The following is a 72,089-nucleotide window of genomic DNA, read 5'->3' as shown; positions in this document are numbered from 1 at the left end:
CTCTCTCTCCTTCCTACAACTGGAGGAGATACTGCTGGTGCAGCTGCCGCTGGTGCCATCGGTATGGTTGGGATCTGAAAAGACAGTTGTCACATATCAGTTGCAGCATATCTATCAGATGTAAGTATAATATGCAGAATGAGTATATGCAGAAGTCAGATACAATATGTGAGTGCAGTGTGTCAGATGCAGTGTATCAATGTAGTTTGGGAAGTTTTCAGTTGAAATGTCAGTGTTAGTGTGTCAATGGAAATTTGATGCTTGGAATGTAAAACTGAAGAAGTTACTTGAGTACCGTAAAGGCTGAGCAGTGCCTCTCATCTCAGTTCTATCCCTATCAGGGAGGCTATCAGCTCGAGAGCGCCTCTTGTACACTCGATGGATACCTGTAAATGTAGTTTGAATGATCAGTATCTGCAAATGAACATGTCTGAAATGAAATGTGGTGATGCAAGTGCTAAAGTGTGGTTCATACCGGAGTCGGGCCTCGAACCTCGACAAGCTCATGACCGGCCGTTGCAGGCTTAATCGGGACCTGGTAAACCTCCTCGGTATGCCACCAGCAAGTCAGTACAGTCGGAAGCTCTGGCCAATCAATCATCTGCCTCTCTCTAGAAGCCCTTCTGCCATGGGCCCTACTCGCCCGGGTCATTCTAGGTCTCTCTCTCGCAGCAGGAGCTCTCGTCTCCTCATCTCCACAAGCACCGGACAGAGGTGGCATCAGATATGTTTGAATGAAGGTTGCATAATCTCTCTCTGCTCAGAAGTAGTCGGCATCCAAGCCTACCATAAACTGGATGACCTCATCAAAAGATAGGTCATCTACAGATCGCATGGACTCTATTGCAGCCATCCGGATGATCGGGTCAGGAAGGCCCATAATCTGTCGCATGAAGCGCTCGCCCAAGAACCATGCCTGTCAGACTGGGCCCGCGAGTAAAATATGGTAACGGGAGGTGGCCCAAGCCCTGGCATATTGGTCTCGGACCCCCACTGGCATTATGGCCCAGGGCTACTACATAATCTGCAAATGGAGGTTATACAGATGATTAGTTGCTGTCAATTGCTAAATGTGAATCAAATTTGAATCAAAATAGTGATAAAGCAAAAATGACTGTGTTTCGGGTTACCTCATGAGCAGCTACAGTGTCGAAGTAGTGGCGACAGAATGTGAAGGGCTTACAGGTCCTGCACTGGAGCCGGCCATCATACCTCCGTGAGTAAGGAACTATCAGGGGAAACTCCTCTATAGGCTCTGGGGCGAGAGTCGGAAAGTATGTATAGACCCATAGCTGTAGAGAAAATGCAGTGGTATGTGATCAATACAGTGTGAGCAAATACAAAAAATGCAAAGTAGAAAGCATATAATGTGAACAGATACAGAAGATGCAAAACAAAAAGCACAGTGTGTGAATAGTGTTGAGCAGATACAGAAAATGCAAATCAGAAATAGCGTGTGTTGAAACAGATATAAAGCAGAGACTATAAAGAAACTATAAAGTGCTAAGAGGGAATTGAGATGTGTACCTCTCAGGCTCGCTAGTAGCCTCTAATCAAGTCTCCCCGCAGATGAGAGGTGGAGCTCATGTATCTGTAAAAAGTGGCGAGGCCGGCTCCGCCCTAATCGTAAAAACGAACCTAAGGGAGGGTCACCAGGGCACTCAGCAAATGTAGGCCTACGATGTTCCACCTGTTCGAAAAAAGGTAGTACCGTAGACGAACATCAGGAAGGCCCTGACGTACTGCTCGATCTCCTCTATCGTCTCAGGCTTGCTCCCTCTGAATCGCTCGGTGAACCAGGTGTATCTGGCCATGCCCATCTGATATATAGGTCGATGTGTCCCTAGCAGCTTGAACCAGGCCACCTCCCACTCTCCTATGTCTGTATCAAGAGGGATCGGATCACCCCCTACCTCTAAGCCTGTGATCATGGCAAAGTCCTAGGGAGTCATCGTCATCTCCCCTATGGTGGAAAAACAGAAGGAGTTGGTGGTGTCCTACCACCTTTCCACGAGTGCTCCCAAGAGAGAATGGCTCGTGCGCGTCAGGCCGGAGCAGAATAAGCTAAATCTGTCCTCCTCTATGATGTCATGAACTCCAGCGGGGAGCTCTTCAAACTAATCTCGGGCAGTCGTAGCATCGTACCCTCGAAAGGCACGACCCTCGCCCTGTGATAGAAAACAGATGCAAAAGGTAAAATGCAGTCAGATAAAGGTAGTGCATGAAATGCAATCAGATAAAGGCAATGTATGAAATGCAGTCAGATAAAGGTAGTGCATGAAATATAGTCAGATAAAAGGCAGTGTAGGAAATGCAAGTAAAAAGAGGCAAAAATGCATGAAAACAGTGCTCGTACCTCAACGACAATCGCTGACAAGTGAGAAGCCGGCTCCTTCAGCAGAAGGTCCTCTGGCACGCCCCGAGCAAACTCAGTAAAACGTCTGATGCCTCCGGAGGTGGCCAATATGTGTGTCTGAGGATGATATCTCTCCGGATCAAAAGGCCGTAACTTCAGCGGTAACGGCTCTGGCTCGGCCTCGGGCTCGAACCCTGCCTCTAGGTCGGCCTCAAGGTCAGCTACCGGTTCCTCTACCTCGGGAACAAGTGGAGCTACTGGGGGAATCTCGGGAAGAGCTTCGTCGTGAGGAATCTCATCCACCATCTGGAAAATAGGTGCGAAGTCGGTGAAAAGTGAAGAAAAATGCCAAAAAGATGATAAACTTGGAAAAAGTCAACCCTAGGAGAGAGAGAAAAAGGAAGAAAAAGTCAAAGCCAAGAAAAGTGCACAGAACTCGAGAGAAACTCGAGGGGAACAAGCCTAGAATGGTGGAAATGAGGAAAGAAGCACCGAAATCAAATTTCAATCGGTTCAAAGTGAAGGAAATAAAGAGGGTTTAGCGAATCAACTTCGTGTGTGGTGTTGGAAAACGCGTAGAATGGCCGAATTTAGAGAGAAGGAGTGTCTAGAGAGAGAGGGAGAGGATTTTCAGATATGAGGGTGTGAAGAAATGAGCCCTAGTGGCTCATATTTAGATACTCGAGCCGAAAATCTCATTTGCCCCCGCATTACCATCGATGGCCAGCAGGTGGCCAACAAGGCTCACCAGTGGCCGACACCTGGCCGGTAGCCTCCCCTTGTGGCCTATAGGTGGCCGGTAGCTTCCTTTGGGTTCTTGATGATGTTTTGTGTCCTTGGTTTCCAAGAAGTGTAGGTGTGGTTCACTGTTGAGTTCAGAATGTCTCTACGGAAGCTCAAAACTGTGTTTTCGGTGCACGATGTTCGTCACTTGTCAACATGAATGAGGTGTATCCTTTAAACAAATTGTAACTCTTCCAAGAGGTAAGTTGGAAGTTGTTTATCAAATCGTGCTTTTGTACATACATGTCACCTCGTTGCATTGTACATGCAGTTCACATTGTTGCATTGTACATGCATTTCATGTTGTTGCATAGAATATGCTCTCGCTTATGTTTCGTGCATAGAATATGCTCTCGTTGTCGTTTCATGCATAGAATATGCTTCCGCTAATATGCACTCCATTTTTGTTTCTCGCATAGAACATGCCATTGTATCTCAGTTGGTTGTTTTGTATAGAACTTGCATTCTTGCTGTGTTACACTTGTTAAGTTTCTTGTTTATTCATGCACGATATTGTATGCACGGTTCACTCATGCACGATATTGTATGTACGGTTCATTCAGAGGAGTACCAATTAATATCATTTGTGCCACATTTGGATCGCTCAGACCCCATCCTTTTTTCACTCGGTTAAGAACATTCGGGTGTGCCCAATGTTCACACCACCCTTCCTCTTCTCATGTGAGACACGTTAGGATTACTTCGGTTAAAAACATTTGGATGCACCCGGTGTTCACATCACCCCTCTTCCTCTCGCATGAGACGCGTTAGGATTGCTTCCGTTAAAAACATTCGGGTGCTCCTAGTGTTTACACCACCCCTCATTCTCTCGCGTTAGACGCGTTAGGATTGTTTCGGTTAAAAACATTCGGGTGCTCCTGGTGTTCACACCACCTCTTCTCTCGTGTGAGATGCGTTAGGATTGCTTCGGTTAAAAACATTCGGGTACTCCCAGTGTTCACACCACTTCTCCTCCTTTCGCATGAGACACGTTAGGATTGCTTCGGTTAAAAACATTTGGGTGCTCCCGGTGTTCACACCACCACTCATCCTCTCGCACGAGACGCATTAGGATTGCTTCAGTTAAAAATATTCGGGTGCGCCTGCGTGAGACGCGTTAGGATCGCAACTCGGTTAAAATTATTTGGGTGCGCCCGGTGTTCACACCACTCTTCCTCCTCTCGCGTGAGACGCGTTAGGATCACAAATGGGTTAAAAACATTCGAGTGCGCCTGGTGTTTACACCACTTTTCCTCCTCTTGCCTGAGATGCATTAGGATTGTTTGTATCGGTTAAAAACATTTGGGTGCGCCTGGTGTTCATACCATATTTTTTCTCCTTCCGCGTGCAACGCATTAGGATCTCGGTTGAGACCTCGGGTGTGCCCGACGGTTATGTCACCCTTCGCTTTCTTGTGTGTCACATAGTTAAGCTTTAATTTTCTTACATCCTTTCTGCATGAAATGTGGTTTGGCTCGTGTTTCTCACGCGTGGCGTGTTTATTTACTTACTTCTTTTCATGATTGGAATTGCTATGCCTTGTTTCAATTTATTTAACTGTGGTAGTTCTTTGCATTGCATTTGCATTCAAATGTTTCATTGCACAGCCTCATTGCATGATCATAGGTTATGTTCTTGCATTTTGTGCATTTCATTTGCATTTTGCTCCAGAACTACGCTGGTTTGATTCCTTGCGAAGGGATACGTAGGTAGCCTGCGGCCACAACCATTTGTTTTCTGTCTTGATTATTTGTCCAAGTCTTGCGGCCTTGTCAAAATGGGTTGTCTCTGGGCTTTGACACTCACTCACGTCATTTCATGACTCCGAGTTATGTCAAAGAGGAACAACTGTAGACACCCCATTTTTGACGGCCCTTATGACTTGGACGTCTTCGCAGCTACACCCGATGATGAGTCTGTTTGCTCGTCGAACGGTCGAAGTCCTCAGTGGAACGCCACAACTTTGAGCCTTTCAAACCCTACATCCATTTTGTCTCATTTTTGGACCAAGCCTTGTTCCAGCCTGAAATCTCTGGTGGCCTGCTGGCCATCCTTGGAGGCTGTCGGCCATCGTTTTTCGTCTACCCATCATTGATGTGCCTTTCCAGCCACCAATGATGCCTTGCCGGCCATCAACCAGTGTTTTCTGCAGATATTTTATGTTAGTTGTACTAGCTGTTTGCACAGATGCATGCATCTGTCCACACGTGGAGGGCTAGATCTCCTTGTATAGATTTTATGTTTTCTATACATAGGGACCCCCTATCTCATGTTTTGAGGTTAGAAAATTTTAGACTCAAAAATTTTCCTTTTTCTCTCTCTCTTTCTCTTTCTACAAATTCTTTACACTTTTGCCTACTTACACTACACTCTTGCCTACACTTCTTTAACTAAGCTTGATCACTTTTGAGCTGAGGTTTCTTGAGACCTTCTTGGAGCTCTAGAAGTTAGTTTTGGCTTGAATTGTTGTTTAGAATTACTCTTCTCTTTAAGAGGTATAATATTTGCTTTGTTAGCTTACTTTGCATACTTGTTTTTCTATCTTTTTCCCACTGTTTTTGAGTTGTTTTTGGGCAATAAAAACTCTATCAAAGTGGGCTGAAATTTGTGGTTTGAAGCGATTTTAAGGTAGGGGGTGGTTCACCCTTCTTTGTACCTTGTCTATAAGGCTTTTCCACTTGTGTTTCCCACTTTCAAACTATCTTTTTCCAAGCTTCTAAACACTAAATTTTAGAGCTTTTTCAGTGGTGAAAATCGTGTTTTGAAGTCCAAATTTGGAGCGGTTAGCCTTCCCTCCTTATGTCTTGTTTGCTAGCCTAGTTGGTGCCATGTGTTTGCTTATTTTTCTAGTTTGTTGTGGCTTAATTCCAGCATGTTTTAGCCTTTGATTTAGGCTGTTTTAACTCTATTTTGGGTTGTTTAAGTCATTTAAATCTTGTTTTGCATGCTTGTAGCGTAATAGTCCTCACAAGCTTGGTGTTTTAGGCCATTAGACACCACTTGTTTGAGTTGATAGTACCTATTTTGGGCTTTTTATACTTAATTTCAGCAAGTATAATCTCTGCAACCTCCCTGCTTTCTTGGCTTTTAATTTTTCTTTGAAAATGGTTTCAAGTCATTAGTTTGCCTAAGTGTGAAATTGAGGGTTCATACTTTATGGTTTAATCCCTTAGGGGGTTCTTTACCAACGGTATGATGCTTCTTTTATACCTAAAGCAACTTGTGTCTTGAGTTTTTCTTTCCATTAGAGGACTGTAATTCACCTTTTGGACTTAATTGGATTAAGGAATGGTTGGTAAAGTAAAATGAGTAACTAAAACTTGGGACTAAAAGTGAGCAAGATTATAACTTGTTGTGTTCAATCGAACGTTAATTGAACACAGGGAAAATTGGGACACTTCATACTTAAAGTGATGAAATGTGTCAACTTTCCTCGGTCTCCATTGCCCTTGATCATGCATGATAGGGTGATGGCTTTTGTATATCTTGTTTTGCATTTATTGAACTTGCACATCTTGAATCACAAGCCATCATGCAATGAAATTGCTTGAATTGGTGGTTTGTGGCCTAAGTTCATCACTCATTAGATTTGTTCATGAAAAGGAGGAATGAGTTGTGCAAACAATCTGTGAGAATGCTTTCCTTTTGCTCTATTTGTCCTCTGTTGCAGCAAGATGGACTAGTGCATTAGTGGCCGGTAGGCCACTATCCATGGCCGGCAGGTGTGACAATCTCTACCAGTGGCCGGCTGGCCACTGATGCAAACTTCAACAGAATATTGGTAAGGTGGAGCAAAATGGTTCTGAAAATGTTCAACTCTGCAAACAGAGGCTTTCGGGAGCAAAACAGAGATATTTTCTGGTGATATTCGAGCATGCGCATGCACGTCTTCCATTTCTCAAGGCAGAGTAATGGCAAAGTAGTTAAATACTTTAATTACTTGCCTTTTTGCATTTGCGTTGTTGTAATTATTTAATTAGTTAGCTTACTAGCTAGTTAGTTAAATTCAAAGTGTTGTAATAATTAGTTAATTAGTTTAGCTGTTTATTTTATTCGGTTTGTAATAGTTTGCTTAATTAGTTTAGCTTTATTCATTCAACTCTCCTTTATGAGAGCGTAACGTAATAATGTGTATGTTTTCCAACCCCACGTCTTTCTCCCTTTTACTTAACCATTTTTGATGGTTAGATTAGGGATATGTTTCAATTAGCATATCTTATGCTTGCATCCATTCATCTTGTATTGCATGCATCGAGGCTTAGCGCATCATTCAAACTGCATTGTCATTTCAATACTTTCTTGGAATACGTGTTTAAGCGCATGTTATCAAATTACCTCATAAGCCATACTAGTAGCCAAGCCTATTAATTGCATATCGTGTGTGTTGCATTAGTCATTTTGTATAGTTAGGAAGTATGTATTTTTTTTTTCTAACTCTTTTGTTTTATCTTAGCTTGGAGTACTAGGTGAGTTTTTAGTACTTTAGCATACTTGCATGAGTGTGAGTGATTGCCAGGACTAGCATGCTTGCCATGTGGCTAAATGCTTACATGTTAAACTGCCTGAATGCCTGCGGATGAAAGCTTGTTGCTTGAATTGGAATAATTCAACAAATTCACAGTTTTAAGCCCACTTTGTTGAGTGGAAAATTCACAAAATTTAAGCCCACTTGAGGTGGCAAAATCAAACCCTTTGATTAGTAGAGGCCGATCTTTGATCGGGCGAGCGGGGGTGCTCAATTCATGACTTTCCCCTTTCGTACCTAAGTTCTCGAGCCGAGACAACTTTGGTGATGACGGACACGTGGCCTTTGGCACGAGTCATGGGTTTCCTAAATTTATCAATTTCACATTGCACTTGTGAGATTAGATTTAGAACCGCGGGAGTCCAAACTATAGGGCTTCTTTCAAGCTTCGGAAAGGAGGAGCGAAAAAATCGAGCTACAGCTAAACTGCGGAGTTCTATTGGGGATTTCACCACCTAGGAAAAGGCCTTGATGCTACATAAGGGTCCAGGTTTTTACTTTTATAGCCCAGGAACTCCTTCCTCCATTCCCGATGTGGGACACCGGGACCTTACAATCCACCTCTCTTAAGGCTGCACGTCCCCGTGCAGTATCCTGCCAGCTCAGAAGCCTGTCCACATGCATTGAGAGACACTAGGACACTAGGGGCCCACACTTGGTACTCCGGAGAGTCGGCTTTGATACCACATCAGGAATGGAGGAGGGAGTTCCTGGGCTACAAAAGTAAAAACCTGGACCCTTATATAGCATCGAGGCCTTTTCCTAGGTGGTAAAATCCCTAACAGAACTCTATAGTTAAGTGTTCTTAGGTTGGAGAAGTTCTGAGATGGGTGACCCACTAGGAAGAACAAATCCATGCGGGCGTGGCCAAAAGTGGACAATATCGATGACATGTAAAGGGTTGGGCGTTACAAATAGTATCAGAGTCGACCCATGCACACAACCATGTGGGCCATTTATTCTGGGCTGGCCACGAGCTTGTCGCGGTAGTCTGATTTATTATAGACCTTCGCGAGGACACGAGGATGTATAAGTGGGGGAGTTTATAACACTCTGTCCTACATCAGAAGTTTGCACGAGTGATCTTGGGCATATAAAGCACCACTACCTTGTTATTAAATAACTTGGACTTAAGTTTTTTGGTATTGTTGGTCGACCCACAAGTTACTTAGGCCAGCAAGTAGTGGGGCGTTACACCTTTCAGGTGAAGAAACTTAAAGAAGAATAGTTTTACCCCACTAATCACGACCCAGATTTGAGATAAACACCGTGTTTTTTTTTTTATTTTTTATGTTTACTTGTAATTATTATCTTACTTATGTTATATAAATAATAATTCTCTTGTGCGCTTTAGACATTTATCTATATCTTTTATTTTAATCCGTTGCATTATTTAATTTAATTACATAAAAATTAATTTTGAAAATTTTAGAAATTAACTAGTTGTGAATCCAACCCTAGGCACCGGGTTGGGTTGTGATAGTTCAAATGGACTTCCAAGAGAGAACTTGTGTGTGAGATATAGAAAAAGGGTAATTTGGTCATTTTAGTGTTTGAAATTGTTTATTTTAGTAATTTTTCAAAGCATGGCCAAAATTCCTTTTTTGGCATAATTTTCCAAAAACCTTTTCAAGTAATTTCAAACACTCTATTTTTAAATCTAAAAATAAAAAAAGTCTCTAAAATAACAAAAGTGGGGTGATTTGAACTAATGCAAGAATTCTAACCAATCAAACTAGCACTGTTAATTTTAAACACAGTCTCTGTATAATATTAAAATAAAATAAAAAAGACAAGAAAGAAAAAGGGTCATGTGGTATTTTTTAAATATGATAGATCTTACAAAGACGCATGTCTTTTATCCCATTATAAAAAAAGATAATAAAAAATCTAAATAACCCCTAAGATATTGATTTGTAATTATGTTTCAATTTAGTGTAGTAAATAACAATCTTAATCAAACAATCAAGACAAATCAGCACAATGATTTAACGTGAAAAAAGTTCACAATTGCAGCGCTTTCAATTGTGATAAAAAATCATGGGCCAAAATTACCTAGCGAATACATGTATATCCTCAATTACCTAGCGAATTCATGCCCGAATTAAACCAACCCCAATGTGTCTCTTCCACCGTTTTCACCTCAAAATTGTCTTACCCAATGTTGAATCCACAATGTAGATATCGAATTCACTACGATGAGCCACTCCGAAATCTACCAAAGCTTTAGGCCCAAGTTTCCCAAAATCCATTGAAGAACACCTCTCTCTTTTGTGAATAAAAGAATAAAGACAAACCCATTGATGATACCAATATGAAACTTGTAGATCCACCGATCATTATCAAATCATCAAGGAAACACTTATAAGACATCCTCCAATATACCACAACTTGGTTTTTCTTTCTCTCTAAAAGTATTTCTCTCTAAAAATCTGGATGAGTGAAATCGTAAAAACAGCAAACGACGTACTTAATAGTAAACAGGATTGTGAAGACCGCTTGAGTGCACACTTCACCGCTAGAGCAGTGTGAGTAAAAGTGGTGAAAATCATATAGGTCGACTGCTTAAGTGGACATTTCACCGCTTGAGTGATGAAACATATTTCCCAAAAGTTTAGCTTGCAGGTAGTGATACTAGACGATTAACTTCATCGCTCAAGAGCAAAAATGACCACTCAAGCGATCAAACAACTTTGGCTTTGGGGGTGCTGCCCCTCGACCCTGCATGGGCACTATCCCGGACCCACCATGGGTCGTTGCCTCCTGGACCATCACGACATAGTCAACAAAGTGGCAAACAGAGAATACTTAAGATACTGAATGTCAGCACAAATTCCACTACTCAGGCACTACTCTGGTTGGATTTGTTTCTAAACACTCATAATCTCACTAAAATAAAAGAATGAATAAAAATTATAATTAAAAGCAGTTTAGTTAGACGGGATTGCTAATTATAAAACCTAATACATAAGAACTCAAAAATTTTACAGTAAAATTAAATTAGAAACGAAGTATGTAATAGTGTAGATTCAAACTTAATGTATTGTGAGTCACATATATAATATAACGATTCTGGTAATTTTTTGCAAAATCTCTTTAGGTTTTATAAAAAAAATGTTATTTAATGACTGTAGTTATCTCTCTAGGAGTCTGGATTCTTTGCAGGGCTTTCTTGCAGTGGTTCTTGTAATGCCCGAAAATGACATTGTTTTGGGGCAAAATTCTCAAAAAACAAAAACAAAAAACAAAAAACAAAACAAAACAAAACAAAAAAACAGAAAAAGGCAATCTATTCTTCAAGTCCCTCAATTGCTGGCCATCTCTCTAACATCTCCAGCAAGGCCCCAACCCCTCCCTCCTCTCCAATAACCCTTCCCCTACGGCGACCCTCCATCAGCCGCACTACCCCCTCACTCCTTCGTCTTCCTCTTCTTTCTTTCTTTCATTCTTCTTCTTTTAGATCTAGAAGAAAGTACACCCAGTTTTGCTATTAGGGAAAAAGCTTTCAAATTAACCATCTCGAATCCATACAAGCAATACTGCTTTTCAATTCTAGCCACAACTAGCAAACTCCAATAGAATATTTCATTTTCTCTCTCTAACTTCTCTCTCAATTAAACCCACTTCTCTGCATATTTAACTTTCATTATTCAAACATATTTGTCGAAAGTAAATATCGCTTATGGGATTGAACAAAACAAACATCATTTATGCTATAAAATGTACGGAACAAATTAATTTATTGTATATCATTTGAGTATCACAACAACATCAACAAAGATCAATATTTGGGAAACTATTTCCTCACCTAAACTTGGAAAAACCAAGTAAGGAAAACCTATATTATTTTGTGCTATGTTTCATGCTTAGGAATTAAAGCATAATGGTTCCGCAAAAATTAAACCATGATTTCATGTTTTGTTTCATAGCCTGCAAAGTAATTGCTTAATTGTGTATTTGTTTGTTTTGATTTATATATATATATATAGAGAGAGAGAGAGAGAGATGGAGTGAAATCAAAGAGGCATGATGTATTCGTTGCGGCTGCAAATCTTTGCAAATCTACCCCATTCACAGTGTGGGTGTTGATTTCTTACCACACAACCAAACGGGAAACTCAGCTGTAGAGCACTGACAGAATAAATTAAGCCTAACAACCTGTAACAAGAAGATGAGAATTCTGTAGTGGTTCGTCTACCTAGGGGCACTTCGATGATCAAGTCAGCAAATAATATCTCTCATAGATAGCAAATAGTGCTTAGACTCACAAGAAAGAACTTACCTTTGACCCACGAGGGTGCCTCGTTGTTGATACCCCATTTTTGACAGCCCTTACGACTTGGACGTCATCGCTTGCACACCCAATGATGAGTCTATATGCTCGTTAAGTGCTCGATGTCCTCAGCGGAATGCCACAGCTTTGAGCCTTTCAAACCTTGTACACCTGTTGCCTTATTTTTTGATCAAAACTCTAGCTTTTCAAGCCTGCAACCTCTGGTCTATTTGGACTGTCGGCCATCATTCTTGGTTGTTGGCCACTAGTGATGGCCGGCTGGCCACCAATGTCTTTTGTAGATATTTTGTGACAACTGTGCCAGCTGTTTACACAGATACTTGCATCTACTCCCACGTGTATGGTTGGATGTTCTTAAGGTAAATTCATATTTTCTATATATAGAGGGCCTCCCTCTCATGTTTTAAGGTTAGAAAAATTTTAGAGCAAATTTTTTCCTCTCTTTCTACAATTCTCTCTCTCTCTCTTGCAAATTTCTTAGCATTTGCCTATATACTCTTTACCTTTGCCTATACACTTTAAACCAAACCTCTCCATATTTGATCTGAGGTATCTTTGAGCGTTGTTTGAGCTCTTGAGGGTGTGTTTGCTTGGTTTTATTGCTTGGAATTAATTTCCTCTTCAAGAGGTATAAGGCTTTGCCTCTTTACTTGCTGTAACTACTCTTTTTCTTCCTATTTTCCAACTATTTTTGGGATGTAGAACTCTGTACTTTTGGGCTGAAACTGGGGTTTTAAGGCCATTAAAGGTTGAGGGGTGGTTCACCATTCTTTGCACCTTGTTTTGAAGGCCTTTTTCCTTGTGTTTCCCATTATTTTACTATCTTTTTTTGAGCTTTTAAAACACTGGTTTTTAGAGTTATTTTAGTGGCTAAAATCATATTTTGAAGTCCAAAATTGGAGGGGTTAGCCTCTCCTCCTTGTATCTTGCTTACTAGCCTAGCTTGTGCTATGTTTTAGCTTATTAATCCAGCTATTTTTGTCTTAATTCCAGCATGTTTTAGGACTGTTTTTAGACTGTTTTAACACTATTTTTAAGTGTTTGTTGCTTTTGAGTTTTGTTTTGCATGCTTGTAGTGTAATTGTCCTCATTAGTTTGGTGTTTTAGGCCTTAGACATCATGTTATTTGAGTTGATTGCATTTATTTATGGCTTTCCATACTTGTGATCACTCTTAATCATCTCTGCAACCTGCCTCATTTCTTGGCTTTTGTTTTGCTTTGAAGGTGGTTCAAACTACTTGTTGGTTCAAGCATGAGATTGAGATGTTATGCTTAATGGTTTAATCCATTAGGGGGTTCATTACCAACGGTATGATGTCTCTTTCATGCCCAAAGAAACTCTTCGTTTGAGCCCCTTTTTCCATTAGAGAACTTAAACTCACCATTAGACTCAATGAATTAGAGGATGGTTGGTAATTAAAAATGAAGTAATTAAAATGGGAATAAAATGGTGCAAGATAAGAATTTGGTTTTGTGTTCAATTGGACGTTATTGAACACATGGAAGCTTGAAGTATTTCATACTCATTAGTGATGAAATGGTTCAAGTTTCCAAGATCACCACTTCCTTTGATCAAGTCATGTAAGGGAGGAGGTTTGTGACTTGTTTTGTTGCATTTATTGAAATTGCACACTTTGGTTCATAAGCCATCATGCAATGAAATTGCTTGAATTGGTGGTTTATGGACCAAGTTTTGTCTCTACTTTGATCTGTTCATGATAAAGAGGGGTGAATTGTGCAAACAAACCCTTGAGAATACCCTATGCATGCTCTATTTGTTCTCTGTTGCAGCAAGATGAACAGTGTAGTAGTGGTTGGCAGGCCATCACTAGTGGCTGCCAGGCCATCATTAGTGGCCAGCCGGCCACCAATGCAAAATCTAACAGTGTGTTTTTGGGGCAAAACAGAGACATTCTGGAAGTGGGCAAAGATGTAAGTGTTCTACTGTGCAACAAAGGCTTTCTGAAAGCAAATCAATGGCCTTTTCAGGTGAAAATCGAGTATGTGCATGGGCATTCCTTGCGTACCAAGCATGTTTAGGTTTAAATATTTAGCTTAGTTATTTGTTATAATTAATTAGTTAGTTAACTAGTTGTTTGATCTCGTCTTGTAATTATTTTAGTTAACTAGAATAGTTAATTACTTCAGTTTGTAATAATTAGTTAAGTAGTTTAGCTATTTATTCATTTCGTTTTGTAATAGTTAATTAATTAGCTTAGCTTAGCTAGTTAGCTAGTTAGTTTATTCGGACTCTCCTTTGTGAGAGCGTAATGTTGTAATAATGTATATGTCTTCCAACTCCACGTATTTCTCCCTTTTATTTACTAGCTTATGATGGTTAGTTTAGGGACATCATGTTTTTTTAGCATTCTTCATGTTTGCATCAGCTTGTATTGCATGCACCGAGGCTCGGTTCATCATTCTAACTTGTATTGTTAGTTTAATACTTCTTTGAATACGTGCTTAGACTACATGCTATTTAATTGATTCATATGCCATATTAGTAGCCAAGCCTATTAGTTGCATATTGTATGTGTTGCATTAGTCATATTGCATAGTTAGAATCATGCATTTTTCTAACTTATTTCTCTTTTGGCTTGGAGTACTATGTGAGCCTTTACTCGCTTTAGCATATTGCATGTGTGTGATTGTTGCCATGTTCAGCATGCTTACCCTGAGGCTAATTGCTTAAATGATAAATTGCCTGAATGCTTGTGGGTGAAGGCTTATTGCTTGAATTGGAATAATTTGAGTAATGTTCATACACGATCACTTTTTTCAGTGGTACATATTTCGAAACAAATTTCAAAACAAACATGAATCAAATGTTTCTTGCAAATTTAATCTATACTTGTGTGTGCGCGCATCACATAGTAAATGCTAGCCTAATAAAATGGAACAAGAGCATATAATGTACATAAGATTCATATTATGATTAGTAGAGGCCGATCTTTGATCGAGAGAGCGAGGGTGCTCAATTCATGACCTTTCCCTCTTGTACCTAAGTTCCCGAGCCGAGATAATCTTGGTGATGACGGACACGTGGCCTTTGGCACGAGTCATAGGTTTCCTAAATTTTCCAAAAACATTTAGGTGGCGACTCTGTATCTAGCAAAGCAGTCCATTTTTGGCAATTTGATTCAAAATTAATTTTTCAAAAGATTTGCCGAATTGGGACTCTTTGGTGATTATCTATTTCACATTGCACTTGTGGAATCAGATTCAGAACCGCGAGAGTCCGATACTGTAAGGGTTATTCATCTTCCGAAAGTGGGCGCGAAAAAGTTGAGCTATACTCGCCTTTATAATCAATAGTGACCTAATCCCTTTAGAAGCCTCATTTCAATGGACTCAGGCTCAATGCTCATCTTGGACACTCATGTAGATAAACATGAACTCTCCTTGAGCCTTATCTTTATCCAAACTGAGATCCTCTCCTACTCTAGGACTCTGGTGCCTCACTCACTTATCTCGGATTCTGGTATCTCCATAGATAGATAACCTCAGCCTAGTCGAGATCATCTCGGCAACGTGACCTGGCCACGTGGCATTATGACTGACACTTCGGCGTCACCTTAGCCACGTGCAGTCATTCATAAAATACTTCTCCACAATTGCCCCCTAGGTTTTATTACCTCGACAATTGAAGCTGATGGAACTTACATCGTTTGTCTACACTACATATCGATTAAAAATTCATTCTTCTCTTCGACCAAGATCATGACAAGTCGGCTTTAAATAACCTGGACTCAGTTGTCCGCTTTATTAAGGATTAAGGATCACGAACCAAGTTTTCTAAGTATTTTCTCCAAGGTTGCACCTCTAGCCGAGGTTATTGCCCTATTATTTCAGGAATTTCAAGAGTTCTAACTGCGTATGAGCTGTCACATACAGTCTTTTCAACCGCTTCCTCCACTTGTCACCCTATCACCGGTCTGTACCTGGCACGTGCCATTAAGTCGCATCGATTTTGCTCACGCTGCCTGACAAGCACATCATCCGAGGTCCTTTCATTACATTTTACCGCTTGTTCAGTTTTAACAAAACACTCTCCCTCTTTTTTCGTCTTCTACTTTTGCAAATTCAATTTCTCTCTTATCCTAGATTTTCTCTCTCTAAAAACTCCCAAACCTCCATTGCTGTGTTTTCGAGCTCTCTACAACTGTTTCATTTGTCTCCTCTGGCAAGCTCTTTGTTGTTTTTAGTTATCACCGTCATCTCACTCCAGCGAGCATTGTTCTGGCGTCGTTTCCTCGGCCTTACTCGGTAAGCTCTCTAATTTCTTCTTTCTTTTTTCAGTTCTTTACTATTCTTGAATATGTCATTACTGTGAACTATTTGCGCACTCCTATTGCTCCCTATATCAAATTCCATACCCATGCCTTAATTTGCTTGTCATTTTTCATGTTCTTGTTAGATATTGTGAATTAGTTCCTGTTCTTGAATTTGTTTATTTGTACTTCTTGTGATCCTTGCACATTTGTCTTGCACACACTCATTTGGTGTTTATCGATTTGTAATTTTCCATATTCTTGGATCGTCGTTTTTCATCACTGTGCTCGTTACACTGTTGTTCTTCTCTATTGCTTTCTTGATTCTGAATCATGTTCCCTTTATGTTTTTCTTGCTTGTTTTCAAATCTTTGCATTTGATTACATAGATTTAGGTTTGGGATTTTGATTTAGAACTCTGCTCTTTAGGAAAACTAAAACAAAAAGCCCTTCCTAGGCCACCTGAAGCCCTTCCCAGTGTTTAGTCCAGGTTCTTAAACCCCTACCTAGCTACCTTTCTTTGAAATCCAGCACTAAACACTTTATGCCAATATCATGGGGATGTTCAGGTGGAGGGTAGATATCCTGACCAAATTAGAGTACTTTTGCTAGGAGTTCTTCATCCCAACCGACGTTCAACTCAGGCTGGCTGGAAATGAGGACTCCATTATGCCTGGTCAGGACTACATGCCATTCCGAGTAGTTTCTATCATTGATGGTGGAGTCAGGTTCCCCCTTGACATCCTCTTTAGAGAGGTCCTCCATTTCGATAAGCTTAATCCCATGCAACTGGCCATAAACACCTTTAGGGCCATCAATGGCATTACCGAGTTGGCACGTCAGCAAAATGCCAGAATAACCTTGTCTGATATCCAGTATTGCTACACCATGTGTGGCCTCAAGACAAAGAATGGTTATACATACTACCTCAAGCTGAGATCTACAAAGACAAGTTAATAGTCGACATTCCAGACTCCAATAAGGGCGCTGGAGATGACTACCTGATTGTCTAAGCAATTGGGAGTTCGCACTAGATGATGAGCTCCAACTCTTCCTTTTACACCGATGAGTCTTTAGGGATGATATAGGTAAGACCATAGTTACGTTGAAGTCCTCTACTTTCCAACACTTAAGAAAATTTTGTTGTTCTTGATTATAATGTCTTTATTCCCATCTTTGCAGTTCTGCCTCAACCACCAAAGAACTTTCGTCAGACTTACATTCCCAGTGCAGATCTCATCTAACTTCTCGGTCTTCCTATAAATGACCGTAAGGCCCCACCCTTTCTCAATCACATACCAATTTATCACTCCTGTTTTCCTAAAGTTCCCAGGAGAAGTCAAACGCCGCCTTCTGCCACAACTCCACCGGTCACGTCATCACAAAGACTAGACCAAGCCTCTACTTCAGATCTAACAGATTATCCATCCATTTCCACTCCTCGACTAATCCCTCCATCCCGGCGTCAACGCCGACGCCGAGCCCCTCCCAATGCTCTTGCAGGCAGAACTCGTAGCCGAAAGCGCCGAGGGTCCGACGTCTTGGTGACTGACCCATTAAACCTTCCTATTGCCCTTTTAGCAATTCATTTCATCCCCAGAGTCACCGTTGCCACTACTGTTGACGAAATAGGTCGTAGCAAAATTGTTCTAGAGGACTTTCTCGCCGATATCCCTAGCGGGGTGTCGGTCCATTCCTCGTCCCCTTCTCAATCCCAAACCAAGCCCAAAGTCAAAAGGGTGAAAAGGGCTAAGGCAAAAGCCACTGCCACCCAAGTTGATTCAGAGGACACTGTGCCGATCTCCAAGTTGGTTGAGATAGAGAAGTGTTCATTTGCCACTGAGAAGAGGCCAGTCGAGGCTGAGTCATCCGACACGCCTTCCTCAAAAAAGCAAAGATCAGGGGGCACAACTACACCTGATTTTTTGCACCGACGAGCCCTGGGCCCCTACAGTCATGGCCAGGGACCGACCTTTGGTGGACAGTGCGCTTGACAGTGTTGAGGTCAGCGCTACTCTCTTTATTGACGTTCTCTTGCCAACCGATATCAATCGAATGGCCAAGCTTACTAAGTACGAGAACTATGTGTTGATGATGCAGCACTGTGTTTTGGTAAGTCTTTACACTTGTATCTTTTCGTTCAATTTCCATTCTCATTTTTGTACTAACATTACTTTTCTGATTTTCTCATTTTCTTGTATGCCATTCAGCAGGGTGACTTCTTTGTAGTCAAAGCCGAGGAGGTGAAGAAGGAGCTGGCGAAGAAGACTAGAGAAGCAGCCAACCTCCTATCTTCTTTAAATTAGGCTAAGGCTTACATTCGTGGCCTGTTGGATAAGAACAAGGCTGCCCAAGTTGCCCAAAATAAAGCTGAGGCCCTGGCCAAAGCAGCCAAAAATGTTGTTGAGGTTGCTAAAGCTGAAGCATAGAAGACTGAGGAGAAGGCAGCCAAAGCCTAGGCCGCACTGCAAACAGTGCTCACCACGAAAGAGGCTGAAATCAAAACGGCCGATGAGAAGGCCTATGCTGAAGGTGCGGCCGATGTTCGTGATGCTTATAAGAAGTAGGAGAATCTAGCATGCAACAAAGGGTACACCCTTGACTGGATGGCTGTTCTGAAGGAGTTGTCCATTCCTGACAACTAGCCCCTTCACGACGTCAGCCAACTTGCTATGCCATTCCCTCCTACTCCAAGCCAATCTGAGGACGAGGCTGAGGGGGAAAAAGATGCCGAAGCCGACAAGACTGAGGATGCAGTTGCCGAGGTCAATGTCGAAGAAGTTGAAGCTGCTGGGGCTAAGTCCCCAACTCTGAATGATGAAGTCTTAGACTTGACTCAGAATGAGGAAGAAGATGAGGCCCCCAAAGATATCTCTACCTAGAAGGCTCCCCAAGAGGTGGAGATTCAGTTCGCTGAGAAGAGTCTTAACCAGACCCTACTTGAGATCGACGCCGAGATTGAGGTTGAAAAATTTGCCCAACTGATTGCCGAGGCTGAAACAACGCCAATTGCCGAGGCAGGGCAGCTTGAGGAAAACATTTAGAGACCCATGTACTTAGGGTTGTTTATTTACTTTTGTACTTAGCTTTGAACTAGTTTGCTTTAGTAATTGCAATCTTTTTGCTTTTGTTGGGCCGAAGTGCCATCTTTGTAATTGGACAAGATATTTTCTATGTTAAGCCGATGTGCCTTTTCCTGTGACTTGAACAACTTCTTCTATGAATACAAATTCCCTTTATTCTTCTAAGTGTTACATGTTTGTCTCTTTGTGCTTGATCTACCTTTATTGTCTTGTATGTTCCTATACTTAGAATTTTTCTGATTGTTCCAAGTTTGGCAACTTGGCTCCTTATCTCAGGTCCCCAGACCTTGGATAAATTCACATCTCGGAGTTGAACATACTAATCACCTCGGATAACAACTATTACAAGTTATCTCGGCCAAACAACACTTAAAAATATGTCATCAAATTTTACAAGTGTTGTTTCTTCACTTGTACTCGCTATCTTCTGGTAAGACTTCACCCTTCCAATTCTAGTACATTGGCTGAGTAACTCATCTCAGATTAAATCATCTCGGATAATTCCAATGGTCTCGGATAACTTCAACTTGCAAAATTTTTCCAAAATTTTCATAAGCGCTATGTTCATTCCTGCTACCGGCCCCCTAATCTGAAGCTAAGTACTCCTTATGTTTACTTTAGTTACCATCGCCTAACTTAGGTAATTCTGGCCGAGGTATTCCACCCTAATGTCCTTTTGCAATCTGACTATATCAAACTTAGTTCAATTCTGCCATCATGGAAAGTCTAAGTTATTCGGAAACATCGCCAACTTAGTTCAACTCTACCATATGACAAGTTTTAATTCAATTCTACCATATGGCAAGTCTAAGCAATTCGTCATATTTCATACCGAAACATCGCAAACTTAGTTCAACTCTACTATATGGAAAGTCTTAATTCAACTGCACCATATGGAAAGTCTAAGTTATTCGTCATGTTCACCATGGGAACATCGCCATAAGACTGTTCAGTCCTATTGTACAAACAATAATTCATAAAAACAAAATTGAGCTAGCATTTTATTAAAATTTTGGCTAATTAAATCATTACATGAATCTTAAAAACATAAATTAATGATAAAAAAAATTTCAAATTGCTTGTGTTCCAGGGTCTTGGCAACTCCTTGCCATCACAGTCTTCCAGTCGATTTGGGCCATTGCTGGCGACCTAGATGATCCGATATAGTCCTTCCCAGTTTGGGCCAATCTTGCCCTCTCTGGGATCTTTCTTGTTGCTGACAACCTTTCTAAGGATGAGGTCCCCAATCTAAAACTCTCTGGGATTGACCTTTTTGTTGTAGGCCCTAGCAAGTTGTTGTTGGTATGCCCCCAACAGAATTGTTGCTCTCTCCTTTCTTTCTTCTAGCAGATCCAGATCTCCGACAAGGAATGCCTTATTGGTTTCATTCTCCATTCCTTGGGTTCTGATTCCAGGGATGCTGATCTCTAAGTGGATGATTGCTTCAGTGCCATAAGCCATGGCAAAAAGGAGATTCTCCAGTAGATCTCCTCGGTGTAGTCTGATATGCCCACAGCCCATTGGACAATTTTTCTACCCACTTTCCCCGGGCTACTTCCAGCCTCTTCTTGATCCCATCTAAGATGGTCTTGTTGGATGCCGCTGCCTGACCATTGCCCTGGGGGAAGCTAGGAGTGGAATAATAATTTTTGATTTTATATTTTGCGCAGAAGCTTTTGATCAGCTTACTATCAAAGTGGGTGCCATTGTCTACCACAATGGCTTTTAGAATCCCAAACCTGGTGATTATGTTATTCCAGATGAAGTTCTTTACATCCACATCTCGGATTTTTGGCCAAGGGTTCAACCTCAATCCACTATGTGAAGTAGTTAGTTGCTACCAGCAGGAACTTCCTTTGTCCAGTTGTCTGAGGCAATTACCCAACAAGATCTATACCCCATTGGGCAAATGGCTAGGGACTGGATACTAGATTTAGGTAGCTGGCTGGTGTATCAAAGGTGTAAGCCTTTGACACTTATCGCATTTCCTCATGTAGGCTTCAGCATCCTTTTACACGTAAGGCCACCAATATCCTTGAGATATGGCCCTGTGAGCAAGTGATCTGCCTCAGCATGGCTTCCACATACACCTTCATGGATCTCGTATAGAAAATCCTCAACCTGGGATGGATGCACACATCTCAAAAAGGGCCCAGTGAAGGACCTCTTGTAAAGGTGACCTTCTGTTGACAGACAGAACCTGATTGACTTCAATATAATTTTATGTGCTTTCTTTTTGTCTACTGGCAGCCTGCCATCTCTAAGAAACACAACTATGGCGTCCATCCAGTTTGGACCCATCTTTACACACATTGCTTCATATTTTGTGATAAGAGGTTCTATACTTAGACCTGACAGATAATCCACCATTATTGTCCTGGCCTTACTTGATTTCATCACGTTAGCTAGGTTAGCCAAGGCGTTGGCATGGCTATTATCATCTCAACTAAGCTGTTGTAGCCAGCAATTCTCAAACAATGTTAGCAGCCTGACAACCTTCTTGACATAGGCTATCATCCTTTCATCTCGGGTTGCATACTCGCCCATTGCTTGATTCACAATAAGCTGGGAGTCATAGAAGACTACCACCTCGTTGACCTCCTTGGCTGCTGCTAGTTTCAGCTCCACAATCAACGCCTCATACTCTGCTTCGTTATTTGAGGCCTTGAACCCCAAATGAATAGAATGTTCTATCATTCGCCCATCTGGAGATACCAACATTACTTCTGCCCTCTCTCCTTACCTATTGGACCTGCTGTCGACGAAGAGCTGGAAGGAGTCTCCGATGTAGATATCGTAGGGTTTTGGCTTTGTTTCCTCCTTCTGCGCTGCTGGTGTGGGGTTTTTTGGCTCCAATTCGGTTTTTTCTTGCTCTCCTGGACATCCTAAGCCATGGCTCACTAGAGCCCGCCATGGGATTGCTCTTGAAGCAAACTCTACCACGAAGTCAACTAGGACCTGGCCTTTGATTGCTGTTCTAGGCCTGAACTCCAGGTTATACTGTTCCAGTACTACTGCCCATCTGTTTATCCTACCTGTAAAGTCTCCGTGCTGCAGCAGGGATTTTAGGGGATACTCAGTCAGTACCATAATCTTGTGGGCTTGGAAGTAGTGATTCAACTTTTTGGAAGCCATCACTAAAGCTAGTGTCAACTTCTCCAGGGGTAGGTACCTTATTTGTACGCTTGACAGGGTCTTGCTTACATAGTATACTGCTTTCTGTTCCCCCTCTTGTTTGCGAATTACCACCGCGTTGACAGCGTGGTCTAATACCACCAAGCACATGAATAGTTTTTCTCCAGGTATTGGATTTGACAATACTGGCGGGGTTTTCAAATACCACTTCAAGTCGGCCAAGGTGACATTGCATTCTTCCGTCCACAAGAAATCTGTGGCCTTCTTTAGTAGCTAGAAGAAGGGTTTACATTTATCTGAGCTCCGACTTATGAACCTGTTTAAGGTTGTGGCCTTGCCGATCAGGATCTGGACCTGCTTTGCTATCGTTGGGCTCTTCAAATCAAGGATTGCCTTGATTTGATTCAGGCTCGCTTCTATTCCTCTCATAGTCACCAGGTAGCCTAGGAACTTGCCAGATCCAACTCCAAATGCACACTTCGATGCATTGAGTCGAAGCCGTTAAGCCTTCAATATATCAAAGACCTCCTGTAAGTCTGTCAAATGATTCCCTGGTTACTTGGTCTTTATGACCATGTTGTTGATGTAGACCTCTACTGTCCTCCCAATCAGATGCTTGAACATCTTGGTCACCAATCTCTGGTAGGTCACCCCTGCATTCTTCAACCCAAAAGGCATTACCCGGTAGCAGTACAGCCCTTTTGGGGTGATGAATGTCGTCTTCTCTTCGTTCGAGGGATATATCGCTATCTGGTGGTACCCCTTGTAGGCATCCAGAAAGCTCATCTTCACATGCCCTAATATGGCATCCACTAGCTTATCGATCTTCCGCAGATGGAAGCTGTCCTCGGGGCAAATCTTATTCAGGCTGGTGAAGTCCACGCTAGCCCTCCACTTGCCGTTCTTTCTTTTAACTACTACTATGTTGGACAACCAGGAAGGGTATTTCACTTCTCGGATAGCCTAGGCTTTTAGCAGCTTGTCCACTTCCTTATCGATTGCCTCTACATGTATCAATGTTAGTTTTCTTGCTCGCTGGATGACATGCTTAGCCGACCTGTCCACATTGAACCTATGACAAGTGACCTTGGGATCAATGCTAGGCATCTCATATGGCGTCTAGGCAAACACTTTTATGTTGCTCGCAGGAAATTCTCTAATTCATTTTCCTTCTCCTCGGCGAGAAGGAAGAAGCGCTCTTTATCACCTTCATGGACCAGAATCTTCTTCAAAGCTTCCTCACTCTTGTCAGTTGGTTCTTTGCCGACATTATCTAGGACTTCCATGTCCTCGTCTTCAATTTCCACTGTCTCTGCTTCCTATACGTTGCAGGTCGACTTCATTTCTTTCATGGAGCAATTTTTTGCCTGTACCTGATCTCCTCTGACCTTCTGAATCCCCTATTCGGTTGGGAATCGCAACAGCTGGTGCAGCGTTGAGGGAACAACTCTCATTGTGTGCAACCACAGTCTTTCCAAAATAACATTGTAAGGGGAAGAGGTGTCAATTACTGTAAACTCTGTGTTTACCTTCTTGGTGCTTGTCTATACCTCCAAATTCATGGCTCCAAGAGGCCATGTTGGCGTCTCGTTAAATCTAACCATCGGGCTGTCAAATTGTTCTAGATCATCTGGGTGAAGGCCAAGCTCCTTGTAAGATCTAACATACACAATGTCACAAGAGCTACCTTGGTCAATTAGTATGCGCCTTACCTGACATTCTTTAATCTTCTGGGTTATCACCAGGGCATTGTTGTGTGGATGCTGCACCATATCCAGGTCTGCCTCAGTAAAAGAAACTATTGGTCTCTGGTACTCATTGTCCTAGGCTTCTTTTGTTGGTCCTGATACACATGTTGTAGGTGCCTTACCCTCTGGGTCTCCTTTCGTACATCATTCTCATTGACCTTTGAATGAATCACATTGATCACCTGAGGTTATCTGCTTGTTGTGGCTGTGGTAGTGAAGGTGCTGGTGCTGGTGCTGGTGCTTGGGGTAGGCTTGCGTGCTCTTCCCTCGTCCTAGCCTTATCTACTAGATCCCTCGGGTGACCCTGTCGAACCAGGTCTTCCAAGTGCAACTTCAAAGCCTTGCACCCCCGAGTCAGGTGTCCATTTTTATTATGGTAAGTACAATGCTTCCCAATAATCCTTTCCATAAATTCGCCAGGGATATTCTCCCGCACTTTGAAATATAGCTGGTTCCTGATCCTTTCCAGAACTTTGTAGATCGGGATCTTGAATGTTGTGGTGACTGCTTGTGCAACCCTTACCCCAATTTTTTGCCTGTCATCTCCTGTATTACCTCGGCCTCGCTTTGGCGAGCCGTGCCTTCTTTCTTGCTTTGATGTCCCTGCTCCTGGTGTGTCTTTTTTCGTTCTAGCATACTTCTCAATTCGTGCCACGAGCTCTTCCATACTCTTCGGTAAAGTCTTTGCAAGTCTTCTAGGCCATTCTTGAAAAACACGACCGCCAACTCTTGGTTACAGCCCGAAATCTTGTTGTACACCTCGTAATATCTCTTGGCGTAAGTCTTGAGGCCTTTACAATCATTGATCTTCAAAGCCAATAGGGAATCCACCCTTAGTGGCTACGATTTGTTCGTAACAAACCTAGCCACAAACATCTCAGCCAAGCCTTTCTAACTCTTCATAGTTCTTTTTGGCAACTTATGGAACCAATCAGATGATATCTCCTCAAAGGATAAAGGGAATACCTTATACAACAGTTGCTCATTCTCGCTCCACAAAGCCATCGAATTTAAATACAAGCCAATATGAAGTTTGGATCAAACTTACCATTATAAATCTGGAACCTCGGTATGTTGAATCTTTTGGGGGCTTCAAATGTGTCTAACTCCACCGAGAATGACGTCCTCGGCTTGATAGTGGACGTGATCTCAGCATTCAGTCGCTTTTTTTATAGGTAGTCCTTCAGATCCTCCTTCGTTCTACCGAGAGCTCGGCTATCAATAGACTTCAATCTCTTCGATATGTTGCTTTCAGTGAAGTTATGTGTCTTCTTGGACTTCTCCTCATCTGCTGCGTCAAAACAAATGTCGTTTCCCTGGATATGCTGAGACTCTTTGACATAGGTTTCCTTGGTTCGTGGTGTCTTCTGCGATTCACCTCGTACTGACTCAATTCGCTTGGCTTCTCGTGACCGCCGATGTGAGTGCTCCAGTCCCTTGCTATCTTGTGGGACTATTGGGATTGTTTTCTGCCCCCCTTTTTGGGCATTAGTTTTGGCCACTGGTATCGACGTGCCCTGCAACGGGAATGATGGTTGCATCACGTTGTTTTGCATTATGAAGTTCATAACCGATTGTAGGTCTGCCAACTTGTTCGTTATTCCTTTCATCTCACCGTCCCTCCTCAGGCATCTATCCTTCCACACCTGGAGGTCGCTTTTGTTGTAATACTCATCTCAGCCACATTTTTTCGGGATGTTACGCTTCTTGCTGGCGTCCTTGTCTCTGGGGGTTCGGCTCTTGTACTTTTTCGTTACGATTTTCTTCCCTGACATTAGGATCCACATGCTCACCACTCTCACTGTGGATGTCGTTCCCAATCTTTTCTTCCTATCCGTTGTTGGCCATCTATTCTCCTTAAGTTCCCACAGACAGTGCCAAATTGTGAGTGTTGATTTCCGACCACACAGCCAAACGGGGAACTCAGCTGGAGAGCACAGTAAAATAGATTAAGCCTAACAACATATAACAAGAAAGTGAGAATTCTGTCGTGGTTCGTCCATCTGGGGGCACTCCGACGATCAAGTCAGTAAACAATATCTTTTACAGATAGTAAATAGTACTTAAACTCACAAGAAAGAACTTACCTTTGACCCACGAGGGTGCCTCGTTTTTATAATCAGCAGTGGCTTGATCCCTTTAAAAGCATCACTTCAATGGACTCAGGCTCAATACTCATCTTGGACACTTAGCTAGATAGAGATGAACTCTCCTTGAGCCTTATCTTTATCCAGACTGAGATCCTCTCCTGCTCTAAGACTCAGGTCCCTTATCTACTTATCTCGGATTCCAGTATCTTCGCAGATAACCTCAGCCTAGTCGAGATCATCTCAGCAGCGTGATCTGGCCATGTGGCACCTCAGCTGACACTTCGGCGTCACCTTAGCCACATGCCGTTATTCATAAAATAGTTCCCCACACAAAGCCACCACAAATCGTTGCTGAAAACGGACAAGTGCAGATCTTCTCTCTCTGTTTTTTCTAGATCTAAAAGAAGAAAGAAAGGAGCAAGAGGAAAAGGAAGGAATAAGGGGATGATGCGGCTAGAAGAGGACTGCCGGAGGAGGTTGCTAGAGGAGGAGAAGGGTTGAGGGGGTCACCGAAGCTGTTGGAGAAGATGGCCGACACTAGAGAGGCGTGAAGTGTGAACAACAATTTTTTTTTTTCTTTTTTTTTTTTAATTTTTTTTTTCTTTGGAACATTACAAAAATCACTACTGGAAAACCCCGCAGTGAATTCAAACTCATCTCTCTAGTGTAGGCATTAATAGAATGGGGTTAATTCCCAATATAAAAGATACAAGGATCCCAAAAGAAGGATCCCAATAGTCAAATAATTAAACAAATAGATAAATAATATTGTTTTATGTTTTATGTTTGATATTTAGCCTAGGGCTTTGAAAACCCTAATACAGTGGGAGGTGAGGAGTGGACTCAATCAACGTAAGTGTTGGATGGACGGTTCTGTGGAGGAAGACATAGTAAAACCCAGTGATGCAAAGACAAAGTCGTTGAAAGATTGGAAGGGGAATATTTGGGAGAATGAAAGGGAATTTAGAAGATAATATGGAATTATTTTATGTGAAAACATATGCAAGCAAACAAACACCCCTTTGTGGGTCTCTCTATCACTCAGGTAAATGGGTCTCTCTATCTTTACTTTGTATTGTACATGAAAATTATAACTCAAAATCTCATTGTAACTTGATTTTCATTTTAAATATATATTAAAAAAATTTGGACAAGTTAAATTTTACCCTTTATCCCTCAACTAAAAATAATTTATTATTACTATTTAATCAAAAATGACTGAGACCCCCAGCTGGGGGTGCTGGGGGTCAGCTCCCATTGGACAAAAAAAACTGTTTTTTTTTTTTTTTTTTTTTTTTTTTTCGGCCAACCCCAGTGCGACACGTCACTGGGGGTCGTCAGTGGGGGTCACCCCACTGGGGGTCTGTAGCATGCCCCTATTTAATTTTAATATTTCATTTCCTATTAACATAGTGACACGAGAGTGTAGATGCCAATTTTATAATCAAAACAACAATGATTCATCCCACTAAAAACATCACCACTAATAGCACTAATGCATTAAAAAAATAAAAAAAAATAAAAAAAAACACAACTCCAAGACCAAAACATCACATCATTAATGGCGGGACCCACTGCCACCTAATTAGTGGGAGCACTAATTAGTGCTCCCAAGCATTTTTCTAATCAAAATGCTCTTTTAAAAGTTGATTTATGTACAAACATGTGCAGCCGTGCTGGGACCCCAGTGGGGGACCCTAACATCACGTGGAAGCTGCACAAGACTTCAAAAAAAAAAAAAAAAAAAATTTTTTTTTTTAACCAATCAGATCCCACGGGGGCCTTGGGGTCACCCCCAGTGGTTTGATGCATTTTTCCAAACATGTGATATATATATTTCTCTGCGGTCATAAAAGTGATATGTACGTTTGTCTTTTCTTTTTTGGATAAATTACAAACACCTCTCGAGATTTAGTAAAAATATAATTTTTTTTTTGAAGTTTGAGAAATTACATCCTGCTTCCTACGATTTATATTTTCATAACAAATTGTCCCATGAGGTTTTTATTTTCATACAAATTCTCCCTTAATTTTTCCTAATTTGTTATAAAAATTTAACATTCAGGAGGTAATTTGTAATTTCTCAAACCTCAGGAGAGAATCTATATTTTTACCAAATCTTGAGGAGGTGTTTGTAATTTGCCATTTCTTTTTTCTTTTTTTCCCACTTAATTTTCATAGGATATGAGAATATATATATATATATATATTAGCTTTTAAATGAACATTTTAGTCAAAACATTGAAATGTAAAACTCACATACAAATCTCCTGTCTTCTTTTCATAATAAAAAGTAAACATGAAGTTAATAAATTAAAAGTACGGGATAAAATGTGATAATTTTGAGTTGGGAACAAATCATCTCCATAGTGGACTGAACCATGCTGTCCAGGTTTATGAGATTCATTACGGATCCTATTTTGATAATGTAAAATATTTAATATGTAAAGTTTGTTGAGTATTTCATTTCTGTAAAAATTAAGTTGATTGGATATCGATAACTATTTGATTTTATCAAATTTCTGTCAACAATTTATTTTGAAAATCATATTTACTGTTGACAAAAATATATTTTAATCAAGTGGCTATCGATATCTGATAATGTGATTTTTTTGCAGGGATGGAGTATTCAGCGAGTTTTACATATTGAATGGTTCGAATTATCAAAATAAGACAAGTGGTCGGCCTCTACGAGTCTAACAATACGCTTTAGTTTGATCTCAAACTAGAAAGAAGCCTGACCCTTTTGAATAAAGGAGATACAATGATAATGTGTTTAGTTGGGTGATTTGAGGAGAACTTTCAAAATAAAAAATAAAAATGTGTGAAATTAAGTGAAATATAGATATATTCTATTTACATTTCACCTACATTTTTTTCTTTCTTTTTCCAAATCATTTCACAAATTCTTTAACCAAACATAGCCTTAAAATAGAAATGGAATTATCTTAATTTATTAGCTATGGTAGGTAGGGGTGATCATTGATCTGTCCTACCCGCCTAACCCAACTGAACCTGATTGATTTTGGGTTAATGATTGTTTTTCAGCCAACGGATACAGATGAAATATTTTGAAATCTACGAATACTGTTCGGATGACAGATCAACCATCTCGCACCTGCATGAACCTGATTAGTCTGTAAATGAAGTTAAAAAAAAAAAATGCTAATAAGTAACAACATAGAATATAAATAATAAAATATATAGTTTTGTGAAAATAGAAAACAATACCTTAAAAATATACATATGTGATGCCACGGCCTATTATAGAAAAAGAATACATATACATATATATATATTCAGATTATTAGTTATTGGAGATTGTAAAAGTAATGGATTATAATTCAAAACAAGTCCAAAATTTGTAAAGCCCAAACGCTAAATTGATCATATCCATCAGTCAATCCGGTACACAGAAGCAAATTAATTTTTTTTAATCCATTTAATTTTAAACGGATAACAGATAGGATACCATTCGATCAAACCCGATCCACGATCACTCCGAATGCTAGGTTCTCATAATTTGGTACTAGGAAGTTGATTAAAAAAAAAAAAAAATTAGTATGTTGCTTGGATTCTTTTTATAGGTAGACGCTATCAACGAAAGTTGAATTAAAGGTAATTTATATTTATATAAATGAGATTTGGATTTAATACATATCACTCTTTGACGTTTATAAAATTATACTAACTTTCATGCCATTGTAATTATTTAAACGGAATGAAAACATTGAACTCATGTGCTCTCTCTTTTTTTACTTTGCTTTACTACTTTTTTTTTTTTTTTTTTTTCGCTTTTCTTTGCTTTACTATTTTTTTTTTTTCAATATAATTTCTTATATTTTTCTAATGAGAGTTGTTGTCTTTCATATAAGGAGTATTCGTGAAATGAGACTATTAACTATCATAGAGGTGAAAATGTAATTTTCAAAATATTAAGAAATGTGATGTAATTAGACTAAATCTCAGAGGTGTTAGTATGATTTTTTATTTTTTATTTTTTATCAGAAGGGATGTAATTATGAATAATATTAGGAATCATAAAAAAAAAATATTATGAAATGTTTCAGGAAGAGTTTTTATCCTTTCATTAGTTTATGGTGTTTTTTTTATGTATAATCTAACAGTAGAGAATCTTTCATGAACATTTTCATGATATGTTTCATGATACTTAGCATTACTCATAATTTATCTTTAAATTAAAGTTTTCTGTTATTTCTAGAAAGAATAAAACAAAAAGTGTCATATATGTGAGAGAGAGAGAGAGAGAGAGAGAGAGAGAGGAGAGTGGGTAAGGGATCTCTCTCTTAATAATTTGTATCCCGTCGTCTGCGGGGAAGGAAATCCAAAGGGACCAAATCTACTCTACTCTTTTTCTTTTCATTTGTATTTTTGTTTTTGCTTTTTTTTTTTTTTATTATGTTTTTGTTTTTGTTTTGTGATTTGCGTGTTTGGACTGGAATGGGAAAAGACCTTGCTCCTAGTGTATGTCATTTTCCGTGATATACTCTCCCTCCAGGGTGTAACATAAACCAATCCCAAATCCTTCAACCTTTCTGGAATTCCTCTTTTCTTTCTTGAATTTTTGCCCATTCCATCTCTCTCTCTCTCCCTCTCTATAGCATGTGTCTTTGAAGAAGATATAGGGGAGTCTTCTTTCTCTATCTTCATCCTTCTTTAAGTTTTCTTTCCGCTTTAGTCTTTAAAGCATTGCATACCAACCAAGCTGTTTCTTTCGTAACTTTCTATACTTGAGAAGCCATGTTTTCTGTCTCACAAATCTCCAAAGAAATCGAAAAGCTCAAGAACCACTTACAAACATAGTTGTTGTAGTCTTTTCTTTTTTTTCTTTTTCTTTCTTTTACCTTCTTTTTAAAATTATTTATTTTTATTTTATATGTTGGAGTCAATTAAGATCAGAGAAAAGCCACACCATTTGTTAACAGAATCCAATAAAAATGCCCTTGGAAGGGATTTTTATTGAACCCTCTTCAAACCCACATCAAGTTCCTGATCTCTCTCTCCACCTTAGTCCCCCCAACAGCACTACATCAATTTGCAGTATTGAAGAATTAGACACAACAAAGTTCAACCTCTCGATCCGCCACGAAACCCTCAAGTCCAACACCGCCAGCTCTTTCAGAACCGACACCTACCAAGCTTGCACGGAGCTCTCTCTAGCCCACCCGGCAAATACCCTCAAAGACGGTGGTCCATGCCCTAGAAATTTCACTGGTGGAGCCCAAGTACAACCACAAACCCCTTATCATCATCATCATCAAAGCCACTATATCCACCAATACCCTAGTAGTGCTAGTGCTGGTACTAGTACCCAGTTAAATCACATAAACCATGGTGTTTCTTTGCTCAATGTATCATCGGATGGCTTGGAGCCGATCAAGGGTATTCCTGTGTATCACAACCGTAAATTCCCCTTCTTGCCATCGGACAATGCTAGAGATCCCAAAATGTCCTTGTATCCAATGTCTTCACCTTACTTGGTCAATAGTTTGGATCCCACCATGTCCATCTTGAACTCGAGGCCTAACACGTCTTTGTCGCCTCACCGGATAACCGGTGCCATGAGGATTAATGGGTTGTCGTCGTCGTACCCACTGCAGCATCATCGACACCATAATCAGTGTGGAAATGGATGCGGAGTTGGGGCTTCTGCTCATGAGATGATGAGATCGACAAGGTTCATTCCCAAGCTCCCAACCAAGAGGAGCATGAGGGCGCCGAGGATGCGTTGGACGAGCACTCTTCATGCCCGATTTGTACATGCGGTGGAGCTTCTTGGCGGCCATGAAAGTATACAGATTCGTTCCTCTTTCCCTAATTTATCCTTTTCTTCTTTCTTTCTTTCCAAATTTCACCCTTTTTGTTTTCTAATGTTTGGTGCAAGTGTTTGTGCTTTGGGTATTTTTAGGGGGTAAGTTTAGATCTTACTTTTGGATGGTTTTCAAATTAGGGGCTACTCCAAAGTCAGTTCTTGAGCTCATGGATGTCAAAGATCTCACACTAGCTCATGTCAAGAGCCATTTACAGGTACAACAAAAAGGAAACAAAAACTCAATCACTTTCACATCTCTCTCTCTCTCTCCCCTCTGTTTGCTGTCTTGCGGCACAGTAGTCGATGAGTGCAGTGAATGAATGAGTTAAAGAAGAAGAAGACTGATCTTCTGTGAGAGAGAGAGAGAGAGAGAAAAGTAGAATGATATCAGACAAAAGTAAGTCATCATTTTCCAATAATAATACAGATCATTACTACCTTATCAAACAACAACCTCGTGATTAATGAAGAAACCGAGGCAAGACTCAGAAGCCCACAGAACGAGAGAGAGAGAGAGAGAGAGAGAGAGATCTGAGATGGGTTGTAATTAACAATAATATTTCCTTTTTCTTTTATCATTATTATTTTATAATTCTCATTCCATTCAAATTTATTTTGAAACGCTTCGTGATGACTTCGCAGATGTATCGAACTATTAAAACCACTACTACTGACAAGCCTGCAGCTTCCTCAGGTAATTCGCTCGTTTGCTTAGCTTTCAGATTTTTATTTATTTATCTTTTTTTCTCAATTCAATTGCGCGCGCACACACATATATATAAAATACCCACTTGGAAAAGCCCTCTCTTCCCAGTTGTGCAGTTCGTACTCCATTTTATTGAATACACTGTGTATAAGTATAACAGAGACACAGTGTCCTTGGATAGATGCAGAAATGCATGCATGATTAATTATAGTATGTATACACATGACATGACATGATACATATATATCTATTTGTTGTCCGGGTCCAATGGGGGGTTTGGAGGCGTCTTAATCCTAAGGGAAAGGGGTTCAGTTTCTATGCTCATAATCAATGATGGGGTGTTTCTTGTAATCCTTTTTTGATTATAGTAAAAACTGCAATAATCGTAAATTTAGTCTTGTTCTGGAGTGAATCACACAAATTAGGGAGAGTGTATTTTTTAACATTATTTACATATGCACTGCATTGCTAAATGTCAAGCCATGTGTTGGACAATTTAGTGATTATTTTTGAAGGGATGTGATTTGCAAAACATAATTTTTGTAAAAAAGAATTCCATAAGTATGATGTGTTGATGATATTTTTAAAATAATAAGTAATTTTTATAAATTTTTTAATTTGAAATGAATGAATATTAATTTAATACATCATTATATTTAAATTTTATGCACAATTTTTTTATTTTATTTTATTTGTTTATCATTACTTTTTCTTGAAGGGCAATCGGATGGGTCTGGTGAAGAAGAAATGTCTACAATGGGCAATGCAAGTGACCGAAGTCAGTTCATTGACCAAAGAAGCGGTCTTTCTGACGGCTCTTTCCCACAAGAAACAGACTTTCCTTCTACTCTCCGGACTAGTTCTTCAAGGTACACCACTCCACTCATCTCTCTCCCTCTCTCTTTTGCTATCTAAAAAAATGAGAATTTTAATTTGTAATTTTTTTAGTTGGTTTTTTAGTTTTTTTTTTTTTTGAATTTTTTAACCTGAGACTTTTTTGGTTGTTTGGTATTTTTGTTTGACTTTTTTGACTTTTTGACTTTTTTGACTTTTTAGCTTTGAAATGGATTTTTTTTTTTTTAATCTTTTTGTGATTTTTTAATCCAACTTAAAAACCAAACTAACCTTTTTAACAAAATTTGTACCTTTCTTTTTTTCTTTTTTTGAAAAATAATAGAACATTAGCAGGATAATAAGATGACTTATCACGCCAATCAAATATAGACTTCATGAGTTACACTCAAATATAGACTTCAAATGATGAATTTTTAGTCATGACTATAAGGCCTCGTTTCTGAACAGATTAATTTAGTAATTTTTTATCTATTTAACTAAAATATGAGCTAAAAAAAACTAGTATGTTTGGGATGACTTTTTGACTTTTTACGAAAAGATGTGCAAAAAATAGAGAGAAAAGAGAATTTTTGACTTTTTGGTATGAGTTGTTGGCTTTTTGACTTTTTTAATAATTTTTTGACTTTTTAACTAAATGGGTTGGTTCCCAAACGAGGCGTAAATAACAGATATGGTTAATGTAAAATATTTAATAATATTAACTGTTATAGTAGTAAATAATGATATTGATCATTTAAAAACCTAATACGTAATAATAAATAACAGTGGAAATTTATAAGCCAAATTTTGACAAAATGAACTAGTCGAGTTGAATCTGTGAGTCATGTGTTGCAACAGAGTGAAATGCCAACGTAATCATTAATGATAATACAATGGTTTCCTTTTCCTTTTGCATGGTTTGGTGCCCAAATGCAAACTCACGTCCACCATTTTTTAGGAATAAAAGGGTTCTTGTGGCAGCTTTTGCTTTTGTTCTGTTCTGTTTGTTTCTTCTTCCTTTTATTTTTTCAAATATTTTTTTTGCTTTTGGAAGATTTTCTGATGAGCTTCTTAGATATGTTGCTTTGCTTTAACGGGAATGGGATTTTAAATACATATATATATATATACAAACACCAATCAATTAGGATATCATATGGGAAAGCAACACCTGCTACACTTTTTGCTTTATCTTTAGAGATTATATCTAATTGCTATTTTTAATTACTAAAGGTTGGCTCTTATTCTCATCACGAGGAGACTGCGTGTGTGACCAAAAGAGGACTGCCTAGTCTTAAGTGCTCTCTCTTTTTCCTATCTTTAACTTTTTAGATGTCTTGTATGATTTTCGGCTTTTACATGCTTGGTTTTAAATTTAAATTTTATATTTTGTATCAATTTAGTTTAATTAATATTATTATTTATAATTTTTGATAAAAAAATTATTATTAAATTAGTTGAGATTAACTTATTAAATTGTGCAAACTTATTAAAAAAAAAAATTTCTCTAAAAGCATGAAATATGCTTTCTACATGCATATTTTCCATTAAAAATGCTAGTAGGAGTAGTCAATTGAAACAAATATAAAATTATAAATTTAGGATTAACATCAAACCAATTAAAATTATATGAAATAAAATGACCAAAATATAAAACCACTGATGTAATTTGTCTTAGCTTTTTATCCCTATTTATCTAAAGAAAATAATTATAAACAAAATTTGTATGTAAATTTTATATATATATATATATATAAAATGATGTGATCATTTCATCGTTGATCATATTATTAATGTGTACTAATTAGGTGTTATTTTTTATATAAAAAATGATAAGATATTGACATCTAAAAAATCATATTCAGCAGTATTGGTTTTGATTTGAAATAAAAATATCATAAAAATTAACATCATAATGTATAAATAATTAAAAATTGTAACGTCCTGAAATAAATACAACAAACCATCTATAACGATAATTAAATGACAATATAAATCAGAATAAAATATCCTTTCATTACATAAGACACAGTTGTACAAGAAAGGTGACACATGCGAATATAATTCATGAGTTCTAACCCTGAATTTCTAGCATGTGTCAACAACAAAATATGAAATAAAAGTTAAACAGATAATGGAAATGCCCTGAAGGCTAAAATTTTCCAAGACAATGCTTGGATACATCAAAAGTAAGTCTTAAGCTCAATATAAATAAGACCTTAGACTTGTAAAAAAATTAAATACAAAATAATAAAACTGAGTCTTCAGCTCTACAGTCCTCCCAACCTAATTCATTGGTGGAGGCATATCACCAACACCTGAAAATAGTTTTCCCATATAAGGTGAGTCAACGCCGAGTAGAAATAATCGAACACAATATACGAAATTTAACAAAGAAAGATATAAGGGTGAAATACATATGCAATACTCAAATCATGTTCTTTACAGTAGAAAACAAGGGGGAATTTTCAAATTGGTACAACATTTCATAGATATTTCATCCACGGAAAACCGTCAAACAGCAACCATGTAAACGTAGTCTATACAAGCTCTACTATTATCATTTTACGAATATTTCGTCTGCGGGAATCGACACCCATGTATACGCGCATTTTTCAGGATTTTCACATTGGACACACAGACCAACTTAATTTGGTGATACACATCCCTTTTCAACATTCACTTATTTTTCTCAAATTCATATACATATGCAATGTATTAAATAAGTAACAATGTTCAATGCATATGGATGAGAAATTAGTTTTAATTCCCCTAATCTGTATATAATTTCTATAACAATCATACTTATTTTCCACTGATAGCTCAAAATAAATATTTCTAATCAGATATACAATCTCCAATACAGATAAACTTTTCAAATTTTAAGGTGAGTGATAATACATATCCAACCCCACCATCCATCTTAACATCCATCCAATTTCACATTTTCAACATTAATTCCATTTATTTATGCTAAATAAATATTTGAAACATTTAGAGCAAAACTCATTTTTCTTTCAAAATTCAATCCAAGTATCAAAATCAATAATTTTATCACCACTCAACCTCATTTCCCCTCCCACAACCATTTTCCATACATCTATTTGAAAACTCCTCTTTTGATTTTAAACCAAAACTCTAGATTTTTTCGAAATCCTCCAAAACCACAAGATTGTTTATGAAAAGCAAATAGCTACGTTAAAAATCATGAAGGAGTAAAAAATCCCTACTTCAAAGGTAGAAGACCAAGGAGAGAGTGATGACACTTTCACAACGCCGAAACCAACTTTATTCGGATGACAACAAAGTTCTAGGTGAGCTATACCTTTTTAACAAAGGGAACATGGTGAAGAAATTGATAGATCTTGGTGTATTTGTAGAGAGAGAGAGCGAGAGAGAGTAAGTTCTATAGAGAAGAACTCCAGATTTAGGGTTTTCAAATGTTTAGAGAGAGAAATATATGAAAAAGTGATATAAAAAGTGACTTTTACGAACTGATATACGCACAGTCCGCTTAAGCGCAAGAAGTGACAATCGAGCGTCCAGACATAATAAGTTGCACCGCTCGAGCTCAAGAAGTGAAGCTCGAGCGTAGAATATACACTCTTAGTAGTTTTACAGATAGAAGACCATCGCTCGAGCGAAAGAATGGCCGCTCGAGCGTACAACCACTCGAGCATAAGAAACACCGTTCCAGCGTAAAATACACTCTTCCAGTAGTTTTACAGGCCTGTAAAAGTACTGAGAGTTCACAAAGACTGCTCAAGCGTGAGAGTTTTGCAGGCCTGTTCCAAATACGACCAACACATCCCGATAGGCAAACTCAAGTAGGGAAAAGAGGAATAAGACAAGAACAACAGTACAAAACCAAGAAATTCGAATTCAAAATATCAAATGGGTCGAGTCTTAAACCAGAATCGCAATATTAATGATATATGTCTATATATATAGGGTATGGCTTCTGTCCAGCTCGGAATTGGACTGGACCGTGCTGTTGGGCCCGTGGGGGCCTACCACGGGTCCCGTTTTGATAATCTGAACCGTCAATATGTAGAAATCATCGAGTACTATATTCCCGTAAAAAATTACGTTGATCGGATATCGATAGCTATGTGATCAAAACAGTTTTTTGTCAACCGTTAATTTGTTCACCGTCCAATTTTTTTAATACGAAACTGATTTGATCATATAGCTATCGATATCCGATCAACGTGATTTTTTACAAATATATAGTACTCGACGAGTTGTACATATTGAACGGTTCAGATTATCAAAACTGGACCCGTGGTGAGCCCCCACGAACCTAACAACACGATCCAGTCTGATCCCGGACTAGACGGAAGCCATACCCAATATATATATATATATGTACACTAGAGGTGTAATCTGACATTATAGACCTGCCAATGACATTATTCAAGTTTGAAACAATTAATAACTAAGACATTATTCACCTTGTTTAGTTATTCCTGTTTTTTCTGAAAATTAAGTTTTTTATTTTTATTTTATTTTGTATATAATTTTTTTTAATATTTTATGCAAATTCTTGCTTTTTTAGATACACCTAATATCCTAGATAGACCTATTAAGTATATTATTTGTAAAATAAAATATTTAAAAGATTCACCAAATACAAAAAATAATGAATTTTTAAAAAACTTTTGTACAAATTTATACTTTTTGGTGGCGTTTGTTTTGAGGGATTGAGGGGTGGGATTGAACTATTAGTCTATCCGAACTAATAATTCGTTGTTTAGTTCAAATTTTTTTACACTGGACTATTAGTCCCAAATCCATTAGACTATTGTGTCCCATGGGAAGACACAAATGGAGGGATAAGGGGGGATATGGGGATGAGGTGGTGAAATGACCATTTTGACCTCTTGTATTTAATTATGTATTATATTTAGTAAAATTCAATAAAATTTAAATGTCTCAATTTAAAAATAAAATAATTTTATTTAATTTTTATTGATTTTTTATTTATTTAATTTTTTTAAATAATTTTTCATAGATATTTTATTTTAATTTTTTTATATTTTATTTAATTTCATTATTTAAGTTTTAATAGATGTTTTATTTAATTTCATTATTTAATTATTATTATTTTTTAAAATAAATTTATTTAAAATTTTAATTAATAAATAACATATATTTTTATTGATATTTAATTAATTTAATTGTGTAAAAAATAAAATAAATTGAAATTTTATTTAATCTAGTTAAAAATAATTAAAAAGGATACAATATTCATTTGAACATTTATTCTTCTTCATAATATCCCAAACAAACATAAAATTCATATCTTATCCAACCAAATAATCATTTCCTGACATCTAATCTCATGACTAAACAAATATGGAATACAAATCTAATTCAACCAAATAGTCCACAGACAGTGTATCCCAAAACTAACAATCTGGTGGATTCTAATCCCCCTTATCCAGTCTGTCCAAACAAACACATCCTTTAAGTATATCAAGATTAAATGGATCTAAAAACTAATAAAAATTGATTAAAATATTTTAAAAAAATACTAAAATATAAAAATATGAATTGAAAATTCAAAAAATTATTTTTAAAAACTCCAAATCAAACATAATGTTAATACTTCTATTTTTTTTTTTCTCTCACCATCCCACATAGAATAGTTTATAATAGAGAATCTCTTTGATTCAAGAAACAATACTTCAAAATCTCTTCATGATCATATTGCTGCGAGGAAAAGTCTAGAAACTTACCCTTATCCACTCAGAAAATTCTGAGAGGGTGATTGTGTGAAGTTTAATTTGTGTAATGTGGGGTCTATATGTGGTGTAGTGAAGATTAATTTATTAGTAATTTCTAGGTTGATAAGAGTGGATTTATAGTATTACTCATTGCTATAATCTCTATTTCTTCCTCTCTTGATGCTACTCTTGTTGAACCTCAATTTTTTCATGAGGCTGCCAAAATACCTGCTTGGTTTGCTTCCATGATAAAAGAATATCAAGCCGTACAAAAATAGGGTACTTGGACTCTTGTTCTATTCCCCTCCACCTTGCGAGCTATTGGTTGGAAATGTATTTTTTTTTCCTATAAAAAAACTCTAATGGCTCTATTGCTACTCACAAAACTTGTCTTGTTGCCAAATTATCTCCAAGAGGAGGTATTGACTATCATGAAACTTTCAGTCCTCTAGCCCACTATTCAAGTGCTCTTAAGTGTTGCTCTTCATTGCAACTGGCCTATTAAACAATTAGATATACCTTCCTTTATTGGGTCATTGAAGAACATATTTACATGGTCCAGACAGAAGGATTTGTTGGCTCATTCTTCTCATGTTTGTAAATTGCATAAGGCCCTTTATGGTCTCAAACAAGCACCTTGGGCATGGTACTTCATTTTTTTTCATCTTTTCTTTTCTCATCTAGTTTGAAGAATAGTCACTATGATTCTTCATTGTTTGTTCATCATACTTTTTCCTCTATGACTCTTTTGTTTGTCCATATATGTTAATGACATTTTGATTACTAGAAATGATTCTACCCAAATTTATTCTCTTATGCACAATATGCATTTTGTATTCGATATGAAAGAGCTAGGGGTTATATCTTATTTCCTTGGTACATCAATCTATAAAATTGCTACTTGTTTGTTTTTGTCTCAGCATAAATATGCTTATAAGATTCTTGCTAAGACTGCAATGACTAATTGCAGCTCTTATTCTTCACCCATGACCAATAAGTATTTTCTGATTAATTATCAAGAATAGAGAAATATCTTCACTGATACTGAGAACAATACATCAGGTGTATATATATACATTAGTGAATAAGCCTTAACTATCTAATTGTATATGTAACACTCTAACTGCATATATCTAACTCTATAACAATATCTAGTTACAAGCTAAGGGGTGAGGTATTAACTATTAGCTTGTGTGTGAGATACGAAAATAGGGCAGGAGAAAGGGACTTAGTGAAAATATCTACCAATTAGTTAGAAGTGGGAACAAATTTGAGCACAAGTTTATTAGCAGCAACCTTCTCTCGTACAAAATGACAGTCCACTTCGATATGTTTTGAGTAGCTATGGAAGACTAGATTGGCAGCCAAGGATAAAGAGAAGAGATTATCGCACCACAACACAGGTAGGGAAGGCTGAGCAATATGAAACTCTTGGAGAAGCATTTACAACCAAGTCAATTCAACCGCAGTATGTGCCAATGAGCGATACTCAGCTTCTGTAGAGGAGCGAGAAACTGTGGTTTGTTTCTTAGAAGACCATGAAATCAGATTGTGGCCCAGGTAAACACAATATCCTGAAGTAGACTGTTTATCTGTGACATTGCCTGCCCAATTGGATCATTATAAGCCAATAACTAAAAATGGCTAGGATGAAACTAAAGACCATGGGAAAGAGTGCCTTTCACATAGTGGAGGATTCACTTTAAGGCTGAAAAATATCCCACAGTTGGAGAGTGCATATGTTGACAAGCTTGATTAATAGCATAAGAAAGCTCAGACCAAGTAATAATGAGATATTTAAGAGCTCCAACTAGACTTATGTAAAGAAAATGATTAGAACAAGGAAGAGTATCTGCAACGGTGATATGAATTTTGGAAGAAACAGGCGTAGGATAGCTTTTACACTGAACCATGCCATCTTTCACAAGAATGTCAATGGCCTCTCTGTGTTGAGAAAGAAAATACCCATTAGCATGAGATTGAACTGAGATACCCAAGAAATAAGCAATGTCTCCAAGTTCTTTCATAGCAAACACTTGATGCATATGAGTTAAGAGAGACTGAATATAAGAAACATTTGTCCCAGTGAGGAGGATGTCATCAACATAAATAAAAAGGTAAGTAAGGGAAGTAGGTGTTTGATGAACAAAAAGAGAGGAGTCACACTTGCTTTGTATAAATCCTTGTTGGAGAAGATAGGTAGAAAAAGTGGAAAACCAAGCCTCAGGGGCTTATTTGAGACCATAGAGACCCTTCTGAAGTTTACAAACTAAAATAGAATTGGAGGGATCAAAAAAACTTGAGGGTCGGTCCATATACACCCCTTCTTTGAGTTGACCATGGAGAAAGGCATTACTATTAGCCAACTGCTTAAGTGGCCAATGATGATGAAGAGCCAAGCATAATAAAATTTGAATTATGGGTTGCTTAGCCATAGGGCTAAAAGTATCATGACAATCAACGTCATGTTGTTGGAGAAATCCCTTAGCCACAAGCCTAGTTTTATGTCTAGCAATAGAGCCATCAGAGTTTCTTTTGAGTTTAAAAACCCATTTGCAATTAATGGATTGCTTAAAATGAGGGAGCAGAAACAAGGGCCAAGTGCCATGTTGTTGAAGAGTAGAGTACTCATCCATCATTGCTTGAAACCAAACAGGAGAAATAAGAGCTTGTTTGTAAGAAAGTGGTTCAGTAGAATCATCAATACTAGTTGTAGCAGTAAGACAAGAAGCATAAGTTTTAGACCTGGTTTACATTGGATGAATATTAGTATAAGGAAATGATGGTGGATGAGAATGTGGAATAAGAAGAACTACTGAGATGGAATTAATGGGAATGGGTGAGGGATGCTGAAGAGAAGAGATGGATTGGTGTGATGGAGCATGTATAGATGGAGAATAAGAAGCTGATGTGGATGTATATGCAGCAGACCTGCAGACAAGAGCAGGAGAAGAGGAGTTGGGTGCAGTAATGGGGACTGATGGAGAGGACCAAAAGAAAGATTGTAAGTGTTGTAAAGAGGGAGACAGAGTAGAGGAAATTTGTGAAAAATGAAAGGAATCCTCATGAAGTCTGACATGCCTTGAAAGATGAACCTTGCTTGTGGAAGGAGTAAGGCATTTATAACCCTTTACAGAGGGATGCTAATCGAGAAAGACACATGGGGCAAATTTGGGGGCTAATTTGTGAGAAGAGTATGTCTTTAACCAGGTGAAACATAAACACCCAAAAACTTTGAGAAGTGTGTAATCAGATTTAGTGTGAAAGAGGACTTCAAAAGGAGAAGAGTTGGAAAGAGAGGCACTAGGAAGTCTATTGATGAGATAGGTGATTATAGCCACAATATCAAACCAGTAGGTAATGGGCAAAGAAGAGTGAAGTAAGAGAGAAATGGTAGTCTCTGTGATATTCAAGTGTTTTCTCTTAGCAACCCCATTCTAGGATAGGGTATGGGGGTAAGAAAATTGATGATGTATCCCATTATTTTGAAAATATACTTGCATTGGATGATTAACAAATTCACCACCACCACTAGTCCTGAGGACATGAAAAGGAAAACCAAATTGTTTTTCAACAAAAATTTTGAACACCAAAAATTTGGAATAAACCTCACTTTTATAATTAAGTGGGTAAAGCCATGCACATCTATTGAAATCATCAACAAAAAAAACATAATATTTGTATCCAGTAGGGGAAGAGGTAAATGGACCCCAAACATCACTATGTATAAGAGCTAAACGATTATTAACAGTAGAGTTAGAGAGTTTAAAAGGAAGTCTATGACATTTGGCAAGAGAACAATCAACACAAGACCAAACATCTTTATTACAAGCTACATCTTAATGACAATTGGTTTTTAAGAAGTTAAAATTTTGAAAAAGATGGATGACCTAATATTCTGTGCTATAGAACAGTAGATGATGATGATGATAGAGATGAAGATGTAGCAAATGATGTAGTATTGTGCAAAGCATAAGAAAAAGTTGTGGATGAAGCCTCATTAAAGTAGTAGAGTCCATTGTGATAAAATCCTTTATGAAGAATGGCTTTAGAGTGTTTGTCCTGAATGGAAAATGAATTGTGATCAAAACTTATAATACAATTGTTATCTTTGGCTAATTGTTGCACAGAGAGCAGATTAGATGATATTGAAGGAACATGAAGAACTTTATCTAAACGAAAAGAATGATGTGGAGTTGGTAATATCCATTTGCTAATATGATGAATAGGAAGAGAAGTGATATTACCAATTGTGACATGATCAGAGCCAGAATAGGGCTGATAGGAGTTCAGTTGATGAAGATCATGAGTAACATGATCAATGGCTGTAGAGTCCAAAAACTAAGGAGTAAATGATGAAGATGCAGTGTCATCCATCATGGAAGCAACAAAAGCTTTATATTGATGAGGCACATCGGTAGAATGTGATGAAGTTGGAGAAGAATGTTGTTGTGGCTGATATTGAGGATCGAGACGATACCAACAATCAAATGCAGAATGATTTGATTTGCCACAAATTTGACAAATTGTGCCATAGCTGGAATTTCAATTATGAGATCGTCCACAAGAACCATAAATCTATTTGTAGATCGATTTCCACGAAAAGCTCTAGAATCTCCTCGATAGGAACCACAACCAGGATGATGATATAAATTGAATCCTTAGGAAGAAGTTGATTCTTTGACTGCTGAATAGGCAATTGTAAGATCTGATGTGTTTTTGAGTTTGTCTTCAATGTGGATTCTTTGGAACAGAGAATTGATGGCAATTCTTTCATAGAAATACTCTCGGATCAGGCTTGCATCGTCGTCTTGAGTGTATCATATTCTACAGGTAAACCATTTAGTGTAATAAGGACCACATCCTCATCATCAACGGAAGATAAAGCCATGCTCAATTGATCCACAAGATTTTTGATGTGAGTAAGATAAGCCTCCATTGAATCAGAACCTTTTGATATTGAATTCAATTTGTTTTTGAGCTGATGAATGTGCGACCTAGATAATGAGGTAAATCGCTTATTAAGAGATATCCAAACTTCAGAGCTCATTTGAAGATGATTCACAGTTGTGAAGATTGCTAGAGACAGAGTAGTAGTGATACAACTTAGAAGATGTGCATTATCAGTCACCATTGTATGGATTTTGGATTTGAAATTTCTGATCCAGAAGAATTCTGAATCATTACTGGAGGACATTGATGTTTTGCATATTTTGCATTTGATGTTTCCAGATAAGAAAGTTTGTGTTATCCAATTTGACAGTCACAAGTGAGCTCAGATTAGAGATTAACATTGTAAGATTTGGAGGAACAGCTGAAGATGAAGAAGACTTCATTAAAACTATTTGATGAAGATTGAAGTTCTTAAAGATTAATTTGATGAGAGAATGCTCGTTGGAGTTTGAGCTCTGATACCATGATAAATTGTCAAGAATAGAGAAATATATTCATTGATACTGAGAACAATGCGTCAGGTGTATATATATACATCAGTGAATAAGCCCTAATTATCTAACTGTATATCTAACACTCTAATTGTATATATCTAACTCTATAACAATATCTAGTTACATGCTAAGTTATCCTAGTGTGGCAGAGTATGCCTTATGATGTGCCCTCACTCTTAATCACTTTAGTAACCTTATCATTTTCTTCCTGCTGATTCATTGGTTCCATTTTCTTAGCCTTTTCTTTATCATAGCATAATTGAGGCTCTTTAATATCTTACCATCACTAGACTTGATCTCCATTTTACGGTTAATCATGCGTACCAGTTTATGCATGCTACTACTATGGCTCATTTCAATGTAGTCAAGTGTCTATTGCGTTATCTTTAGGGTATAATGCAACATGGCCTCATGTTTACTTCTAGTTCTCTGGATTTGCATGCCTTTTCTAACTTAGGTAGGGTTAAGAGTACTCTTGATCGAAAATCTATAACTGAGTATTGTGTTTTTCTTGAATCTAATCTTGTGTCTTAGGCTACCAAGAGGCATCACGCTGTTTCTAGATCCTTCACAAAGGCGAATACAAGGCCCTTTTCCAAGCAACATCTAAATTGAGTTCACTTCAAATACTTTTATTTAAGCTTCATCTCCCTACCTCCACTCGTACCTTGTGTGTGACAAGTTCTTTACTATCTCTTTTTCTTCCAATCTAGTGTTTTATGCTCGCTCTAAACATATAGCTATTGGCTATCATTATATTCGCAAGCAAGTTGCTACTAAGAAGGTTTTTGTCAAGCATATTTCTTCTTTTGATCAATTGGCTAACATGTTCACCAAGACTCTTTGTTGCTCGATTAACTTGCCTTCAAGATAAGCTTATGGTTCGTTCCTCATCCATTCGTTTGTGAGGGCATGGAGAGATTATCAATCAAGATAAACCAAGGCATGATTCCTCACGACATCAATTGCGAAACACATTAGGGTGAAGAGCAACTGAATTTATTGTGTATTAGTTACACACACGCACACACAAAGAAAGAGAGAGAGAGAGAGAGAAAGAGAGAGAGAGAGAGAGAGAGAGTGTGTGTGTGTGTGTGTGTGTGTCTGTTTGTCTGTGTGTAACTAAATTAGATTAGTTGGTTAGATGAGTGAGTCAGTTAGACTAGAGATACATAAATGTTTTGTATTTAAGGACTATTGTACGATAGGTCTCTTTCATTCAAAAAATAATACATGATTTCAAAATCTCTTTAAGTTGGTGATGATTTTTACAAAACATTTTTCATTTTTTAAATTTTCTTCCGTTAACATCTCAACAACTAATTGCTCATACCTACCATCTATTACTGATAAGGGATTGTTAATTGCATTATATCAATTACCACAATAAGATTTTTTATTTTTATTTTTTTGGATCAGCAAAAAGAAGAAAACTTTATTGATGAACTAAGAGAATAATACATCAATAAAGGAGAGGGGGGGAAGAGTGAAAAAGCATCATAACGAAACAAACCAATCCCAACTAGGTTGGCACTGATAAGTTTGTCCAATCATATGCTAGCACACCATCAAGAGTTGGTGAGAAACCAACCACAGACATAGAACTAACCACACCCAAGATAATAGCTAAACAAACCAAACAAAACAAAACCAAAAGCAACAAAGACCATGACACCTCCCCTGCTTCATAGCAGCACAATCATAGTAGACCAATGCAAAACAGATCATAGCAGATCACAACAAAACAGATCACAACTCCATCTTAGACCATGACACCTCCACTACTTCACCCGCATAGCAAACCAGTGCAAAAAGCTTCACAACAGCAAAACAAATCACAGATTTTATGTTGTCTACCATAATAAGATATTATGTTAAAATTTCAAAATAACTTGTGCATTTGAGTCAATGAGTGAGACCATTTCATCAAAGTCATGTAGAATTCACAAATTTAATTTAATTAAATCATTTCATATTGGAAGAAAGTAATAGGGGTGTTTTGTTATGCCCAAACATGTGGCAGGTTTTGAAAGGTTGAAGTTAACAAATATGATCCAGTTAGGCTTCAGATAATCTTTTTTTTTTATCGGCAAAAAAAGGATCTTTATTGATGAAAATATACAAAGTATGATAAATACATCAATAAAGAGGAGCATGGAACGAGCTCGAACTCAAGCTCCAAGCTCCAAGCTGGTGAGAAACCAACAAACAAAGCCACAAAAAAAAAAAAAAAAAAAAAAAAAATCACAGCCAAAACAAAACTAGAACCAACATAGCAGCCCATAGTTGAAGGGCAGAACATAGCTAAACCAATATAGCAGTCCAGATTTGAAACCAACATAACAGCTGAGCAAAGCCTTAAAACCGAACAACCAACTTAGCAGACCAGCAGAACAACAGGCAGCCAACATAGTAGCCCAGATTTGCAGCCAACATAACAGTTGAGCAAAGCCTTAGATCCAAACAACCCACTTAGCAGACCAGCAGAACAGCAGACAACCAACTTAGCAGATAACCAAAACCAACTCCAAGAGCAAAAGCAGCAACAAAGTACTAAGCATCAAAGCAAAATAACAGCATAGCCAAAATTAACAGATTATGACACCAGAAATACTAGTCAAGCCAAAATTAACAGCAAAGAACTGAGCATCAAACCAAAACCAGAATTAACAGTACCTCTGCTTTATACACCAGAACTAATTGACAACAAAGTACTAAGCATCAAAGCAGATTCTAAACCACTAACAGCATACACACTGACAGGTAAAACAAATTCTAAACCAAGGCAAGCTGCTGTTGATTCAACCTAGACACCTTCTCACATGTTGCAGATTATGAACTAGATCATTGATAGTATAAGCCCGAGAAGCATCTGAGGACTTCACCCACAAGGCAATTCGTACCTTAATGGTATCACATAGAACTTCAAAATTAGGCTGCACCCCATTAAACACACAATCATTCCTTAGTTTCCAAATGGACCAAAAAATTGCAAATGAGATTACACTCCATAGCTTCTTTTTCTTTTTCCTCAATCTACAACTAGACCACCACCTTAGTAAACTCTGAACTGTTCCTGGTAAAACCCATTTTAACCCCCACCACTTGACAAAGAATGACCATATCAGCCACACAAAAGGGCATAGAAGTAGCACATGGTTAATAGTTTCCTCCACTTCTTTATAGAAAAAAAAGCAGACATCAACATTAACATTTAGGATACCAATCCTTCTTAATAAACTACTTGTCATTATTCTACCCCTCCAAACCAACCATCCAAATAATTGTGCTCTTGGTGGTGCAACAGCCTTCCACAAAGATCTAGAGATCATGCAGGTAGGACCAAAACCCAATTCAAACCAATTATAGACAGATGAAACACTAAAGATACCAGATGGACCTGCTCTCCAACACAAACAGTCAGCAACATTTACCCTGAGCATTGGAGAACTGCTGAGATGCACAATCAATCTCCTCATCTCCTCTTCCTCCCAAGCAAAAAGGGGTCTCCTAAAATTAAAGATCCAATTTCCAAACTTATCTCTATAGTTATGAAACATAAACACAGACCTTGCTTTGTCAACTGAAAGAGAGTAAAGTCTAGGAAACTTATCTCTGAGGCATAAACCATCTGACCAATAGTCAGTCCAAAATCTAGTTCTTCTACCATCCCCAATCTTAACAACAGCATTACTCTTAAAAAATTGAAGAAGCTCTGCCCTAGTAGCCACGGTGTTAGCTATATCACCCCAAATCTTGGACATCCTGCTAACCCTCTCATTAGATAGGAACCAATTCCAAGCTAGCTGCATGTACTTCCTACAGATTACATCCTTCCAGAGGGAATTATCTTCTGCACCAAACCTTCACCACTACTTCAGTAGAAGGCATACATTCACAATTCTAATTCTCTTAACACCCAGTCCTCCTATGCTTTTGCTTTTAAAAACATCCTCCCATTTTACCAAATGCACTTTCCTCCTCAAATCTGAGCCACCCCAAATGAAGGAAGATTGGATTCTTTCAATCTGTTTTGCTACCGACTTAGGCATCTGGAAGAGTGAAAGATAAAAAATAGGTAAGCTAGCAATGACAGACTTAATCAAGGTCAATCTACCTGCAAATGAGAGAAATCTTCTCTTCCAAGAAGTAAGTCTTTGCTTACACTTATCAATCATTGGCTGCCAAGTTCTATTTCTACTTGGGCTGGCCCCTAATGGCAAGCCCAAGTATTTAAGAGGCAAATTTTGAAATTTACAACTTAGCCTTGCCACAAACTCTTGGCCTAGCTCATTTGGAATCCTCATCCCACAAGCCACACTTTTGTTGAAATTGATTCTTAGGCCTGACAAGATTTGAAAACAGCTGAGGATTCTTTTTATATTAATAATTTCCCTCCAATCAGCTTCACAAACCAAAATAGTGTCATCTGCAAATTGTAAATGAGTGATCCTAAGACCACTGGAGCCAACAGATGCCCCTCTGATCAGACCCAAACTTTTAGCTCTAGCTAGTAAAATATTGAGTGCTTCAGCCACAATGATGAACATGAATGCTGGTAATGGATCTCTCTGTTGAAGACCCCTCTGTGGACAAAACTCTGGCATTGGAGACCCATTAGCCAACAAAGAAACTCTAGCAGATGCAACACATTCCTTCATCCAACTCACCTACTTAGTTCCAAACCCAAAGTTTGATAACATAGAAAACAGAAATTCCCAGTTGATTGTGTCATAAGCTTTCTGAACATCCAGTTTAAGCACAATTCCACTCCCTCTAGCCTTCTTCCATCTGTCTACAATCTCATTAGCAATAAATATACCATCTAATATGTTTCTGTCGTTTAAGAATGTTGATTGACCTCAAAGTTCTATAGTGGTGATTTGGCATATTGGCTATTATTTAGTTAGTTGGTGCTTTTTATGCAGTGTGTCTGGCTGTGGTCAGTCTCTATGGTATTCTGGAAGCTGAAGAGGCTTGCCAAATACCTTTCAAAAGCTACTGAGTTACTACTGGAGAAACATTCTTGTGTTCAATGAGAGTTGAACACAACATTTGTGATGTCAGGAAGTGTGTCCAACCCCAACATCCTCTAGTGTTTGCATCTATCAAAATGTATTGAAAGGAACAACAAAGATATATAATATGTACTGGATGAGTAAATTACCATTAATACTTTTCTCTCATACTTATCACATCATTTTGATTGTTAGGTTTTTTCTACCATTGTATGTATGAGAAAACAACTAAAGTGAAGTTTTTTTCACACAACAGCTACTTTTTTATTTATTTATTATATTTATCATCATAACATTATATATAAGATTGTACCTTCACAAGTGACAATATATGAACATCAATTGGTATTTTTTTCCTTTTTGTGAACATTATCTTCTTGTTAGATATAACCATTTTTTTAAGAATGTTTATTTTTATTTTTATTATTCCATTCCTAAAGGTTTGTATCACAAACCTACCATCCTTTTCAGCTCTTGATTTTAAAAAATTCATAACTGCATCACCTAATTTCTTATGTATTTTGCTTGATACTTCTGATACTGCTATTTAGAGAATTGGACTAAACTAATAAAAATTGAAATGCTATAGATACTTTTAGGGTAAATTACAACATCTTTAACCCCCACGAGTTGGCCAAATGATAAAGATTTGAGAATAAGATTTAAGACCTCTAGTTCGAGTCACCCTAAATGGCCATTACAGGTCTTTTCAATCATTAACTTCAGGGTTGTGGGATTAGTTAGGGTGCGTGCAAGTTGAATCAGACACCTAGTTATCAAAACAAAAAAAAAAAAAAAACAAAATAACAAAAAAAAAAAAAATTATATCATCTTTCCTTAAAGTTTGGAAAAAATACAAGTAGACCCATAGTTTTGACATAATTATAATGACTCTTTTAGTAAAGTTAAAGAGATGAAAACTAATGTAATTTGTGTGAAAACCAAAAGATAAATAAGAAAAAATATACATTTTAATATAAATGAGATGACAATACCATTTTTTCATCGATATGATCAACAAATTATTGATGAAAAGGAGGTTGTGTTATGTGAATTGAAACCTTGGAGAAGCCAACGCAATTATGCCAAAACTATGGAGTTTGTTGTATTTTTTCTAAACCCTAGGGGAGGTTAGGGTAATTCACCCATACTTTAATGGGAAAGCTGAACTAAAAAAATTAGTTCTACGCATGTTGAACTGAGAAGCAGATAGACTAAACTTTCTTTCATAGAGAAGCTCATGTATTGACTCTTCTAAGTATTGTTATCTTAATGAGTGAGACAATTAAGACAATGCACATCCTAAGTTCTTAACAGTCACATATACTCTTTAAAATATGCCATTTATTAGACACTGATCTAATAAGTGGGTAGTTTTGGCTGCACTTCTATTTATGCTTCTTTTAATGGATTTATGCAGCCTTTTTGTTTTTTTTTTTGTTTTGTTTTTAATTCAATTTTTACAACAATAGAAGCATAATTAGCTCACGAGACCTTAGGATAGATATTGTATCTAGTTAAGTATCATTGCACTATGATTGTCACATTGAATGCAAAAAAGTATAATTGAAGACTAACACTGGTTTTTTGTTTAAAATTTTAGCAACGGAGAGGCTTGGTTGCAAACTAGCTCCAACGACAACAATGGGCTTAGACCATTAACCTTGCCATCAAGACAAAGATCTGGGCACAACATAGAGGTATTGACTTAAAGTCACCACACTGTTCGGCATGTTTATATTGAATGGATTTTACGTTTACATACTGAAATTTATAGAAACATAAGCTCCTTCCTAAGGAAACTTTGTTTTCTTTTCAACTACGCATATTTTGCATGTAGTCTTATATGAGAAAAGGGCTTCAGTTGAGAGATAACTATATATCATTAAAACATTGCAGGAAGCTGATTTGATTCGCGTGAAGAGTTATTTAGGTTCTGATTCGGATCAAAAGAACCCGAGTTTGGAGTTCACATTAGGAACACCAAATTGGCAAGACAGAGATCATGACTGAGTAGTTAAATACATTATAGTTCTTTTCATTATGACTATGGATTTGAGTGGTTCATTATCTATGTATGGAAAGAAGGCATGGATATATCAAGTGGCACTGATGAGAATTTAAAGAAAAAATAGAAGCCGTCGTTCTTCCATCCATGCATGTTAAGTCTCTTTTGTATTAGACATTCTCTTTTTTTTTTTTTTTTTTTTTTTTTTTTTTTTTTTTTTTTTTTTTTTGGGCGAATACATTCTTTTCTTTTTCCCTTTTGCCCTTGGCAAAATGGCGGAGTTAGAAGGGCAACTACACGTGTGGAAAACAAGATGGAGAAAAATATAATTGAAGGAAGAGTAGTTTACATATACGGCTATGTGAGTTTTAAAGTCTCTCTCTCTCTCTCTCTCTGAATTTGGTGGCAGAAAAGTAGTTCCTAACTTCAATTAAGAGTCAAGATAGTGAGTATGATATATGTCAGTTCAAGTTGGTGTAGCTATTGAAAAATGGTAGTGGCTTCCATCCCATCATGAACTCCAACTCTAACTACTGAAAAATTTGTTTCCATTTTCTTTTTATTTTTGTTCTTTTCTTGGTGATTAACTCCACAATGCATGAACTCTCTCTTGATTATTCACATTTCTGTGTTGGTTTATTTTTTATTTTTTATTAAAAAATTGATTGGTAACACGGGCTATGCACTAGATCTTATCATTTAAATTGGTTTTTTTTTTTTTTTTTTTGATCGGCAAAAAGAAAATTTTATTGACGAAAACACATACAAAGCATGGTAAATTACATGAATAAAGAGGCGCTTGGAGCAAATTCAAGCTCCAATCGGGTTGTTGAAGGTGTCTTATAACATAAGTAGAAAGACAAAAGAGAGAAACTCAAGAAATAGAAAAAATAACAAATTTAATAGACAATTAGGAAAAATTCACCTTCATGAAGAAAGACAACATAGTTATTTCTCTATGTAATGAGACATTTTGCAAGTTTGAAATGAACTAATAAGGGCACAATACAGAGCAACCCCAACCGCCCCTCAATCTCACTTTTAGCTATTTTGAGGAGGTTAGTCCAGAAAAAGCTCTCCAACAGCTATCCTAAAGGGTTTTCCATTTTTGGGAAATGACATTTGGGTTAGCCAAATGTGGCTAACCTTTTATGCTCCCTAACTAATAAAATATTATTAAAATTACAATAGTCATTTCTCTTTAAAAAAAATAAAAAAATAAAAAAAATTGAAAACTATTAATTGTTAGAAAATATATGATTGTTGAAAATGATAATATTTTCAATATCAAAAATATGTTTTTAATTTACCATTGTAATTAAATTGAAATTTTATACTTAAGTTAGAAGTGAATAAAAAAATAATACTTCAAAAAATAAATAAATAAATAAAGGAAAGAATTGGGCGTGCAGTTGGAGTAGTTTACTAAAAAAGTAATTTCCTAAAATACGGTCACCTTTCAATTAAAATTTAGAGAAAAAATATGGAGGTGTTTTGGAGTTGCTTCTAGATTATAAGTTCTGCATCTGTATAGAATGAATATAATAATCTAATGTGCATGGTTACAAGAATATACATTTGTAAATATTGATGAATAAATAGAAATTATTGTACCTTTTAGCTCACTCATCCTCTAATCTTACAACGTAATGTCCATGGTTACAAGTATAGAATATTAAATAAAATGATACAAATATATATATATATATATATATTTTTTGGTGAAAATGTTTAATAAAAGTATGATTAGCTTAAAAAAATTGAAATCTTTCCCAAACATATATATTACTTTGAACTGAAATCCATGGAAAAGAAAGGTACTCAATTCTCACACCTAACCCTAAAGCTTGAGAAATGCCTCAAATATGTTGCTACTATTACTAGATATATTGCAACCATTTCCATAGATTTACCATCATGTGTGCTATATATGTGATGGTTTGCTAAATGTTGGCAATTGTTTCTGAAAAGTTTAATCATTTGTTGTCGTCCAGGTTTATGCACAATAAAATTCCCCTTTTTTTGTTGAATTCACGGGCGAAGAAATTTGGATTCATACTCGAAGCTCATGATTATCCATGTAAAACATTTGCCAGCTCATTTCATTCCTGTTTTGTTTCGTATTTTTATGTTTTTGCTTTTCAAAAATTTGAAAACACAAAACAATAAAATCTAGGATATTTTTTTTCCCTGTGTATTTACTTTAATATTTTCCAAAATTGTTTTCAAAATAAGGCTCCAAGATGATTTCAGTTGTAAGCAAAAATGTAAAGGCCACACGGTCTCTAACAATTGCTTTCTCTCTGGCTCAAGCTTTAGGAAGTGATGACAACCAGCTTGCTTGGTTCTATTTTTAAGATTCACTTTTAAGAAAATTAAAATTTTTTATTTTTCGTATTTTATTTTATTTTTTTTCATTAAATTTTTTTAATATTCTAAGCAATTTTTTTTAAAAAAAATTTAAGATACACCTAACATAAATACACTTAAAAAGTATAATATTTGTGAAAAAAAAAATTTTAAAAATTTATTAAGTATACCATAAATAAATAAAAAATACGAGAATTTAGTACATTTTATATTCTTGTGTATTTATTGATTTATATATATATATATATATTACTTTTTAGATACATCTAAATAAGATGTATCTAAAAAAAATTTAAAAAAAATGCTTGAAATTTTAAAAATATTTACTAAAATTAAAAAAAAATTAAAAAACACAATTTTCAAAAAATTAAATCCAACATATTAAAACCAAACACACTGAATATAATCTTTATTTTTTTGTTTCTTTTTGACTTTTCAAAAGAAGAAATTGAGGCATTTACACACGCACGCGAAAAAAAAAAATGGACGAAAAGAAATGAAAAAAGAAGAAAGAATATCGTTCTTACCTTTGAAAATAAAAGGATTTTTTTGGGGGGGGGGGGGGAAATTGACTAAAAAATCGTGTTAGGAAGATGGGTGTACTAATAAGTAGTCTTGATTTTTTGGCGCATCAAAAAGTCTTGCTCATTTTTTATTGTTAATAGAGAATTTTATTTTTTATTTTTTAGCAGCATTTTTATAAGAAGTGTCATTAATTGTTAATTTTTAACAATAATTTAAAAAAATTAGCCATAGATAAAAGTTACTAATTATTAATTTTTTGTTACAAATTTATAAAATAGTCACAAAAAGTCTTTTTCAACAATAATTCTAACATACTCAACTTTTAGCGATGAAATGATAATTTTTTTTAATCTATATATACAAGCACTTGTGAAACTTAATAGTGGATCTTAACTATTTTCTTTAGCCTGTTATGTTGGACACCAACATAGCCGACAAGGTTTGACCATGAGAGACCCAACATGGTTGACTAACCTTAGCTGGCCCAAAAGATATCAAGTAAGCCCAATTCCATTTATTTGATTGGCATACATGATATATTCCAGGCCTGGTTAGTTTATTCAAATGAACTGGGCTGACTTTTTAATCTAAAATTCATAAATAGTAAAAGTATATATTTATGCAATTAGATTAAAAAAAAACAAAAAAAGAAATAAAATTCGCATACTAATTTAAAGAGTCGCCTTAAAAACTATTATCAAACAACTACTCGGATTGAAATTCGTTCTCATTACCAAATTTAAACATGGGAGATTTGGTGATAGCCTCCTCACTATCTAATTTATCTTTCAAAAGGACAAGAATTATATAAGTACTTTCAAAACCCCCTAATATTTTAAAACTTGTTTATTTTACTATAATACTCTCATACCTATCAGCTCTCCTATTAAGCCATATTCACTGTGTATTTCAGAGTAAAATTTTACTCTGTATGAAAGTAAAATTTTACTCTGAATAAAAATAAAATGTTACACTTTGAAACTAAAGTAAAATTTTACTCTGTATAAAAGTAAAATTCTACTCTGAATAAGAGTAAAATTTTACACTCTAAAACTAAAAGTAAAATTTTACTCTGTATAAAAGCAAAATTTTACCCTGAATAAGAGTAAAATGTTACACTATGAAACTAAAGTAAAGTTTTACTCTGTATAAAAGTAAAATTTTACTCTGAAACTAAAAGTAAAATTTTACTCTGTATAAAAGTAAAATTTTACTCTGAAAAACAAGTAAACTGTGAGACTCTGAAACTAAAAGTAAAATTTTACTCTGTATAAAAGTAAAATTCTACTCTAGTTCTGTCAAATGAAAAAAACAGAGCAATAGAACCAGAGTAAAATTTTACTCTGGTTCTATCAAATGAAATTAGATCATTCACAACCACTATTCTTCTGTTTCTTCAGAGTTACTTGCCTCTTTCGTATCACCTTTTTGGCTTCTCTGTTATCTATTACATATACACAATCCATATTGCTCACTTACGACACAAAAATTTATCAAAATCAAAAATAATTTTACAACAAAAAGTTGAGAGAACATAGTAACAACTCATCAATAGATCAACTTAAGAACTTAACAACACTATCCAAATGAAAAATCTCTCTCTCTCTCTCTCTCTCTCTCTCTCTCTCACACACACATACACACACACACACACACACACACATATATATATATGAAAAATCTAAAGAACTGTGTTCAAATATGAAAATTTTGAACAGTCGCGCGATTCGTCTCTGTACTCTTTCACAATTCGAATTCTTTGTCGAAAACTTGATGTAACAGGTCTCTCTTCTACTAAAAAATCATTCAAATCTCTGATCTTAAAGACTCAAAACATATATATATATATATATGTATCAGTGCGATTTGCAGGAACTGTGTTTGATCAGCGGTTGCTGATGAGGGATTCGCCAATTCTACAACGGTTCATATAGGTCGATCTCAGGAGATTAGAGATCGGAATCGTTCATGGTGCACAGATTTGAGTTGAAACCCTATGTCGAAAGAGGGAAGAGAAACTTGCGGAGGCTCTGGAGGATGATGAAGTCATGGAGAGGTAACGGTCGAGGACGGAGTCGACGGAGGGGTTGCCGAAGGCGAAGGTGCTGCCGGCGTTGGAGAAGGTGATAACGACGGCTTCAGTGCCGCACAAGTTGCAGAGCTCGCCGCTTTTCTTGAAGAGGCCATCTGTGGAAATGAAGAGAGTGGGGAAGAGAGTGGGTATAATAGTCATATAAAATATTTAAATAATAAATTTGTCATTTATGCAAGACTTTATAATTATGAGGAGGTTTAAAAAGTATAATTTTTTTCTTAGTCCTTTTAACAATGAAAGGAAGGTAAAGGGGGTTTATAGCCAAATTTTCCTTTAAACATTACTTACCAAAATGTAGCATGTCAGGCCAGGGGAATTCTATTTACGTTCAAAAAATTATTAAGTACTCTTAATTTCAAAGTACATCTTATTTAATTATTTAAAATTTTATTTTACTATCATTACCTCCTATTATTTTTCTTAAATTACATTCAAGGTAAATTCAAATAATAAATAATAAACAAACTAAAAAAACTAAATTATTTCAAAAACTATTCAACACAGAAAATAATTTTCAAATATAGAAGAAGAAGAAGAAGAAGAAGAAAAAAAACAACCAAACTTATAAGTACATAAAGATTATAAACACAGAAAAAACCAAACTTTTACCTAAGCATTATAAAACTTTTCAACACAAAAAGAAAAAAAAAATTTACATTATAAATTATCCATAAGAATAATTGTGAAAAAGTAAAAACCAAACTTATAAACATATAAGCATCAAGCACTAAGAAGAAAGAGTAGTTCTCGAATAATGTATTATTTAAATGATAAAATAAGAACAACTCTAATAATATGTTATTATTAATCTAACTACTGGGGTCTTTTAATTTTTGTCAAAAAAATAATATAAAAAATAATTGATGGTGCTCTACAAAAATTGTAAAACCCCTTTATATATGAATACTTATCTACTTTTTGATGGGTTGCATCAAAAAACTATTTTGATTATTACTCTCATCCATTATTGGATTTTGTGCAAATTTTCTTCTAATGTTTAGAGTTTTAAAATAATAAAAAATAATGATGATGGTGAGTTTTGGTAGAGTAGATTGGAGTTTTGTAGGGAAGAAGAAGAAGAAGAAGAAGAAGAAGAAGAAAAAGAATAAATAACTTTGATCTCTTGGGGAAGAAGATACAGAGATTTGAATAGGAATAACTGATTATAGTGTACCATGAGGAAAAAAAATATACCTTAAGGTTTAATATGTGTTGTTCTTATTAGTAAATTCATATTAGAATATAATAGAAATTTAAATTTATAAATTTAAATTGAACATATTGAGACATATTTTAGATTCAAATAGAATCCCCCATTACCAACCCGACTTGAAATCATTTCATTTTCCATATTTTTGGTAATAGAACATAATCAATAGAATTCATTAGGTGGCATCCATTATCTATTAAAGTCTCATTTATCCTTATTTGTGGTAAGAAATTTATTTCGACCTATGCTTAGAAAAATGCATCCACATATGATGATGAATTTGAACAACTAAAAATGAGTATTAGGTGATTCTATTTACACACCATTAATAGTTTCAGTACACATCATTAGTAAATTAAATTTATATTTCAATAATATCTTTTAATAAAATGACCATAGAGGACAACATGAGGTGTATTCTACCATTTCAAAAATTTCATATTTAAAAACACAAAATACTCTTCACACACCATCATCTCTATAGGATTTAGGGTTTTAACATATAAAAATTGTATTTCTTCATCATCTTCACTATTAACATGCACTCATGATATTATTTATTATCAATTAGCTCACTTCATTCCCTTCTCTATTATATTTATGTTTCAAACTCAAAACATTATGCCTTTGAAGATTTAGGGCTTAAGAACATTGAAATCAATTAGTTTTGAAAATTTGCACATCATAGATGAAATTGAGATGGGTGGTTCCAACAAATATTGAAAACGTTGATTTGAACATTGAAAAAGTTAGTTTATGATTTAACTTTTTGAATTTTTTATTTATCTCATTCGTATGTTAAGAATATGAGTTTGTTTGTCGTGTTCGGATAACCAAAGTTGAGCTTTTACATAATGGTTGATAATTTGTGTTAGGTTTTATTATTGGCAATCCCGTTTAACAAGGATTTCTTTAAGAAGTTGATTTTCTTCCAAAATTAGGATTACTTTTGGATTTCTATAAGTAATTGGATTTCTTCCAAAACTAGGATTACTTTTGGATTTTTTATAAATAGTTGGTTTTCTCCCAATATTATTGAATTCCTCCAGATCTTCTGTTTGGTTCTTAAGATTTATATCTGGGGATATTATGTTAGTTTTCTTTGATGTTTTATTGAGTATTCAACTCATGGTTTAAAGAGAGTACATCAAAGGTTTTGTTTGTTATACACAAGAGAGAGAGAGAGAGTTGTTCTTCGATGAATTCTGAAGAATTTGAGCCTGAAGCTTCAGTGGATTCTGGAGTGGCTCATCGTAAAGATAATTCCGAGGTGAAGACGGGGTTGGAAAAGGCACATAGATGTTGGTTCAATTAGGCGTGGATTCGCTAGGTAATTGAGAGTATACCTGTATAATTTCTTTAAATCTTCTTAGTGGATTGTTTTGTGGCTGTTGCCCGTGGTTTTTTAATCACAGTTGGAGGTGTCCAATTGTAGTTTTTCCACGTTAAAATCGTTGTGTTGGTTTATCTTGATTGTTTGATTGGGATTGTTATATACTGCTTAAAATTGTTACATAATCACAAATCAATATCTAGGGGGGATTTCTAGATTTTTCAATTGGTATCAGAGCAGGTCGTTCTATTTTTTTTTTTAAAAAAATTCTTTTAGAACGAGATCTTGTTTGATTTGTGATAATGGATTCAATTCGTGAGGGAAATTCTATGATTCGACCACCCCTACTTGACGAATCCTCGGAGAGTGATGATGAAGAGCTTGAGCAAGCTTATGAAAAGTTGTATAAGGAGTCTCTTAACTTATTCAAATTAAATGACAAACTCACAAAGAAACTCAAAGCATATGAAAGTGAGAATGTCAAACTTAAGGAGAAGATTTCCGAGGCCAGGATTGATGCCATCAAGATAGTTGATGATCGACAAACTCTTTGTGCAAAACTATTGACTTGTGAGACAGAGAGGAATGAGCTACAGCAAATCTATGCAGCATATGAAGAAAAAATTGAAACTCTCAAGATGTCTCAAGTTGCTTTGGAAGAACTAATGATCAAGAAAGAGGAAGAACTCAAGTGTGCCATGCTTACCATTGGTCTTTGGAACAAAGGATCAAAGACTTTGGACAATATCATTGGGTCTTAACAAATCTGTTCTGACAAGAGTGGCATTTGCTTTGGTGGTAAGAAAGAGCAAAAACAGAGTACTTCAACATCTCATGATACAAGAACTCAAGGAAAGGGAGAACAAAAAATTCAACGTAAGGATAGACGTCTCAAACTTCCTAGAGTTGGTAAGGTAAAAGAAAAGAAGGTATACCCTGTTTTTATTTGTCATCATTGTGGTATGCATGGTCATATTCGCCCTTATTGTTATAAGTTGCATGGGAGAATGTCTCATAGAGATGGAAGAAATTCTAACATCTCATGGGGTAGGAGACACTTCATTGGTCATAAGGAGGTTAAGGGTCATAATAAACCTTGCTATTTTGATTTACTTGAGACCAAACATGAACAGAGGCTGTGTTTTCCTAGACCTAGGAATAGGAAGTTGGAAACCATGTCGAGACGGGTTCCTATTGCAGGGGAAAGGAACCACAACGTCAAGACACCACCCAAGAACTACAATTCTCACAATTTTGTTCGTACTAAAGCAGTTTGGGTGAGAAAACTTGACTTGTGTTAATTTGTTTTGTCTTTTTAGTTTTTGGGTTTCTGTGTATTTTTTTTTTTTTTTTTGTCATTACATGTGTGCTTGTTCATTTTTTTGTCTTGTTTTTTTTTTTTTGAAAAAAAAAAAATCCCAAAAAGATTTTCTTAGTATGGTTTTGCAAGCTTGAAATTTTGAGTGGTCCTTAGTGCATATTGGATTTGATGAGAATATCCATTACATGTTAATATATGTGTGCTTTCTATGGTCATTACTCGTTTTGGAGTGTGTGTTTTTTGATTAGTATGTCTCATTCTGTACACACTCTTGGATTAGCAAATTTTTGAGTCTTCCGCCTTAGTGATTATTTTTTCTCTATGGACTTCTGTCATTGATCTTTTGCGTTTCTAGAGGAATTGACCTATACTAGCATATCATGGGTGATGTTGAGTCTCTTAACCACCTTCCATCTTTTTGCACCTCCACGGCTTTCCCCTTAATTCTTTGTAGTCCAGTCATGAGGAAAAGGCTACCTCAGAGTCACCAACCAGGCCATCCTTATTATATCCATGCTTCTCTGGTTCGGTTTCCATACTCTTGAGCATGTCAGCCGCCAATGAGTGTGAAAAAGAAAAAGAAAAAGAAAAAGAAAAAGAAAAAGAAAAAATATGCAAAAGAAAGGAAAAATGTGCAAAAGAAAAAAAAAAGGGATTCATTGATTGAGGGAGAGTCTCCGCCTTTACTCACCAAATATCCCTTGATTCCTAAGGGTTTGACTTTTCTTTGTTGTGCTTAGATTCTCTTGTCGGAGGTCCAACTTTCAGATCACTACTAGGATTGAATCTAGTGTTTGTCGAATTCCAAGAGTCATACACACACTTTTCTCATGGGATCTATGCTTTTCACATAATACATCACTTTCTTTCATGAGGAATTTTCTACAGACTATGCACATTGTGTTTACTAGTAATTGTGCTTCTTGGATAATCTTATGTGTTTTAAGGTACTGATCTAAAATTCCTTGCTTGCTCCACCATAGTATTTTTTGTCTTTTTTTTTTCACTGTTTTCAGTGTTTGTGGTTGCTTTTAGTGAGGGGGAGTTTGGTTCATCTTGATTTGGATTGGTAAGGGAGTTTGGTTTTTCATTGCAAGAGTTGTTTAGCATGAACACTTTGATATGTTTGGTAAGGGAGATTGGCTATATGTTTTGCATGTTGCTATGCACTGTTTGCCCTTCTTGTATGTTCCTGGTATTTACATCGTCACATCATTGCTTGTGTGGTTTATGATCTTGCTTTTGTTGTTTGAGAGTTTTTTTTCATGAGTCTTAGTTTTCATCTATTTATGTTTTTCATCTCATGTTTCATGATAACCGTGTCATATGTCTATTGCTTTTTCATATACTCTTGTGGGACTAATAGTTGTTTTGGAGATTGTGGCACTAATAACTATTTTGCAGATCATGGCCTTGAAAAAGAAGTTGGGTTTTGTTGGATGTAATGGGTTAGGGTGTTTAGGATTTTATTTATTAGGTGTGTTTTGTCACGGCATTGCCAAAGGGAGAGATTGTTAAGTTTTATTATTGGCAATCCCGTTTGACAAGGATTTCTTTAAGAAGTTGATTTTCTTCCAAAACTAGGATTACTTTTGGATTTCTATAAGTAATTGGATTTCTTCCAAAACTAGAATTACTTTTGGATTTTCTATAAATAGTTGGTTTTCTCCCAAAACTATTGAATTCCTCCAGATCTTCTTTTTGGTTCTTAAGGTTTATATCTGGGGATATTTTGTTAGTTTTCTTTGATGTTTTATTGAGTGTTCAACTCATGGTTTAAAGAGAGTACATCAAAGGATTTGTTTGTTATACACAAGAGAGAGAGAGAGAGAGTTGTTCTTCGGTAGATTCTGAAGAATTCGAGCCTGAAGCTTCGGTGGATTCTGGAGTGGCTCATTGTAAAGACAATTCCGAGGTGAAGACGGGGTTGGAAGAGGCACATAGAGGTTGGTTCAATTAGGCGTGGATTCGCTAGGTAATTGAGAGTATACCTGTGTAATTCCTTTAAATCTTCTTAGTGGATTGTTTTGTGGCTGTTGCCCGTGATTTTTTAATCACAGTTGGAGGTGTCCAATTGTGATTTTTCCACGTTAAAATCGTTGTGTTGATTTGTCTTGATTGTTTGATTGTGATTGTTATATACTGCTTAAAATTGTTACATAATCACAAATCAATATCTAGAGAATTTCTAGATTTTTCAATTTGTATTTGAACAAAATAATTTATTCAAATTATTAGGATTGGCCACATATTAATATGTATTTTAAATTAGTTTGGTTAAAATAAACTAAACTTTTATTTGTTGTTCTGATATTAATTTTTGAATACATTAAGTTTGTTCAACTCTGTATTCTTGAACATGACTAATTTGATGTTAATTTTTTTACAAAATTCTATACTCACCCAATGTAGCAATATTAAAACTGATTGTGTTGTTAACTACAAAAATGAATTTGTTACTAAAAAGGTACACTTATGTTTCATTATCTTCACCATTAACATAAACTCATGAATCAATGGTGAGAATAGCAATATGAAATGACAACGAGAGACGGGAGTTTAATACCGACAATGAAAATCAACACCAGCGAAGATAGAGGCCAAATGAAACACTCTGCCGATAATTTGAAATGACGAGATGACGAGAAGAGACACGACAGGAGTTCAACACCAACTATGGAGATCAATAGCGGTGAATATGGAGACCGAATGAAACCTTCGCCAACGATGGAGATCAAGATTGACGAAAATGGTCTATATTATGAAGATTGTAGAGGTTTTTGTCATGTGTAGTGGTGAAGATCAAGAGTTTTTGGTGTGTGTAATGGTGTGTATTCAAATAGCTAGAGGTGTGTTATTATAAGGTTAGTAATGGAAAGTTAAGGTGTGAAATAAGATATTTTCAAGAGTGGTGCTATTAGCATCCCATGAATTATTTTGGACCTTCCATTTCTTTGTATCCCCACTTATAAATTTTGAAACCCTTAAAATTTATTTTCTCTCCCTAAATAATACCAAAATTATTCTTAAACATTTCACCCATTGAATGAACACCCCCACACCTCCACACCCCTAAAAAAACCTCATTCTAAAAAATCCTAACAAAACCCACTAAAAAGAATAAGAGTCTCATCCTTTTCAAAACCTATGAAGAAGAAGAAGAATACTGTCTATGTTCATATAAGCTACAACATGGTATAGCCTTTTGACTAACTACTGTATATATATATATATATATATAGAGAGAGAGAGAGAGAGAGAGGGATCTTTATTTTTCGTTTTTAATCTCATTTGGGCCATCTGATATGCTGACTTGTTGATCAACTGCTCTTATTTAACATGGTATAGCCTTTTGATGTGCTCCCATTTCTACCATAACATATCCTCCATTTCTTCTCTCTATCTCTGTCTTGGGGCTGTGGCAGTGTGGGTGTGTGGGTGTGTGTGTGTGTTGAGAATTAAGGGAGAGCCATAAACAAAACAGAGTTATAGTATACCTAAAAATGGCTAGTTTCTTTCATGTTTGGACCTGTATTCCCGAACAAATAAGTTATGTTCAGAAATATGTTTCTGAACAAATAAATAATGTTCAGGCTTGTATTCCCGAACTTAAAAAAATAAAATTTCTGCGAGTATTAAGAATTTTAATTGTTAACTCGTCATCATCCTAAAATAAATAACAATACAAATTAAATTTTAAAATGTTATCAGTAAAATAGGTCCAAACCTATGAATAATGTTCGGTTCAGTTTTTGAACAAATAAACAATGTTCGGGCCTGTGTTTTCGAATTTCGGTCATATGTTTGGAAGTTCAGTCCTGAAAAAATAACAAACAGATTTCATTATTTTTGCCATTTTTTTTCAAAAAACTTATCCTTACAAGGCCAATCTCCTCTAAGTTAAGAACAATATCAAAGCTACGAATCTCCTCTAAGTTTTTATTGTTATACTCTTCTCGTCTTATAGAGTTCTGGTTGCCAGAAAAACTTTCACTCATTGTCATTGCCGAAAAAGTGTAGGTAATCAAATGGTTGTCACCGTTACAGCCAGAATATTGCTACCAAAGAATTTTCAAGAGGGCGGGTAGGTTTTGAAGGTGGGATTTGAGGAAGATAGATGAGTGGTGATGGAGGTGGAAGCTCTCATAAACCCTAGTTCATGATATAGTATGTGTATAGATTTAATTGTGAGATAGAGTGTCCCAATATTAATGATGTCCTTTGTAGTAATTTTATTTGAGGCTATTATTGTAAAAAAATAAAAAATAAAAAAAGTTAAAAATTGGTGGGTCTAAAATAATTTATGGGGTGCTAATAGTAGCACTCATTTTTAAACCCTAGAAATTATTTTGTATGTGTACTAAGTGATGGAATGTACTGAGAGTATTAATGGTGTGTAAATAGAATCACCCATGAATCTTTATGAATTGAATGACTTTATTATATTATGTGAAAGGAAGTTTAGCAAATACATTTAACTCTCCAAAAAAAAAAAAAAAAAGAGTAAGACTCTCTCGATAGAGCAAAGTATTACCATATTTCACTCATTAATTTACTTGAATATTTTAGACTACCCATTTGAATTTGAGTAATCTAATATCCTTGCTAATCAAGGTATAGGTTATAGGGACATTTGGGGGACCACACTTCTGAAGTCTAGGTACTATTTAAAGGGGCGTTGGTTCTCTTCTTCAACACCCCACTCGTACATCTAAAATAGTATTACCAAAGAAAGCATAGGGGAAGAGTGAAAATGGAAGAAGGTATAAATTTCAATTCATGTTTATTTCTTTTCAAAGTTCATATCTTGTAACCCCAAGGCTACCAATCTAATGCCAATGTGCATAGTTATTAGTATGCATTACAAAATCATCAATCATTGGATTGTAATTTGAAGTCCTTGACTTATTGACTTGCAAAGGTTTGAGTTTTAGATTCCAATTGATTCATAATATTCTACCACCTTTTAGTATGAATCTAATATGTGTTTCTTTATTTGAGTTTACTTAAGCTAAGTGCTTCTGAAAATTTGTGATTTTTTCAAATGTTATTATCTAATTTGTTTTTCTTGGTTAAAAACATTTTTACTTCTCTTTTTTTCAAGTTATATCTTCATTTAGGAAAATTTCAAGGGATATATCATTTCTCCTAATCATTTCTACACATGATTTTGACAAGAAGATCAATCTAGTTATAAGATCAAGATTTTAACATCAACTTAATCAAATGATTTTTGGATGTATAATTAAATTTTAAGGCCTTGCATTCTTTTGGTAACTTCCAAAAAAAAAAAAAGAAATTTCGTAGACCACAGTTTAATAGTTCATAATTCTTAAGGATTTTAACCATATGCTCTTATCAAATATTTGCTTTACAATTTATTTTGTTTAAATTAGGTAAATTATATCAGTAGTCCTTACATTTTGCACATTGTGTCATTTTGGTCCCTATCATTTCAGTTAGCTCAATTTTTACCATTAATTTTAGATTTTATGTCAATTTTATCCAATGATTAGGGGTTTTGAAAGAAAATGGCGAGTGAGTTGGTTGAGATTAACTTATTAAGTTAAATAAATTTATAATTTTGCATATAGAAGTATGACACGTGTCACTTATGTACATATTTTTTATTAAAAACATTAAAAATTATAAGCAATTGGACCAAATTGAGTTAAAACCATAAATTTAGGATCAAAATCGAGTGGATTGAAATTACATCAACCAAAATGATATAAGAGTAAGTGTAAGACTACTAGTGTAATTTACCCTATAATTTATTTATTAGCAAGTCTTATGCCTCTTCCAACACACAATTTGAACACTGGCCATGATGTTTTTGCCCTCTCATTCTCTATAAATATTTAGTACCAGATCAATACACTAATGCTTTGTTACATGTATATTCCATGTTCACTTATGCAAATATGCTATATATTAATCATTTTTTCTATATGTATATATATGCAATGCTTTTGTTGGCACTGAAAGATGGTAAGATCAAGATTGGAAGCAAACAGCTTATGAAACTGTGTGACGACCTTTACATAGAAACAATAGAACTCAGTATGGATTTTAATTGCGTGGTCGCCATTATCTTGACTTCAAAAGCCGACAGTTCAATCTATTCTTTCGGGTTACCCTCTGTTGAGTTAGTCGTGCAAGCATACCTCAATGACTTCATTCCAGTGGTATCAAAAAGTGATGAACAAAATATGGAATCGTGTCGTAAGCTTTATCGCCGGTTGAAGGAGTTGGAGCAACAAAGGAAGGCTGAGAAGAAGAGTGGAAAAAAGCTCAAGAGCAAGAGAAGGCTTGGTGGTTGCAAAAAGTTTTGGGATGAAGCTTATCTAAAGAAGACAAACCAGAAACACTATCAACTCCATCACAGTTGCAGATGTGATTCTTGAGGAACCAGTTTCTGTCAACAATGAGGTTTGGCTTCACTTTTCAAACCTTTTCAAAGATGATTGGAAAATGAGACCAACCTTGTCAGGTGAATTTAAAAGTATTAGGCTTAGTACCCACTTTCATGTGCTTGAAGCAGATTTTTCTAAAGAAGAAGTTTGGGTAGCGGTAAGTGATTGTAATGGGAACAAAGCCCCAGGACCAGATGGATTTAACCTGATGTTTTTTTCAGAAATTTTGGAAGGTGCTTAAAGGTGAAGTCCTCAAATTTATGCAAGAGTTTTATGTCAGTGGCAGATTAATCCCAGGTTTGAATTGCTCTTTCATTACTCTTGTCCCAAAGAAGGAGAAAGCTTTAGCACTAAATGAATTCAGACCTATTAGTCTGATTGGTTCCATCTACAAAATTCTATCTAAAGTCCTAACAAATAGATTGAAGCTAGTTATGCCTTTGATAATTGGTGATTCAAAATCAGCTTTTTTGAGAGGTAGAAACATCTTGGATGGTGTATTGATTGCAAATGAAATTGTGGATAGCTGGGTCAAATCCAAGAAAGCTGGGCTGCTCTTTAAAATAGATTTTGAGAAGGCTTTTGACTCCATCAACTACAATTTCCTTTTTTCAATGTTAGCAAATTTTGGGTTTGGCAAAAAATGGATCTCTTGGATTCAGGAGTGTGTCTCTACTGCTAGAATTTCAATCCTTGTCAATGGATCTCCAACCAAGGAGTTTAACCCCCAAAAAGGGCTCAAGCAAGGTGACCCCTTATCATTATTCCTATTCAATTTGGTTGTTGAGGCATTAAATATTCTTTTTCAGAGAGCTATGGATTTGAGATTGCTCAAAGGGGTATCTGTTGGGGCCAATGATGAGGTGCAATTGTCTCACCTTCAATTTGCAGACAATTCCCTTTTGTTCTGTGAAGCTGAGCTAACAGAGGTGCTAAATTTGAAAAGAATTCTTAGATGCTTTGAAGTGGCTTCAGGTCTTAAAATCAATTACCATAAAAGTGTTGTTTGTGGGATTGGCATCTCCGGATCTTCCCTTGTTGAGTTTGCTTCCCTCTTGAATTGCAAGACTCAAAATTTACCAATCAAATATCTAGGTCTGCCCTTGGGTGCAAATCCTAGAAGGAAGAAAACTTGGAAACCAGCAGTTGATAAGGTAAAACTAAGGCTAGTTGGTTAGAAAAAGGAAGCTATTATCTTATGCAGGTAGATTAACCTTGGTGAAAGCAGTGTTATCAAGTATACTTGTGTACTACTTATCATTATTTAAGCTACCTAAGGGAATTGCCAAGGAGTTAGACAAAATTCAAGCCTCATTCTTATAAGGAGGGCCAGATCTGAAGTGCAAAATCCATTTAGTGAAATGGTTAGAGGTTACCAAGAGCATAAAGCAAAGTGGTTTGGGGGTTAGAAGAATCAGAGATGTGAATGTGTGTCTACTCCTAAAATGGTGGTGGAGATTTGCTTCTGAACCAGTGTCACTCTGGTATAGGGTCTTATGCAGCAAATATCGGTTCCTTGGTGGAAAATGGGTTCCAAACCCAAGTTTAAACACCTCATCCTCTTATATCTGGAATGGCATAGTGGCAGCAGGTGAACAAAACCAGTCTCTTTCATTATACTATGCTAGTAACCTCCAGTTAAAGGTGGGCAATGGCTATCGTATAAGATTCTGGTTTGATTCTTGGTGTGGGAATATTTGCCTAAAAGGTGAGTTCCCTCGGCATTTCAGTTTATCTTTACAAAAGGAAGGTTTGCTAAAGGACTTTGTGGAAGTTTCTGGCACAACTAAGAACTGGTTGTTCACATTTAGGAGGCCTCTTTGTTTGGGAAAAGAATGAATTGCTCAGGCTAAATGGCATTGTAGGTTCAGTCCCCTCCTTTTAGTTGGAGTCTAAGGACAGTGCAGTTTGGAGAGCAACCAAGCCAGGGCAATCTTTTGTGTCTAACCTTTACAATCATACCAGCAGTGCGTATGGTGGTACTGTTAGTTTAAGTCATCTGGTGTGGATCAAGTTTCTTCCCCCTAAGGTGCAATTCTTTGGTTGGCTCACATGGAAGCACAAGATCAAAACTTCTGTATTCTTGCAGCGGATTGGAGTCTTGGATAGTTTTGTCTCTACATTGTGCATATTTTGTAAATCTCAGCAGGAATCAATTGAGCATGTTCTAATGCTCTACCCATTTATTTGGAGAGTCTGGTCTGGTCTGCTGCAGTGATGGGGTGTTTCTTGGGTTGTTCCTGACTCTATCCTTGGTCTGCTGCAATGGTGGTCAGGGTACCTTTGTAGGAAAGCTGAACCGTGGCTTTGGCGTGCCATACCTCTAGTAGCACTTTGGTCAATCTGGAAGCACAGGAATGATGCCACTTTAATGCGTCTCACCCAAATCTGCAGGACCTGCAAGAGCTGATTCTCATTAGGCTTGCTATCTGGCTTAAGGCTGCTTCTAAGGAGCTCCATTTTTTGATTTCAGATTTCCTTTACAACATCTTAGGGGTGAGGCAAGGATTGCTATAGTCTTGAAACTGTCAAGCTTTGCAGACTGCAGTTTGTTCTAGTTTGGTGCTCTATTCCAGTTGGTGCTTTTGTAATTTGTTCTTCTTCCTTCAGTTTGTTTGTTCTTTCGTAGATGTTTGATTGGTTTCTCACCAATCTTGGTCATTTCCTGCTCTACTGATGTATTTTTGCATGTCCTCTACTAAATTCATCAATAAAGCTTTTATCTGTTGTTCAAAAAAAAAAAAAAAAAAAAAGCTTTGTGAGGATATTATCGCTAGGTTGAAGAGTATGCACAAGACATCTACTGAACCTAGTGCTTCTACATTTGCTTCTTCTTCTAGTGCTAATGAGGATGACTATGCTGTGGAAGATGATATTGTGAAGCATGCATGATGAAAACCAAATATCTATGGAGTAATATGATGCATGAATAAATCATGCTATCAATTAATAATAATAATAATAATAATAATAATAATAATAATAATAATAATAATAATAAGCATTTGAAGTAAAATTGAGAAAAATATAAATCAAGAAGCATAATCGATGTTAATGGTTTAGAAAGAGTGACTCAAAAAAGGTTAACCAAGTCAGAAGGTTAAATATTGAAAAGTCAATAAGGTGAGTTCAAGTAAGCCAATTGCTAGAGCAAACTAACCACTGCTTGAGCCGTGAACTCAAGCTCACAAATCTTTGAGCAAGTAGACAAATTTGAAGAAGAATGAAAAGCCGCCTCGTGAGTGCTCTAGTGGTATCACACAATAGCACGCCTAAGTTGTTGGGCTACTCTTACCCTGTTCAAAACATGTCAAAGGATCACTATGACCCATAACCAACCCAATAACATGCAATCTTAAACATACATCAATGATATGAATCATTTGAACGATTTTACATACAATCCTATCTTCAATTACATTAATCATTTCACTCATCCATTAATCACAATTTTATTTCAAAAATTCCAAATACTATCCAATCTATCAAGTAAATATAATTCCATTTCATAAAGTTAACAAGTCTTTCCCTTAGAGGCTTACATAATTAAAGAGGCCGTTGGATCTCAAACAAACAATGACACAATGACCTTACATCAAAAACAAACAAATATACAGAAATTCATGGCTTGACAACTTAATATATATACATATATCTATCACAAAAAGATGATCGCTAGTCACCTCACAACCTTGGTTGACGCCCTAAAAATTGATAAAAACTAAAGATACTCCAAAAATTTTCCATAAGGATAATCTCCAAAATAACCTTGCATTGATTACCAAATTAGCATCCATAGAAACTAAAAATATTAAATCATTCGATTATCAAAAACAAATGAACGGAATTTGACATTTGATTACATTCATCAGTGAAAGATAGTGAAAAAGGTTACAATAAATAAATATTGTTAGCCACAAGGGAAGGGTAACATCAATCTAACAGCCTCAAGTTAGCCAGGGTTCTACGGGATTCTCATTGTTAAATTCCAAATCCAGTTCCTCATTAATGTCATCGCATGACATAAAACACAATATGTCACACCCAGATTTTCAAGATACTAATTAAACATAAACTAATTAACCTAAAATCAACTTACTTAGCATTTTTTTCTTAAGTTTGCCAAAAGTCTAGTTTATCTCGTAAAACATGCTTAAAGGCAATTATGTTTCAATGGCTCGAAAAATAACAATATTATCCCAAGGCTGACTCTAAGTTACTTAGGGCACTTCCCAAGCTTTTTCAACATTCCAGATGCAATGGTGATGACCATTTGACTTGAATCCTATCCAAATTCACAAACTTGTCTCTAGGGGCTCTTTGTTAGATATCATATGCCTTGTTTTAGACTTCTTGTTCCCTGAAGGGTTATCATGTCTTCACTAGGTCGTTTGGGTTGATTTGATACCATACCATGGTTGTATTTTTTAAGCAAAACACTGATAAGCAACAAGTGTTAGTAAGGGTTCCCTAAACCTAGCTCGGTTCACCTAAAAGGAAGGCAAGATGTCGCTTTTTAAAGGTGGGTGTAGACACCCCATTTTTAACTGACCTTAAGACTCAGACGTCATCGATTGAGCGCTCGGTGATAGTGCATGTTGTGCGCGTTTCGAGTTTCTGGAGTTTTGGCCGAGTGCCTTGCCGCCGGGCCTCTGAACTTTTTGTGATTCGACTCGGTTTGCGGACCAAGCCTTGTTTCCCTTCCCTGTAGGGAGGGGGTGGTCCTGTAGACCATCCTTTTGTGGTCGTAGGCCACTTTTCTCGCTTGGAGACTAGTTTTCGATTTTCCGAGCCTTCGGTCGCGCGCCTTGTCTCGGGACCGCTTAACGTTCTCTGTTTGGCTTGGTTTTTGGACCATGCCTTGTTGCCTCTACCTAGAGGGACACTGTGGTCCGGGAGACCACTTTTGTGGTCGTAGACCACTTTTGATGCCCGTAGACTAGTTTTCGAGGTTTTCA

General features: G+C 36.5%; 2 protein-coding genes across 2 annotated transcripts; one reads left to right on the top strand and one right to left on the bottom strand.

Annotated features, from left to right (window-relative positions):
* Window positions 1–21,755: 21,755 nt before the first annotated feature.
* LOC145820362 (uncharacterized) lies at window positions 21,756–22,598 on the bottom strand. The gene is made up of 2 exons (XM_082915762.1): window positions 22,070–22,598; window positions 21,756–21,958 (listed from the first exon to the last, which is right to left on the bottom strand). Exons 1-2 carry the CDS (start codon window positions 22,596–22,598, stop codon window positions 21,756–21,758), a joined length of 732 nt encoding a protein of 243 aa, XP_082771888.1.
* A 7,968-nt stretch (window positions 22,599–30,566) lies between these two features.
* LOC114272862 (transcription repressor KAN1) lies at window positions 30,567–52,005 on the top strand. The gene is made up of 6 exons (XM_082887353.1): window positions 30,567–32,097; window positions 32,258–32,334; window positions 32,762–32,813; window positions 33,544–33,694; window positions 51,457–51,553; window positions 51,753–52,005. Exons 1-6 carry the CDS (start codon window positions 31,245–31,247, stop codon window positions 51,864–51,866), a joined length of 1,344 nt encoding a protein of 447 aa, XP_082743479.1. The 5' UTR covers window positions 30,567–31,244; the 3' UTR covers window positions 51,867–52,005.
* Window positions 52,006–72,089: the final 20,084 nt, after the last annotated feature.

The sequence above is a fragment of the Camellia sinensis genome, chromosome 1 (assembly GCF_055761805.1).
Source record: "Camellia sinensis isolate YWXY chromosome 1, ASM5576180v1, whole genome shotgun sequence".
Lineage (NCBI taxonomy): Eukaryota > Viridiplantae > Streptophyta > Magnoliopsida > Ericales > Theaceae > Camellia > Camellia sinensis.
Note: the sequence above shows the minus strand (reverse complement) of the source record. Positions and strands in the feature narration are given on the sequence as shown.

What these genes read in the sequence shown, in the direction of transcription:
- LOC145820362 (XM_082915762.1), bottom strand. Translation starts at nt 22,598, where the DNA reads ATGTGCTTGGTGGTATTAGACCACGCTGTCAACGCGGTGGTAATTCGC. An exon ending in CTTCCAGCTCTTCGTCGACA is followed by an intron (nt 21,959 to 22,069) that starts GCAGGTCCAATA and finishes ATAACGAAGCAG; the next exon opens with AGTATGAGGCGTTGATTGTG.
- LOC114272862 (XM_082887353.1), top strand. Translation starts at nt 31,245, where the DNA reads ATGCCCTTGGAAGGGATTTTTATTGAACCCTCTTCAAACCCACATCAA. An exon ending in ATGTCAAGAGCCATTTACAG is followed by an intron (nt 32,335 to 32,761) that starts GTACAACAAAAA and finishes ATGACTTCGCAG; the next exon opens with ATGTATCGAACTATTAAAAC. An exon ending in CAAGCCTGCAGCTTCCTCAG is followed by an intron (nt 32,814 to 33,543) that starts GTAATTCGCTCG and finishes TTTTTCTTGAAG; the next exon opens with GGCAATCGGATGGGTCTGGT.